Source organism: Lotus japonicus, chromosome 2, assembly GCF_012489685.1.
Source record: "Lotus japonicus ecotype B-129 chromosome 2, LjGifu_v1.2".
NCBI lineage: Eukaryota > Viridiplantae > Streptophyta > Magnoliopsida > Fabales > Fabaceae > Lotus > Lotus japonicus.
In genome coordinates this window covers 51,477,295-51,549,383 of record NC_080042.1, presented here as the reverse complement: position 1 = coordinate 51,549,383, position 72,089 = coordinate 51,477,295, and the positions used below count along the sequence as shown (strand labels likewise).

The following is a 72,089-nucleotide window of genomic DNA, read 5'->3' as shown; positions in this document are numbered from 1 at the left end:
TGAAAGCTTAGGGTTTGGATATTAGTTTTGGAAAATGAGAAGTGTCACCGAATCCAAGTTTCGGGAAAATTAATAAGTTTCTGAGTATGTTGATACTCTTTTGCTCGATGAGCTGTTTATTTGTTTGGCTATCTAAAGGATAAGTCGGGGAACTATAAGTCCCAAGTACATTGGTACTCTTTGCTCGATGAGCAGTTTTTGACCATCGAAATTAGATGAGTTGGATGACTCGAGAAGTTATCACGAGTGATTGCACTCTTTTTATATTTAATTGTCTTTTGTCGCAGAATCGACATTTACCTTAGGGTATTCTTTTTAGAGACAATAAGTTAGCTAGAACACGTGACGACGTCACGAGTGAGGTCAGAGACGTTGTTTGGCTAATCACGTTGCATTCATTCACACATTTTGAGGTTTATACACGGTGGGATGCCGGACCTCGGTGGATTCCAAAATGGTCATAAGACCCGAATTTTCACATAAGAACACTGCGGTGATTCTTAGTAGGAGACGGAAATGGCAGGCCTGCGGGTATACTGCTGATTTGACTACATTTTTTTTGGTATAAGAGACACCCGAGCGGAAATGGTCCCATTGTGGCCGGTGCTAGGATTGACTCGTTGGTGCCCATCCTTCCGGATTGCATCTTGTTCCTCGTCATATCATTTATGCACCATGCATACTGACTTAGTTGCCGAGTGTGATTGTTACTTGTTAATCTTACGTGATATATGTTAATTGTCAGTAATTATCATTTACATTCAATTGGAAGATATACAATTTATAATGCTATCACAAACTTCTAAGCCTAAGTAGCTATCCCTTAAACTTTATCTACTGGGTGTATTACTTATGTAATTCTTTGAGTTGACCCTCATATCTGCTGTTTGTGTTTTGGCGGACTACGCCCATTGTCAGATGTCCATGGCGGATTGGTTTACGATGGTCCACCCTTCGGGGGGGACTAGGTTTGAGATGCTTGATCAGGAGATCCCCGATTCATGGGTGGTCGACCCCGCTGACCACAGAGCGATCTACTCGGGGAGAATAATGGAGGATCGTGTCGACAGTCTGGGACATTTGACGGAGGGAGTACTGAGGCGTTACACTGTCAGCTTTAACCTGCCACCCGGCGTGCACTGTGGGCCCGGTGTAGGAGCACCACCACCACCGTCGTCTTCCGACGACAAGAACCCCTCGGAGGAGGAGCCTGTGGGAGGGACTTCATCAGACTCTAGTTCACCTACTGTTACTGTTGCTGATGACTTTGGATCGGGTCCCGAACCCGCGAGACCATCCCAGGAGCATGTTGCAGTAGCGAGAGAGGGGATGGTTGCAGACATTGACCTAGTCGTCTTGGATTCTGATTCAAATGACGATCATGCCCGTATGTAGTTGGGAGTGCTGGGGTGTGCTCCTCTGGACAGGATTAGGGTAGGAGTAGCGTTACAGCTTTGGTCGTCATGTTCTCATTTTGGGGCAGTGTAGGTCCCTGACCTTTAGCTTTTTGTGTGGTTTTCTTTATGGAAATCACAGAGAGTTGGTCGGACTAGGTGGTCTTGTTTAGGCCGTTTTGGGCTGACCTACTTTCGTTTTGGAGGACTGTATTACGAACACTTGACCTTTTATTTTGGTTTGTACATATTCTCCCACGGGCACTAATTTCGGTTACTTTCCCGTCACTGGAGGATACTCGTGACGTGGCTTCCTACTTACAGCGGGGGCTGTAAATATATTGTACATTAGTTATGTTTATCTTCCGCTGTAGAGTCTTTATTTCGACAAGTCTTTCTTTTATTATTTAAACAAATCGAAAAAAAAATATTCATGTTTTTCCGCTTTATTTTCTTTTTGGTTACTAAAGTGACGCCACCGAAATCGGGGTGTTACAGTTTCAGTATTATGTAACCATCTATCTAGTTTGCTGCTCAAACCCCTATTCCAAGTGAAGTTGCCATTCAGAAGAGGCATGTTGATTAAAGACCAATCATCAACGAACCTTTTGAAAACTGCATCCCCCCACAATTGAGTCTAGTACCTTTGCGTTCCCCATCATTTAAAATTTGTATTAAAATCCCCTCCAAGGGGTAGCCTTTCTATGATATTTTCCAAAAAATCTCGTAGTACCCTAAATAAAGCCTATCGCTGACTATCCTCATAGGGGCCATAAATGTTTCATATTGTGAATGCATCCCCTCTCTGTACAATTTGAAAATAAATCAAAAGGAAACTCTGATTTTTCCATACCTGAGAGATCAGGAACAATAACTTCTTCAACAGCTTTGCCAGACGTCTGGCAAACCCAACCACTGGCGCAATGTCATTCTCCATGTCCATACAAGCAGCCCAGCTTTTCAGAACCTTATTATGATTTTCGTCCATTTTTGTTTCTTCTATAATGACAAGTTCAACCTTTGCACTCCGAATCTTTTACTCAACCTTTTTGTAGATTTTATCATCCCCCTTACATTACACGAAACCCAGTGTCTCTGCATGGAAAAGCATTAGGGTGTAGGGATATGAGAGGACATATGATCATACAACAAAGCCAAAGCTACCTCTTCACAACATTCAAACACCACGTCAACTTTTGCACCCATGGCCAGAGCTCGACGAGCTCTTGTAAGGACATCGTTTGGCTGAAGATAACCCGATTGGACCAATTGAGAAGAAGAAGAAGAAAAAGAGCTTGATGGACCAACAATGTGTATCTTAGGAACAATTACAACACCTTCAGGAGCACCCACCACTGTGAGGCTTGGCGAAATTCGCATCCCAGTCCGGTGAGAAGTGGAAAGTTTCGTCGATCTCCCCCTCTTGCCACGACCATACGCCGGCTGCGAGTAGCTTCTTTCTCTGGTATAATGCACATAATTTGTGGATGACATCAATCTAGGATCGAGAAGATTAGATTCTCCCACCTCCAAGGGGGCAGCCAAGGTCCCATTGGAACATCATCAGCATTCCCCAGGGCCTTCTCCTAATGAGATTGGGGAAAGCTTGTGACCTTAACACAGCTAGGTCCACGAGGGAAAATTTTGGCTTAGCCAAAGGGTTGAGGCCCAAAAGTGAAGGACCACAACCCACTCTCTTGGTCAAAGAAGGAACAGAGTCTTGATGCAGTAGGGGGTTAATAGTTCCATAGTAACTAGAAGCATTTTCAGTTCTAACCAGATCAACCATTGACTTTCTAACCCATTGGTTAAAAAATATATCATTGAAAGTCCTTCTCAACATCTCCGTCGAGAAAAGCTGACAGTCTAGGGATATCTTAAAGGTAGGGAGTGAGCTAGAGTATATGACAACATAGGTTGAATCTTGATTAGACCTCCACCCATTGTACTTGTCCCTAAAAGATTGGAAAATATACCTAAGGTAGGAAACTTGGATATCCACAATTCTGGGACTCAGAGTGTCAGACTGCACATTTATCAGTACTAGGTTGACCACACCCGAAGTTTCACCTGTCATCGAGTCCCCTGAATCGGAAGAGTCCCCAAAATTTGACATTTCTTCCACCATGATTCCGTTCGACTAGGTTCTTGAAGCGAAGGCTGCTAAGTCCGTCGTTTCTTCCACAATGATTCCGATCAGTTGGGTTCCAGAATTTAAGTCTTCAAGCTCCGAATGCGACGAAGAAGTGCACCCCGATTCCCCGGAGGAGTCCCCATTCGGTTGGGAATGTAGGGAGAAAACCTCCATTTGTACGGAGATAAGTACAATGTTTTTATCCACCTTAACTCTAATTACATAATCGTCTATGGAAGGGGTTGAAGATATTACCAGCACTCTGTCATAATCAAGTCTCACCATGTCTCTCGCATTCTCATCCAGCCTTATAAAGATCCCCCACTGGCAACAAGGTTTGAGAAGAACTAGAATCCCATGCACCCAAGGGTACATTCTTAAGTCTGAGCCAAACAAAATGTCTAGTACGGACAGACTGAGTGCCTACTTGCTTAAAGATCTCGAACTTTTTTCCCAAAGTTTGACCTTTTCTTTCCATAAAGTTTTTCTTCCCTGCTATATCTCGAAATTCCTTTGCCCACATAGGAATAACCTTAACCCTAGAGCACCTCTTGAGCTTAGGAAATCTTGTATCGACTGGAGATTATGCACCTCCCTGAGTGTAGCAATAATCGTATTGCTACTTTCTGTTTGTCCTCCATCTTAGTATGGTAGATGGTAGAGGAAATCATAATATTGGGGGGTTTCGGATATGCATCGTGGGGTCACCACTTGCTTTTTCCTTCACACCTTCCTTACAGCCTTATCATGTGTCTTTGCAACTTTCATCAAGGAACCAACAACTAGGACAAGCTCAACTTGAGGAGGATGTCAGTGAGGGTCCTGTGGATATAGAGCCATGGAGACCACTAAGGGAACCTCGTTAATAAGTTTTCCATTCAAGTTCCTCATTGCCACCTCTGCATCTTTTTCGATGAAAAATCTAACAAAGCTGAATTTACTCTTCCTATGCCACTTCCTGGTTTTCTTGACAAATATTCTTCCGAACCTTGAAAAAGCATCCTTGACTTGTTGATAGTTTGTTTAATCGTTGACCTGTTGATAAGTTGTTTGGTCGTGCAAGCCATCAAGAAATTATGATCTTGAAAACCTTGCCCCTGCACCTCCATTTCTTCTGCTACTTCTTGGTCGCGTTCGCACAGCTTCTTTATTTCCACCTTGAATTTCTAAAAGGCTACGTCGTCCCTTTTTCCAAGAATCCGCCGTCTGAAAGATTCCTCCTCCCATTGACTAGCTCGCTAGTTAAGACTTCTTACTAAAGCTTTTCTTTGGGCTTGTTTTGGCTTAGTAGGTTTTTCTTCGTGTTTTGGTTTACAGTGGCTTTTCCTTTAGTTTTTCATTTTCAGGATAGTTTAGGAGGTTGTTTCTCTAGGAAGGGAGGTTTTGTCTTATGTACCTATATGAGAGGCTTTCTCTGATAGCTTGCTTTTTCATTTAATAAAGTTTTGCTTTCGAAAAATAAATGATTGAACAAGTGTGATACACTCAAAATAAAATAATTCATAATACAAAAATGTCATTGCCCTCATTTCCTCCTCTCCAATACCCTCTCACGAAGAGTATGAATACATGACAATCACTGTGAACATTAGTCGACATACGCCGCAGTTGCAAGATTCGTTAGCCATGCACCAGTATAGAAAGACCACCACCATTATCCTTTATGATGCCATCATCGCTTCAATAGTTCACTTGCTGGTGTCGGAAAGTATCTCTTTCTTGCGACACCAACTATTCCATCGACATGCTCTTCAATTCTTCTCCAATCTACCTTATTATACCTGCAACCTAACTATCCATCCCCTAAACTTAGACCTTTACTCAGCCACCCCTCACAACACAAAACCTCTAGTCAAACAATTGTCCCCTAAAACCCATCTTCATCCTACCACCAACACCAGATACCAAACCTCGACCTTTTTTTATGCACAATTTCATAGATACGAAAAACCTCCAAAGGATCACCACAAGGCCAACACCCCACTACTCAGCCACCATACATTCCCACCTTAACTTACCCTGACAGTTCAAAGCAGTGAGACTTGGTGTATGGAAGTGATGTGATTGTGGATGGTGGTTCAGTGGTGTTTAGGTGTTTTGCAGTGATGGTGATGTGGTCAGAGGAGGTGGAAGACATTGCCGTATAGGGAGGTAGTTGAGGCAGCATAGGCGAAGAAAGGAGGTGGCAGTCTTGCGATGGTGTCACGAGACCTTTACCAGCCTGAGCTTCAACTACAAGAAAAAGGCTAATTATCGATGACCAAAAGTCGTCGGTAACCCGTAAAAATCGTAGGTCATGTATGTTTACTAACAGCCAAAAATTCGGGAGTATTGAGCTCCTCAGTAATTTATTACTAAAGGCCTTGAAAAAGCCACCGATAATTACTGATGACTATTTCAATCATTAAGTTACCAACCATGGTTTGTGTTAACTTCCTTCCTTGCGTTCTTTTTTACCTCTTTGCTCCAAGTTGCTTCCAATATTGTTTTTTAACATTTTTACCCCTCAAACCTCTCTTCCTAGATTTGTTCACCAATTCCAATACCAAGTGGGAACCCATAGAAAATTCATCCAATAATAAAATAAAATATAAAATAAACTGTCTAAATGATGTGCAAAATGCTTTGTAAAAGTCTATACAAATCACTGATCTGAAAACTATACAAAAGTTAACGTTAACACTGATATTTACAATTTAGCATCGACCATAAACATTGGTGTGTTGAGCCGGCATAATTATTATCTACTTGACTGACGCTAAACTTTAGTGTCGGCCATGGAGTCGAATCTATACGTTAGCTTCAAACCTCTCAACGCCGCCACGACACCAACGCTAAATCGACTGCAACCTCGATTTTTGGGTCGTTGACGTTAATGAGCACTTTTCTTAGTGTTACGAAGTGGACCAAAATCAAGTCACTTAACCAATTTCTATTCCTAATAATAAATTATGCGTATTACACACAACTAAGACGGATCAGTATCCTTTCATGTAAAAATTCACTCACCTAATGCTAAAATTGTGTCTATCTCTCTCTCTCTCTCTCTTCATAAATATTTAGAGGAGAAACTTGTACCTATTACATGCATACATGTGAAAAGAGAAACAGAGACAAAATATCAACATAAAAATCATAAGAGAATTTACATATCAGAGCATTCAGGCTGAGACATAATAGTCCCTTTGTTCCTAGATACAAGTCACAAATAACTAATTATCTTAGATTAAGAAAATTAGTTACTGGTAATAAATTTGTAAAAGAGATGATTAACTTTTCTAGATTACGCTTATTTACTTTCCTATGATTTTCTTTGATCTCCAAATTAATATTTATAAAGTTCATCATCTCTTTCATACTAAATATGAGAGTGAATTTGAAAAAAAAAAAATTATATAATAATTCCTAGATATTAGAAAGTAACTTATATTGTGAAACAATTTTTTTTTTAAAATATGACTTATAATACGGAATGAAAGGAGTATATTAATACCGCGTAAAAGAATAATTAAAACTTGCAGTAATCACACTGCAAGAAAATGAAACTTTTTCCCCTATAAAAATCAGCTGATTTATATGCCACGTGTTTTCCCTGCCAAGAGTCATAAATGCTGTAAACAATGGTTGATATACTGCACAATCATCTGGTCCCAATTAACCAATCACACATATATCAGAAAAAAAATTAAAGCATGCTGCAGCTGGATCTTAGAAGCAGCTAAAGTAGTATGAATATGTAAATCCCGGACTTTGCTTTTATCCAAGTCCATCTACTATTTCCTTGAACACCATCCTCTTTGCATTAAAATCTTATCACATAATTACCAACCATATAATTAAAGAGTGGAAAAAAAAAATCATTTGAAGACCCCATAACAGCTCAAAAAGATAATTTTGTCATTACTCTTAACCAACTCAAAATTTCCATCTATCTTAAGGTGTGAACAGAGTTTCAAATGTCTGTTGAGTTACCAATTTTTCCACCCTTACTATCTTTCACGTACCACCTTTTTCACATTCTCTATGTTTCTATCTTATCACCAATTATATATATCTCCATTTTCTCTCTTCCTTAGTTCCTTTTCTTTTTTTTTTTCACTTTATTTCCACGCTGCATTAACTATGGAAGGGACTTTGTCCGGTAATAATTAAATAGGAGCACAACGCGCCAAAAACAATTTAGGAGAAAAAGCTCTTAAAATTTTTAATTTATGGTTTCTCCCGCTTGTCATTGAAGAGGTGTCGGATAAGTTGACGCTTAAAATTAACTTATGAAATGTTTTGTATCAGTTTAGCCGAGCTAGAGATGCAATATTAGTGTTAAAGTCAAGGCTGATGTTAACATTTTGATGCTAAATGAGCCTTCTATTGTAGTGAAATGGAACATATGCCTTCTTCTCCAAAGCCATTCCCCTTACCATTCAATTTTTCTTTGAAGCAGCCAGTTTATGTGAGCCATCCACATGAAGAAGGAGACCTTGTCTAGTATGGATTTTAAATTAATGTAAAGGATTCAACTAACCTACTCATACTTATTTTTTTATATATGGAGATGGAGTAATTCAGTGTTAGAATATAATATAAAATCATGCATCATTTGATCATTACCCAACAAATTATACTTTTGAGATTAAATGGTTATTTAACATGGTATCAGAGCTTCTTTGACTTAACAATCTAGAATTCGATCTTTGCGCTCCACTCACTTTCTAATTAAAAAGTGGAATTTAAGCACATGGTAGACGGACATGCATGTGCATTTATCTACGCTTCTAGCCCAAATAGCTCTTGCGTGAGAGAACGTGTTAGAATATAATATAAAACAATTCATTTAATTTTTACCCAACAGTTTAAACTTTTGGGATTAAGCGATTATTTGATACACTTAAAAATTTAAGGGCTAATATGTCTATGAATTATTGGTATTGGTATTGGTCCATGAATATCCCCAAGTTAAGGATAGATTTCAGTTAAAATTTTATTCAGGTACCAGTATAAATAATTCTTTATATTTTAAAAATCAGAAATATATTTAAGCAAAATTTTGTTAAGTACTCCTTAAAAAAGTTAGTGGAAGCAACTTATGTTATTAAGTTATATGTATATTTTAATATATGTCCGAAAACGTGATTTTTCTCAAATATTCATGTTCCCACCAAATTAGATGCGTGTAAAAAGGATAGACACACAAATATGGTCCTAAAAGGTTTAATACGACCAAACCATATATGCTTGGTAATGTTCAGACGTGGTTTAAGTTTTTGTCATGGTCAATACTAGTCACTCTCCTTCTCTACTACGTACTCTTACACAACAACATCTCACTCTATAAATACCCCAATTCTCCCTTTGGATTTTCCAAAACAAATACATAGAAAGTTGAGCTAATTACCTTAAATTGTGAAATCTTACCACAAACTGAGAGAGAAAAAGAGATGGAGATTTGGGTGCTACCTGTGGCAACATTAGCTCTGTTTTTGCTCTTGAAATTAATGTTTTGTTGGTGGATTTCACCTATCCAAACACATCATAAGCTGAAAAGATGTGGGTTTGGAGGGCCACCCCCAAGTTTTCCACTTGGAAACATTCAAGAGATGAAAAATAAGAATAGCTTTAAATCTTCAGTACTCGAGTCCTCCAAACTCACCCATGATATTCACTCCATTGCGTTCCCCTATTTCTCTCGGTGGCAAAATTCTCACGGTTAGCTTTCCAAAACAACAACATTGGTAGAAAACGGCACCAACAAACCATCACAAATTGTTGAGTTCTTTGCAATTTGTGGTGGTTTACCGGTGTTAGGTGTCTGCACGGAAACTCAATATTGTGGTCTACTAATCTTTTTTCTTTCTTAAACACAAACACATTTAACATGTAATATAAGTAATGTAAGGTTGCATGAATTTATAATATATGTGCCAACCCATGTGGTGAAGTTAATTTTTTTTATCTGCAGGGAAGGTCTTTGTGTACTGGCTGGGCACAGAACCATTTTTGTACATTGCAGACCCTGAATTCTTGAAGAAATTGAACACAAAGGTTTTGGCCAAGACATGGGGAAAACCTAGTGTGTTCAGAAATGACAGATTCCCCGTGTTTGGAAATGGTTTGGTTATGGCTGAAGGCAACGAATGGGTTCATCACCGCCATGTTATAGCCCCAGCATTTTCCCCTATTAACTTGAAGGTACCTCTCTCTCTCTCTCTCTCTCTCTCTCTCTCTCTCTCTCTCTCTCTCTCTCTCTCTCTCTCTTTCCCCTCTGTCTCTCTTGCTGAGTGTGTGTTGTGTACACACAGGCACCCACATATCTAGCGAGACGTATATTATATTAAGTTGCAATTTCAACTTGGAATTGTTCCACGACTTCAGTTTCAACAACAAATTTGGACCATTCATCCTACCAAAAATTGCCTACATAGGCATCATAGTGAATTTTGAAAAGCATACACATATGTTCTTAATCGAAAGTTGAATTGATTTATTGAGATTATAAGAATTGAGAAACAGTAATTCTAGATTGGACATACAACAACCCACAATATAGAGAACACACCAATGAAAAGAAAAAGAACTCATGAAGATAAAAGGTAAGTATTAAGACCATGACCCATTGCCAAACAAAAAGGCTAAAGCTTGTCCCCCACATCCTTATTTCCACACCTTACATTTATAATATGGGCTTATTTATATAGGTATGGTTTAATTTGAAGTCTAAAGTATTTTCAATTAAGACTAAGAATGATTCTTCTAAAAACTAAATTTCTGATCTTATTATGACACTCTCTTTTAGGAAATAAGTGCTAACTGAAATGTAAAATATTAAAATACTTTTATTACACTATCTAACAATCAATTAAAATGTATCAACCACTTAATTTTTTCTTCACTTTCAATCTAATTGTTAATAGAAAAACAAATATATTGATCCACGAATTGGTCTGCGAAGTCGCGAGCTAAACTCGTTTAACTTGCAAGTTAAGCAGACCAATCCACCTAAGCCCACATCATAACCGCCTAGACATTATTGGATTTTGACTTACATGAATTGTGAGTTAAATGTGTTGGTACACAGGCCCGAGCCGATATACCTACCTCAAATTGTAACTAATTATTTCAAATGGTTTAAACATGAATTTTGGATTTGATTTAGATAGACCTATACGTACCATTTGGCCAGCACAAATCAGATTCTCTTAGACCACCTACAATGGTGGTGTTGAGAGGGTAGTTTAGTGTTGAATGGGTAGTGTAGTGGTGTTGAGGGGTGTGTTGAGTTTGAGGAGAGAGGAGAGAGATGTTGAGAAAACTCAACATGTTGAAGGTGAGGCCGGACGGGACACGTGGCGCGTTTTCCTTGACCGCGTCAGGATTTTTATCATCTTAATCTTTTGAACTCAATTATTTCATTGAAAAAAAATTTAATGGAAATTTTTTTTAACCAAAATTCATGATTTTTTTTTCCTCTATAAATAGAGACTTGGTTCGTTTGATTTGGACACAGAAAAAAAAAACCAAGTTTTTCACTATTATTATTCTCTTTCTAAAATAGTGACAAATATGAAATAAAAAAGTGGTGGGGTAGGTGAATGAAAAACCATTGGAGTGGTTAAAAGATGAATGAGTGTTGAATTGGAGAGAGAAAATAATGTGGAGTGTTGGGAAGAGAAAAAGTGGTGTTGAGTGTTGAAAACCATTGTAGATGGTCTTATGATAAATGATAATGTTATTGAAGTTTTGCGAGTATCTCTTTCTTCACAAAAATTTAGATGATATGACCATTATATAAAAAAAGAGATACACTACCACTCTGTTTGGTATAGAGAAGAGAGAGAGTAGAGAAGAGAGAAGTTGAGTAGAGAGAAATATGTGAAAAATAGAGTAGATTTAGAGGTTGTTTGGTATGATAAAAAGATCGAGAAGAGAGATAGAGAAGAGAGAGATATACCTTATTTTTTAAAAAATACTTTTATTTTATTTCTGGTGCATTTCTGGCAGTTTTTGACACATTTCTGGGAGTGTCAGGCCGCCAATAAACTAATAAAAATATACAAAAAAATGACAGGTCAAAATGAACGAATACTGGCGGTTTTTGAGAAGTTTATGGCGGTTTCAAACCCCCAGAAAAGTACGAAAATCTGGAAAGAAAAATATAAAACAAGTACGAACCCAATCTCTCTCCAATTTGGAGAGACCCAAAAAAGTGATGGATCCCACCATTTTTTCACCCTCTATCTCCCTCTTCCCTTCCATCAAACAAGGGTGTTTACCCTATATCTCCCCTATCTCTCTCTATCTCTCTCTTGCCTATCTCTCTTCCACCAAACATAGTGCACATGATGTGATGTATCCACACCACATGGAAGTTTCATGATCCGCCCAATATACAGCCTAAGTGATTGCTCAATTTTATACACTCGATGATCTCAAAATTAAACAATTAAACAATCAACAATCTAAAATTACACTTTGTTGAAAGTTATCTACATGGCCCACCAACAAAACTCAGGAGAGCTGATTGCAAAATTCCCCTCTTTAATTAAAAATTCTAAAGATTTTTTTCTTTCCTTTATGTCATGATTAAAGTTATGATGTTTTCTAAACAATTAACTATCCCAAAAGCTTAAACCATTGAGTAAGGGTTAAATGAATGATTTTATATTATATTCTCATATGCTTCCTCATGCAAGAGTCATTTGGGTTTAAAGCATGGATAAATGCACAGATCCACTTACAATGTGTTTAAATTCCATTTTTTAAACAAAAAGTGAGTGCAGCAAGGATCGAGCTCTAGACCACTAAGTTATAGAGGCTCTAATACTATTAGGGTTGGCAACGGGCCCGGTGGGTGCGGGTTTGACCATTCACACACCCGAACCCGAACCTGAACCCAAAACCAAACCCAAACTCAATATGGGTGCAAAAGTTAAACTCAAACCTTTAAGTTTCGGGTTACCCAAAACCTAAAATCCGATGTAAGTACTGAACCCGCAAAAAACTCAAAACCCGACCTGGAAACAACATGTACATAAGAGAACAACATGAACATAAGCTGATTAAAGCTCATCATCTTTCTAATACAAAGGAAAAATATAGTTCATGAACATAAGTTGATAAATTACATAATTCATGGATTTTTTATGTTAAAGAAAGCCATACTTAGTAACTTTAATAATATATATAAGGGTTGGTAATTACATGCATAAGGTTTTGGGTTTAATTCCACACCTGAACCCAAACATGTTTTATAATTCAGGTGAAACCCAAACTGGATTGGGCGAGACCCCAGGGTCCCTCGCCCAGGGACGCTAGTCTAAGACGAGTATCACATCAGGGACTTGGGCCTTTGTCCCGAAGGCCCAACTGGCCCATTAGGATGAGTTAGAGGCGTTAGGCCCAACTTCCCCAGCTATAAATAGGGGAGGGGTACCAATTGTAAGGGACTCTTAGCTCATTTGAGAAATAACAAGCTTGAAATTCAGTTACTTTCTCTCTCTAAGTGGTTACACTCTCTCTCTCTCTCTAAGAATCTCACGTCACGTTCCTTGCACCTTAGGTACTATACCTCATCTCAATGTTCATGATGGAACACAAACCCAAAGAAATCGGGTTTCGCCCGAAAACTTTGGGTTGGGTTCAGGTCGGGCCCCACAGATATGAATTTTTCTGCCATCTCTAAATACTATATCACATAACTAATTATCCCAAAAACTTAAGTTGTTGGATATAGATTAAATAAATAGTTTTATATTATATTCTATCAGAGTTTTTTCCTAATATATACAATTATGTTGTGTAATATGATAGGTAATGGCAAGCAAAATGGTGGAGTCCACAAATAAAATGATAGATAGATGGATTGCCCAAATTAACACCGGCAACCCTGAAATTGATGTGGAGAGGGAGATTATAGCAACAGCAGGAGAGATCATAGCAAGGACAAGCTTTGGCATGAAGGACGAAAATGCAATTAAAGTGTCTGAAAATTTCCGTGCCCTGCAAATGACACTTTTCAAGACAACAAGATATGTAGGGGTTCCCTTTGGCAAGTGTTTCGACATGAGGAAAACTTTAGAGGCCAAGAAACTCGGGAAGGAGATCGATCGGCTCTTGATGTGCGTCGTAACGGCTCGAAAGAAATTATCGGTTGAGGGTCGAGATCGAGAAGACTTATTGGAATTATTGTTGCAAGAAAATCATCGAGCTGAGAAGAAGTTAGGGAAGACATTGAGCACGCGGCAATTGGTTGATGAGTGCAAGACCTTCTTCTTTGCGGGTAATGAGACCACAGCATTGGCTATCTCGTGGACTTTGTTTCTTCTAGCTGTGCATGAAGATTGGCAAATCCAGTTACGAGAGGAGATAAAAGAAGTGGTAGGTGATAAAGAAATTGACATTAACGTGCTTGCTGGACTTAAAAAGGTAATGTAAAACTTATTTTTACTATCATTAACTTATGAGTTTTATAATATGTACCGGCAAGGTAAAAACATTTTACACAATCATGCTAGATATGTTATTTTAAAATTGATACACGAGAAGTGATAACCAAATTTTAAAAGAATTTGAACTTGGTATTTTACTATACGTTTAGTACCTGTTTTGGTCTGTGTTTGAACCACATTAATTAGTTGGTCAATGTTCATATCTAAGTCTTAGGTGGTGGGGTACGTATAAATGTCTTCTGTTCACGACAAACTAATTCAGATATTTAAAAAGATTAAAAGATTGTGTGAAGCTTTGACAAAAAAAAAAAAAAAAATTGTGTGAAGCTCAAACATCTGAATCCTCGTGTATGCTATGGTGATTCACTATACCATGCACAATTCACACTTGCACGTGACTATGTAACATGAACCAAAGTACTATACTCCTATCACTTTGACATGCACTTAGCCCTTGGTCAATGGATTGACTTTGAATCTTCGATCTGCATTTCTTTTTATTCCTTTAATTTTTTTAGTGCCTATAGTAACCAAAGGTCAAATAAAATTTTGATATCCCATTAAATATAATAAACACAAGGAAAATCTAAATAATTAACTAGTTTGAGAACATAGTGGCATTTTGACTGAGCTCAAATCACAATTTAGAGGGAAACGTTTGAATATAGATTAACTAATTTTGCTAAATAAACTACTAACTTCTGTGTTTAGAAAAATTTAGCTCAAAAATTTATAAGTGTTTTTTTTAAATTAGTTTGAACACAAAAGAAACATATTGTAAATAATTTGTACTATATAGTAAATATTATCAGAGAAAACATAATTTATGGGTTGGCAAATTCGTAACGTGGTAGATCATAGAATTGTGTTTTTAACTATGCATGTGTTGTGTCCCAATATTAAGTAAGATATATTATGTGTCCCACTAGGGAGAGCTTTGTTCCCTAGCTTTTGTTTCATCAATAATATTTCCTTCATTTTTCTAAAAAAGAAAGAAGATATGTTACATGTTTATGTGTTGGCCGTACGTGCAGATGAAATTGGTGATGAATGAAGTTATGAGGCTCTATCCATCAGCACCGAATGTGCAAAGGCAAGCTAGAGAAGACATCCATGTTGATAATTTAACAGTTCCTAATGGAACAAATCTGTGGATCGACGTTGTCGCGATGCACCATGACCCGAAACTGTGGGGAGAAGATGTGAATGAGTTTAGACCTGAGAGGTTCATGGATGATGTCAATGGTGGATGCAAGCACAAGATGGGGTACTTGCCTTTTGGGTTTGGAGGGAGGATGTGTATTGGTAGGAACTTGAGCTTGATGGAGTATAAGATAGTGTTAACTCTTCTCCTCTCTAGATTTAGCTTCAAACTTTCCTCTAGTTATGTCCATTCACCTTCTATCATGCTCTCCCTTAGGCCCACTTGTGGTCTCCCTCTAATAGTTCAACCACTTTAAAACCGTTAGCCCGTTGACCATAAAATAAAACCGTTAGTGCATTCTATTTTGTGTTCTTAGTGCATAGTGGAAATTCACTGTTAAGCCAAAATCGGAGTAGTCAAAAGCAACTTCTCATTGAATTTGCATCCACCATAATTATTTTAGTCTCATTATACAAATATTCACTTTAGTGTATTTGATGTTTGGTTTTGAAAATAATAGATGTGGTATTCTAAAGTTGTATTTATTTATAATATCAATAGTGTGTTTGTCTATCATATTTTCGACCTTTCTAACTTCACACACATGGGTTGTCTAAATGTCACGTATATAACCAAAGACCGAAATGTAGCACCTGTTCAATGCAAGATTTTTGAATTGAAGATCTGCATATCCAAAATGAGAAGCTAGCTATCCATGTGTAACTTCAGGCCAAATAAACAGTTTTATTATTTCCTTGTCCTGGTGAGATTGTGTCATGATCTAACTTGGAAATGCGTACAACATTCAGGGCCGGCCCACATAGCAATAGTACTATACTCTGTGTAATTCACCTTTACTTCATTCACGTGATGAATCACTTTTTTTATTTTTAATATCAGAAAGATAAATTGCACAATTCAGGGATTGATCTCTAGACTTCCTTCACATAACTCATATGTCCTATAACTCATGTCACTCGAGCTATCTTTCAGGGACCATGATAAATCACTTCAACTGATCACCAATATATAGTGATATAGACATTCGTGCTTTCTTGGACACCGTCAAAGTAGCTATTTACGTTAGTGGCGTTCCTAGGTTAGATATATTTAATATTTATTTGACATTGTCTAACATGAGTCACCGAAGATTGTGTCCACTATAGAGAAATTTTTAGGTGAACACACACCTAACACATCACATTTGAACACAATCAATTATAAAAGCAAAATTTGAATATCATTGATGTCCAACCCGCCTGCACACTTTGGACTTCCAGTTGCTGCAAAGGATGAGGAGATGGAGTCGGGGGCTGAGGGCGAAGGAGATTTTGATGCATATGTCTCTTTCATCACTCCAGATTCTCCTCCTTAGTACTCACCTACTTCTCCGACACCGACAGAGCAAGTCGAGGCCCTCACTGCGCGTACCACAAATATCATCTAGTAGATGGTGGCAATTAAGGTGGAGGCATCATTGAAGGAATATGGTCTTTAGTTGGGTGGGCTAAGTGCATAGAGTTTGTGGGCGAGTTCATGTTAGGACATGAACTTAACCTAGGGTTCTTCCTGCATGTTGACCTAGGCGCGGTCGGGTGTTAGTTTCTTTCCAGGTTATCTTCAGTTATTTCAAGTTTTGCTGAACTATGTGTAAACCAAGTCTGGTAATATTAATAACAATGGTTTAGGTTTCAATCTCACTTATATTTTTAAAATATTAATTTACCCTGATTTTCCTGAGTATTATCAAGAGTAACTTCAAAGAAATTGGGACGTTACATTTATCGTATTAGAGCCGACCTTTCACTGTACGGTGTGGTTTGAGAACGAACCAAGCGGAAGCTGGTGGGCCTGTGACACCCGGGGCCGACAAGGGCAGGGAGTGATTGCCGGTGCAGTGAGGCACAGACATGGAGTGACTCCTAGCAGACTTATAAGCGGAGGAATACATGAATGAACCGATCTCGCACCCGAACAAGAGATATTTAGAGACAACATAGGTATGAGACTATACAGTTGTGGAGGGCATAAAAGATTTGATTTGTACTACTCATGACAAGAAGATGCATTTTCTTTTCGGGAGCCCAACTCATAAAAAATCCAAGGTTAAATGTGCTTGCTTTGGAGTAATATTGGGATGAGTGACCTCTTGGGAAGTTTTCCCAGAAAGTGCGTGAGTGATGACAAAGCGCGCGAGAAAGACCCATGTTGTTACGTGAGGTCAGTCGTTAGATTGGGATATTACAGATGATATTACTTACATGGATGAAAATTCTCTATCTCAAATCCATGTCCCCAACCTTGTCTCACCAGTCAAAAATTTAGAGCTCAATTAAAATTCAACATCATCAATCTCCTTCATCTTACCCCGTTATCACAAACTCACTATTACACTTGCCTCTATCAATCTCCAACACATCAACATTGTTACGCTTCCTCTTTCCACTCCAACACATCATGCGCCCATTGTCCTTCATTACCGGGGAAAATTTGTGCCTCATACTCCACCATCCTTAAGTACAACAATGAAATATTGAGAGAAGGAAGATGGCAATGATGAAGTTCGTATTTTGTGGTATTCAGAGTCCGCGGTGCAGATCGTGATGATCAAATATGTGGTTGGGTCAATTTTTCGGCAGCCCCTCTGGAAAAGAAAAAGGGGCGTTGTGAAGCCTGACAGAAAGAAGATATAAAAGAAAACGTGAAACGGATGGCTAACCGTGTTAAATAAGTGACTAACCCCGTGAAATGAATGGGAGTGATGATGTGGAATTTTAATTGAGCTGCCAATTATTAACTGGTGAGACAGGGTTTGAGACAGAGGATTTGCATCCTACTTACATATTGAAATTAATAGAAAATTAAATGTAATATAAAATCAGTATTTTTTTCATAACTCTGAAATTATTTTTGGAGTAAGTATATATATATATATATATATATATATATATATAAATAAAGGTATTAAAGTTTGATAGCAAATATGTTATACAATAAAGCATCAAAAAATATGTCAGACAATAATTAAAACCATTAATAATTTTGTTAATCAATCCATAAGATATTTAGATAGTTTTTTTTTACACTAGATAAGGTTGCTCAAATTCAGATGATTATTTGATTTATATTAATATTTAAAAATCATACAATAATTTCTTTTAATTTATAATTATATTATCAATCTTTTAAAAAAATTAACTGTCACATGGGCTTACATACTAGTAAATTACAATGGCCATCTATTTAATATGATATTCAGTCACTTACTTACCTCGATTCCACCACTTGTGTCACCTCTAGCCACCCGTACATCATTTATTTTCACGTTCAAATAACACACACTTTGAACTTGAAGAACAAATGTATTCTATCACTTACGTAATATAGGAGTGTAAATTTCAGTTATCGTACCTAAAGGACAAGATGACTCACTACCTTTGGAGTGTAGTCATAGTTTAGGCTATGGATTTTGAGTTCGTGTTGTGGTGAGACCATGCAAATTGATAGTAGAGTGATTTCAAGATAAAAGAAGTCTTAGAATTGCAATGATATTGGATAATCTCCCCTTGTTATTCTGCATGTTAATCCTAATTATATATTGTGTCAACCATACCCTTACCCTCCTAAAATTCTAGCTCATCACTAAGTTGTTGCCCGTTGTCCTATCAGACTGCGCTAACTTACAAGTAGACGTCATGTAATGTGATCAGGGAAAATATATGCATAAAGTACATACCGGTGCCCTACGGGTATTTCACTACCTAGACTAAGAAAGTTGGAAATATATTGAATTAACTTTAAAGCTAGCCTCCAGTTAGGAGCGAGTTATCTTAATCTTTATAGTATTCATTCTCTCTTATGGTAAAGAAACTCAATTTAAAAACAAAACATATATAATAAACGAGGTTCAAATCATGTTTTAACTTTTTTTCTCTAACTTAGGATTGATAATTAATATTCTAACTATTTTTCATTAATACTTGAAAACACAAACAACAACTAAACACGTGAAAACCAGCAGACAAGGTAGGAAGCAAACAATGCAATATAACAGACAAATAAATCTATAATTAAAATAACAAAAGAATGAGTTCAGAGTAGCTTGGTTGAAGCACGCTAGGCGCTGTCCTTAGAGAGAAAACGCCCCAACTGCACTGGGTAGATTAAGAACTTGATGCGCTTCTCTCCCAAGATACGTCAATCCGTTGAATCTGTCGTGTGCAGCGAAAGATCCCTGAACTGATGAACAAACTGTGCTCTTTGAATATTGATTAATGGAAAAACAGTGAAGATTAGGGGAAGAAGAAGGCCATTGCGTGTTCTAATTTTTTGGGTTGAGAAAATCGTTTCAAGACTCCTTTTGTAAAGGTTTTATGCCAACGTGCAGCCAGAGGAATAGGCAACGTGAGGAAAAAATAAAGAACGTACAATGGGAGTGGAGATAGTTTCTATCAGCTATAAAAACTGAATTGAGAAACAAAATCCCAAAAAGTAGGATAAGAGCTTTGAAATAAAAATCATATCAGAAAGATATATAAAGCTTTTAAAAATAAATAGCACTAACATAAAATAGGATTTTAAATTGAGTTTAATGGATATACACTGACAGTGTAAAATAGTTTTACACAGACATCCAATTGAATTCCGCCAAATCAGAAAATATCTTATTCTATTAATTAAAATTAAAGTCAAATGTAATTATCTCTCCTATGTGGCATGCTTTGATTGGATGACTGTGTAAAACTATTTTACACTGTCAGTGCATATCCATTAAACTCTTTTAAATTAACTAAATATAAAATTTTCCAACAAAACTTCCTCTAGTTGCTTTTCCAATAGTCAAAAGCTACCATTCTTCATTAATTCTTTCGACCAGAATCTCTTCTCCTATATATATACACTGATTTCCATTTTGCTTTTCATATAACCAACACACACATAGAGAGAGATGGAAATTGCAGGGTTTACTGAGGTTTTTGTTGCACTCACGTCAAAAATATTTGCTATCTTTCTTTGCTTACTTACCACACTGACATATTTTTGGTGGGTTTTGCCTAACCATAAACTGAGAAGCCTTAAGAGATGTGGGTTTGGTGGGCCAAAACCGAGTTTTCCTCATGGAAACGCCAAAGATATGAAAAGGAAGGAGAGCACTAATTCTTCTTTCGGGTCCTCAAATCTCTCCCATGACATTCACTCTGCCGTTTCTCCTTACTATTCTACATGGCAGAAATTGTATGGTAATTAAGCTATGAACCTTCTTTTGGCAAAATGCAATAACTTAACTTGTGAATATGACTAATTTGGCATTAATAATAATTACTTTTGATATCGATTTTGGATACCCTTTGATAAAGATGAAAATGGGTTGATATACAAGCGTTTCAAAACTTTGTTCTGAAACCTAGAAAAATCAAGGTAAAATTAAATTTATGGTAGACAAAAGCAATTTTAATTAGATTAGATTATTTTATTCTAACCCAATACGATTTTGACTTCACATTTTCCAATTCCGGTCCAAATATGCACTCATTTTCTTTTTTATCTTATTTCTATATATTTTTTTTCATATGTTATTTTTTTTTTTTCCTATCACATCACTTAGATTATTTCTTTCTTGGCTTAATTCCACTTTGGGCCCATGATGTTTCATAAATGTGCGATCTGCACCCCTCGTGTATAAAACGTGCGGTCAAGGTCCCTAACGTTTCTAAAATGTGCGATTAACATCCTTCCGTTAGGTTCCGTCTGTTGACCAAACGGAATGCTGACGTGGCATTTATTTAATTTCTAACAAAAAAAAATAAAATATTAAAACTTAATAATAATAAAAATGAAAAATCTCTCATCACTCGACCCTCTCTCTCCCTCATTCATGCTTCTTCTTCTTTCTTCTTTTTTCATCTTTCTCCTTCCTCCTTCCATGGCTTCCATGGCTTCCTCAACCTGACCTCACCCCACAACCCCAAATCTCTCAGACTCGTTCTCTCTCTCAATCTCGCTCTGGATCTCGCTCTCTCCTCTGGATCTCGCCCTCTCTCTCTCTCTCTCTCTCTCGATCTCGCTCTCTCCTCTGGTTGGTTGGGTGGCGGTTGTAGGTGGGTGGGGGCGGGTTTGTTGAGGTTGCATGTTGGTTGGGTGTTGATTGGGGTGAGGTATGGGTTAAGGGTGGCGGTTGCAGGTGGGTGGGAGAGGGAGGAGGTTGCAGGTTGATTGGGGATTTTATCTTCTGGGAGGGACAGAAGTACGGTCTGGGCATAATTTGGCTTTCCACTATTTGGCTAATTTGGCACACTAGAAATAGTGTGATTTTTGAAGAAAAGGTGCTAAACTGGTCGGGATCTCTTGATTCAATCCAATATAGATCTTGGCTATGGCTAAGGGGGAAAGTAAAAGGTTTCCATTTTTCTCAATATGAGTGGATGTCCAATCCTCTGCACTGTTTGGGATCACTATAGCCTTGGAGATTAAGGGTGTTTATTCGCTGCCCATATCCTTCTCAGATGGTGCTCGTTGCTGCAATATTTGCACAGGGATATTCCCACCCTTATTTGCTATTGCTGATCCTTATTGTTGTCTATTCTCTTAGCTGGTGGTGCGTGTTTTTCTTGCTGTGGATGCTGTCTTTCTAGGCTTTTTGATTCTTTGATATGTATTAGCTGCTTGATCTATTTGGTGTCTTTTTGTTTCTTGTACTTGGGCTTGAAGTAGTACTTCTTTTCAATGCATTAACAAATCTGGGTTTGAGTTTTTTGTTTTGATTAGGGAAGTTGAAGAAAATGAGTTAGATGTTGAAGATGAAGAGAAGCTTCTGGATAAATTTTTGCTTTGAAATAATTTTTATTTTTATGTTTTGAAATAATGTTGAAATAATTTTATTTGAAAAATAAATTTTTAATTAATTAAATAATGCCGCGTCAGCATTTTCCGTTTGGTCAACTAAGGAACCAAACGGATTTGGACGGAAGGGCGTTAATCGCACGTTTTATAAACGTTAGGGACCTTGACCGCACGTTTTATACACGGGGGGTGCAGATCGCACATTTATGAAACATCAGGGGCTCAAAGTGGAATTAAGCCTTCTTTCTTTCATATAGTGTGGGTTAAATTGGGGCCTGTACGTACGGAATTTTATTGATAAGACAACAAATAATGAATTTTGTTTTTGGTGTGTAGGGAAAGTTTTCGTTTATTGGCTTGGAACTGAGCCATTTTTGTACGTTGCGGACCCTGAATTCTTGAAGAAAATGAACGCAAAGGTTTTGGCCAAGACATGGGGAAAACCTAGTGTGTTTAGAAAAGACAGATTCCCCATGTTTGGAAATGGTCTGGTCATGGCTGAAGGAAACAAATGGGTTCAGCACCGACATGTTATAGCTCCGACCTTTTCTCCTATTAACTTGAAGGTTTTTGTTACTTTCTTTTACATTCACACACAAACGCTCTCTTTCTCTCCCTCTAGAATATTGCAAAATGATTACAACTTCAAGTATAGATTTTGTAGTAATATATTATATATATTATATAGGGCTTCCTAGTAGAAAATTGATTTTGTTTATAATGGTTGTGACTTTTTCTTCTTCTTCTTCATTAGTATTTTTCTATAAGCCAGGCAAATTTATTTAAAATTAATTGAGTAGATCTTATTCAAAACGGGTACACTTGATTTGTCTAGATACAAGGGGGACTCAAATATACACCATTTTTTTTGGTAACAAATATACACCATTAAAGTAAGTGCTAAGTGGGACAATATATAGGTAATTCGTTGGGAAATAGCTGATGATTAACTAGAAATTAGTTAACTATATAATAATTAGGGTTAAATTTATTTTTTATCTCTGAACTATTGCGTATTATTGGTATTGATCCTGAATCAATTTTTTAACAAAATTAGTCTTTAACTTAATGATGTGTGAGGTTTTCATCCCTCCACCCATTTAACTGTTGATGTGTTGTGATTATGTGTCGGTTTTTAATAATATGGATAAATTTTTTATGCTCATGTGAAAATAAAGGGACAAAAAAAAAAAGAAAAAAAAGATTCATTTTTCATCATTATCTTTATCCCAATCATCCTTATCCTTCATCATCATCTTCTTCCATCTTCAACCATTAATTTTAAAAAACCTATTGATTCGGAAAAAAAAAATCTTAAAAAACCCAGAAGTTTTTCCTTTCTTCTTCTTATATTCCTTCTTAAGTAATTGCGTACTTTTCTCGTGATCTTAATGTAGGCTATGGCGGGTATGATGGTTGACTCCACAAGGAAAATGATGAACAGGTGGATCTCCCAAGTAAACTCAGGCAACCCTGAAATCAATGTGGAGAAAGAGATTATAGCAACGGCTGGAGAGATAATAGCAAGAGCAAGTTTTGGAATGGGAGATGAGAATGGCAAGAAAGTGTTTGAAAAGCTAAGAACTTTGCAAATGGCTCTTTTCATGACCAACCGTCACGTGGGGGTTCCATTTGGGAAGTTTTTAAATTTGAAAAAAACTTTAGAGACTAAGAAACTTGGTGAAGAAATTGACAAACTCTTGTTATCCATTATAAAAGCTCGGGTGAATTCAGATAATGAGGGACAGCATCAACAAGATTTGTTAGGTCATTTGTTGCAAGACAATGATGGGGTTTTTAGCATGAGAGAATTGGTTGATGAGTGCAAGACATTTTTCTTTGGTGGATATGAGACCACAGCACTTTCGATCACTTGGACTTTGCTGATTCTGTCTGTGCAACAAGATTGGCAAGACATGTTGAGAGATGAAATCAAAGAAGTGGTGGGAAATATTGATGAACTTGACATCAACAATATGCTTGCTGATTTGAAGAAGGTACGATGATGCTTAATTTAAATTTGAGTAAATAATGTTCATATTGGTCCATTCTTATGTGCTGACAAGTTCGTTCATAAAAGAAAAAAACATTTTCAGTCAGATAAAATGTTTGTTAAATTTCACAACTATCAATATATAATAGTCAAATTTGTCCCTTCTTGGGTGCTGACAAGTTTGACCATAGAAGAAAATACTCTTCAAGTTGTCTCTAATTGTGTAAAGTATCAGTTAAATTAATTTTTGTGATCAGATAAAACATCGATCAAGTTTCCAAAATATCAACTGAGGATGAACTTATCGGCACTCAACATTTTAAACCACCAATTTAACCATTCACTCTTTAATTTTTATTTTTATTTTTGAGTTATTAATTGAATCAAATTGAACAAACTTGTGTCTCATTGTGTGATCCTTTTCTTAAATACCAAATTCTTTCTTTCTTTTTTTCTTTTACTTACTTCAAGTGTTAAATGAGGGGGTAGTGTGTTAGAAAATGCATGAATTTAGATTTTTTCAAAAGAAAACATTAATTGTTTAGACAAACACTTTCTGTCTGAAAGATATCAAAATAGCACAGATAGACACAACACTTAGTTGAGGTATGATACAAGACGTGACGTGGATCAATAACATTTAAGTGAGTTTTCTTCTTTTTTCCATATATGTTTTAAAATGAAACAAAAATTCAAATACAGTGTCAGATGTCGGTTTCTCATTGGTACACGTCAAATCACGTTAGTCGTGTACCATACAATAAGGGTATGGTAGAATTCACCCACACAAATTGTGGCAGTTAAATAAATTACCACAAAGTGATGTGTCTGAAATATATTTTCAGTAGAAAGTGTATGTATTATATAGGATCATCCCCTTTCGCAAACGACCCCATATTAGTATAGGAAAATAGCTGTTTATATAACACTAGTAGAAGACAAAGTATGACTTTCTACCGTGTTTTTTTTTCTGTATTGGCTTATTGCAGTTTTTCTCCCTCATCTATCACCTATGTGTGATTTGACTCCCTCGTGTTCAAAACGAGCGATTTTGGTCCCTAACATTCTAATTTGTGCAAATTTGGTCCGTTCGTTAGTAAGCCGTTAAAAAGGTTGACGGAGTTGGCTGACGTGGCGTTCTATTTGCACCCATTTTTCCTATTTACACCTGCATTCCTTGTTTTTAATAGATAAATTGTAAAAATCCTAATTTGTTTAACTTAAATCTTAATTAAATTATTAATCTCCATCAAGAACAAGAACAACAACAACAATTCCAGAAACAAAATTGAATCTTGAAGCCATTTTCTTTAACCAATCAGCAACTCCATCAAGAATTATTTTCTCCCTGATTCATCTTCCACCTTCACCAAAACAACCCACACAAATTAATGGTCCATCCTCCATGAAAAAATCAAGACCTCCTCCCACCGGAAAAAAAATAAGAACCAGCATTGACAAGGAATCCAAATATCTAGAAAGAGGGGAAGGGGTAAAAATTCAGAAGCCCAGAAAGTTGAATGAATAAGTATGATATTTTCTATAAGTGATTTTGAACCTAGATAGCGAATTTAAACGACATATATACAGATTACAGAGGCACAAGATAGTTTGCAGTTTTTTTGGTTACAAGATAGTTTGCAGTTTGCATAAATAGAGAATTAAAACAACAAAAGAAACTCTTAAAATTTAATCATCTAAACAAAAAAAGAACGACAACAGGCAACTCTTAAAACTTAATCTTCTAAACAATGAACCAAGATAAATGGTCTAATTAAACTAGAATCAAGGAAATTAAACCAAACAATACGCAATAGTGAGGGTCCAAGAACTTCAACCCATAACCCAATCGATGAAGAACAGGTAAGAGGGAGGGAGAAAGTGAAGAAGAAAAATCCTGAAAGTTTAGGGTTCTTTCAAATTTTTTTTTTAGTTTTTAGTTTTTATTATTTATTATTTTATTTATTTATTGAACTGGCATCCAAGTGGCGTAATATTCAGAGTCACGTCATTAACAAATGCCGGCTCAACAACTTCTGTTAGAATTTGGATGACAAATTAACAGACGGACCAAATTTACACAAATTAGAACGTTAGGGACTAAAATCGCTCGTTTTAAACATGAGGGAGTCAAATCACACATAGGTGAAAGATGAGGGAGCAAAACTGCAATTAAGCCAAAAAAAATAAAACCCATGCATGGCATGTGAGATGGATTCACTCTGTGATTCCTTAAACTCGCCAAGTAGACTACACATAAATATGAATATATGATTAAAGCCACCAGCCTCTGTTAATTTTCTCTCGTCTAGCATGTTGAATTCACTTAAATGTAATTTCTCATATAGTCTGACATTTAAGTGATAACCATCTGCCCAATGGCATATTTCACCAGTCAAGTCAGCTCGTTTCTCATCAAGTGGAAAGGTAATCTCCCTAAAGACCTCAAGCATTCGGCCCTTTGAATTTCACCAGCTGAAGAATGGAGAAACTGAAGAACAAATAAAAAGGTGAAATGAAACAACCGTGGTTATAAGAATCGTGCTTAGTCAATGACAATCAGATATTATATGAAAGTAAGCTAACTTTTAAGGCCAAATGGCAATATAATAGCAACCCATAGCTGTTAGAAGAGTAGCTATTTAGTTAGTGGGACTTAGTTAGAGAGTGAGAGAGGAAATATGGAGAGAGTGTTCAGCTTTGGGATCATTTGCAATTGGGAGCTTGGTAGACATGGATCTCTTGACTATCAAGGAGTTTAAACAACAAATTGTAAGCTTCTAAATCTAAACTCTGTAAATCAACACAAAGGCCATTTAGTTAGAATATATATTTTAGATTCAAATTCTAATTAATTCGGTTAAGTCCAGAAATATACTCACAATTATTTGATTTGTTGTTGCATCCAAGAGAATTCCCTAAACTTGTATGAATTTGAAGGTAACGGCAAATTAAACGTAAAACATGGAATTGAAAGCATATTATTGAAAGACGTAGATTCAAGGCAGAGCATATAAAAACACAATCAGCATTGAAACATTTAAAAATTGTCTCCCCGACTGACCAATCAACCGTTAGGTGGGCCTAAGAAGGAAATAACTTTTCCATTGTATTAGTGTAATAAAACTAAATCAATAATATTAAGTAAATTTAGAAATAAACTACACAATGACAAGAAAAACATCTAAGTCTCCAAGCCAAATCATGCTAAATAAGGGAAATGAATAACCTGGTCAAGAACTTTCCACATTGCAAGTCTCCAAGCTAAATCATGCTAGATGCAAGCTGAAAAAGTCATCACAAGGTTTAATGGTAACAGAGTTCAACAACCAAAACCAAAGATATTAGGCACTTGCTGGAGCATATGAACACGGATAAGTACAGAAGAGATTGGAATTTTTTAAAACAGAAACAAGAGGGTTTCTCCTCATAAGTCACATAAATTCTGAATGTTCGAGAGCCAGTTCTCTCTCTCCCTACCAAATACTACAGAATTTCCTCATAATTAATCAATCTAACACATCCTATTTATAAATACTCACATTCTGTCTTCTAAAACATTGCTAACACAAGTTACCTAACCAGAAATAACTGACTCAATTACTCCCTTCTGGGCCCCTACCTTTCTTGCGACGGTAGACCTTTATAATTAGGGGACGCTCCCTGTCAAACACTTTCCACCATTAAGTAACAGGCCATCCATGACTTTTTCAGTCAACACATTCAAAAGAGCATCAATTTCACCTTTCTGGACATCATTTTCAGGAAGTGCTTTAAGTAGCTCAAAATCATTGAGATTACAGCTCCTCAATGTGTTTTGTATTACCCATCTCCGCTCATTGTCCATTCGTTTACAAGATAGAGCGTAAATCTACTAACTTAAAAAGCAAGGTGCAACTTCACTGTTCATAGTGCACCATTTTTTTTTGGTTCCAGTTGTTAGATAGTTGGGCCTATTTCTTATTTGGGCTTCTTTGGTTGAATGATAGGTTTCTTCTTCCATAGAGTTAGCAGAACTCAATCTCTCCCTTTCTCCCGTGTACGTTCCGCGATTTCCGGCTGCCACCGCCGTCGAATCTGCAAATTCGTCCATTCATATCTCTTGGCACTGGATTTCCGCATAAAGTTGCATGCTATAACCCTCGAAATTTCATCTACCACTCGTCCTTTCCTTTGCATTCCAGGATAAAGCCATAAAGGTGCACCTACAACTACAAGCTTCAACATAGCCATCAATCTGGTTTTTGTGCTCTAGGATCTGTACTCTAAATCTATAAGCCAACTATTAATTTTGCTTTCCAGTCTGTTTGAGCTACTTCCTATCTCAGAAATCCAGCTACTCAAGGTGCTTTCCAGGTTGTTTAATTTGATAGCTTCAAAATCTTGCTGGATTCCACCTTAGTTGAAGGTAGATGCTTATATATATACCTTTGTTGGTCACGAAACGAAAGAGTAATGCGTTGTTAAATACTCATGAGACACGATGGGTTCTGCTCCGTCATGGCCTGGGGCGTTTCAGCGGTGCAAACAAGGCGGAGCAAACGGCGGCCATCGCGATTTAAGAGAGCGGCGCAACAGGACTGGTGCTGCTGACTTCGGGGAAACGACGGCGGCGGCACCAAAGCCAGCGGGAGCAGCGTTCGACTTCGACACTCTTCCTCCTCAACTATTCCGGTGACATCCCCCTCCTCAGCCATTGAGCAATCGGCGAGAGTCAACCTCTCTTGTCTTCTCCAGCCCTCGGAGGAAGAGATTCAGACAAAATGGGCAACATAGTAAATCTAGACTATAGTGTTTTCGATGTGGATGGATGATAACACATCTATTGATCAGCTCTCTAGATATTTGAATCTCAAGGTTGATGTAGGGAGTAGGGACCAAGTTTTCCCCTCAAGTTTATTGAAAGTCTGTCCCGATGTGTGTGGATTCAAATAGACAGAGCATAGAGATGTAGTCATGCATATGTAGTTTGCAATTCAAGGTAATTCTTTTTTAACTCATCTTATGAACAATTGGTGTATAATACTGGTGGTTTAGTGTTATTTATGATGTTCCTTACTAATGGTATCAACATCCTTATATGTCTATACTGGGAAAGAGTAAGCACCCCAAAATTATTAGAAACTTGATGATAATAGATGTATAGTATAGTAGATTAATGAAATTGGTAACACTATTCTATAACAAACAAGCAGACTAAGAGTAGAGAAGTTGTTCTGTCACCCATTCAAGCAAGCTAAGCTTTATGAGCTGAGCTTTGATGGAAGAAATTATACACTGGTATAGAAATTTTCTCAGAAGGTGTAATAGCACTCTTGGTTTTCTGAAATACATTATAATGCTATGTCTTATTCAATGATTTTTCTTCTCAGTCTCATTACAGATGCTAGCCAAAGAAAAGAGCTTAATGTATCAACATCCTTTTCTGTAGTTTGACATGATTATTTTTTTCTGAATCTTCGCAGGTTATGGAGAAGGGCCTTATTTTCATTTAAGGTTTTGAACCAACATTGGACACAAAGTTGTTGTGTTGTAATACCTCATAGACCTGTCTCAGTCCACAGTGTATGCTGCTATGGAGCAGTTTGTTTAGGGGTTATCACTACCGATTGGTTCTCTCTCTCCATGTTGGCTCATGAGAGAAGTCTCGAAAGGTAGAAGCAATCTCAAAGACAACTTTGTTTTCTTGGTCTTTTCTCTCCAAAATTATTTGAGTTTATCTTCTTCAATTGTCCTTCGCTTGCTGAAAATTGAAAATAATCTTTTGGGGAAAATCATGGCTTCCATCTACAAGAGTTCATCTAAGTTTAAGCATATTTTTTGTTACCGATTTTATCATATTACTTTCTCCTCTGGTGAGATTGGCACTGATGAGTAAAACTTATCATAGCTTTCTCAGGTGGGTATCATGTCATGTGTTTTGTATCTCAAGGTGTTCATCATGAACCCATCACGAGAATGATTTTATGAAGTTATACAACAAGTTAGATTCATCATTGACTATACAACCCAAAGTTTTCAGGATATTTAGTTGCATGAGAAATTTTAGAAACTATACAAGTTTGAATAAGCTGCACTTATAGTATATAAACTGAAGACCCTGTTGTGCATGCTTGAGATTAAGTGGTCAGCAATTCAGCTGGAAGAATGGCGGATAAATGAAGCAGTTTTGGTTTATTGGAGGGACCAATGCCCATTTAGCTATTGTGCCCCAAGTCCTGCTGAAAGTCATAGCAGGCATTAAGATCTCCTTGCCGATGATGTAAAGTTGTTAATTCAGTATCCTATAATGCTTCAGACACCTAATTTATTTATCTCCAACATTTTCACGAGAAAACCTTTTCTTATGTAATTTAGTTTAACTTCTGAAGTAGTAAGCTTATTTTTCTCACTCATGAAGTCATATATGTCTTTGTTAAATTCATACTGATGACTCATCTTTTGTTGATAGTATTTGTTAGGGGGTTTATCTTTTCTACTTTTTTCTCATAGGACAATCTCTTCGTGTTGTCTATATGATGCACATATAAAGGCTTAAAAGTTAGTGTAAATTTTTTTTTATAAGCCAATGAAGTAGAAGAAATCAAGACAAACTCCCCAAATCAAGGGGTACTCCACCCATAGTACAAGAAATCAATAAAGAAGCCAAACCAACACACAGACAACACCTAGAACACAGTCTAAAATAGCACAAATGCTATTAGTAAGGTAAAAAATTCCTACTGATAGCTGCAGTGAAAAAAACAAGACAAATTGTGATGGTTATGTTAGTAGATTATCAATTGTTTTCATTGTATACGTTGTCATCTAATGTAGTGGACTGCGTTTGGTTGCTTTGTGCTGCTATCCATAATGAATTAATATGGTTTCCCATATTCATAATGTGATTTGTTTAGTACTCCCTCCGTCGGCCTAAATATAAGACCTAATACAAAAAATTGCGCTTATTAAGAAAACATTAAATGTGTTCAATTAGTGTATTGGTTTTTTAAAAATGCATACATTCCTCCATATTTACCCTTTGTCATTTTCTCTCACTAATTAATGGTAAGTGGTAATCAAAACTTGGGAATTGAAAACATATAATTAATGTGGAGGGTAAAAATGGAAGAGTACAAAACCTTTTGTTAGATTATTGTAACTAAGTCTTATATTTAGGAACTTCAAAATTTTGAAACTAGGTCTTATATTTAGGAACGGAGGGAGTATTAAACAATTGGCATGCCTTGCAGCTTAAACATGACAACTTGTGCATTTTTTAAGGCTGATATTTAAATGAATCACACTTTTCTTTTTCCCTTTCATAGAAGAAAGGACACAACCACAAGTCACTAAAAGTTGTGAAGGTTCAGCGGCAAAAACCTTTCCTTTGTACTGTAGGCCAGAGGGGGCATGAACAAAAACACTGTCTCCAGTATCGTTTTTTTTTTGGTCAAGACAAACTCCAGTATCTTAAGGCCTATGTAAGATAAGAGCACACCATGTTAATTCCCAATTAGTTTTCTGAAACTCTGGGCGGCCCAATATTTTTCGTTGAATGAGAAAATTTAATTTTTTTGTTGCTCCGTTGACAACAGTAAAAAGATGGGCGCCATGTTAGGGCAAGTCTATGATCTTTGTTTTACTTTTCCCATAGACGTGAATTTGTCATAATAAAATTAATTTTCTTATTCTCTCCCTTTTAGACATTGTTTTCTTTTTTGCTTTCTATTAATTTTATTTTCTTGATCTAATCTAAACCTCATATTTTTGTGACTTGAATTCAAAATCAGTAGATACAGTGTCAATGTTTTATTGTTTTTACCATTTATAATTTTCTTTCTAATTTTACTGTTACTCACAATTTAAACTAACCTACTCAATTTACATTAAGTAGTACTAGAAAAAGAGCATGTTTGTTGCAGTACAATCTTTGTTTGTTTCTTAAAAAAATTAAATTTTGCAATATCTGTAATGATTTAGAAGATGGAAACAACTATGCACATGACCATTAGAAACCAGTAATCACAGGGATGTGAATTTGACCCATGAACTTGCTTGAGGTGTGAAGAAACGAGTTAATTATAGGATGTAAATTTGACCAATGAACTTCCTTGACGTGTGAATTATCTTTAGCCTAGGAAAGAATCACAATTCACAAATCTATTGTTTGCGTTATGCATGTCAATGTAGCAGATATGATTGCTTGGCTGGCAATCATAGCTGCAAGTGTGGCTATCAAAAGCACTGGCCAAAAGAGATTACCAGTCTCACAAAAAGAACAGATTGAAGGAACTGAACTTATTATTAAATAAAAAATATTTGACATTTACAATTTTAAAGAATTATTAATGATGTTTTCTGTTATCAATAATATATTAATAAGTAACTATGATATGTTAGAAATCAGATACTTTATATTGGAGAGTTGTGTTGCTATATTTAAATTTTAAATTATGAATTTATGATTAAAAAATAGGATGACCATCAAATAAATTTTAATAGGTTCCAGAATGATAGCTCAAGTGGTAAAAGGGACATATGAGCTGGGTGAGAGAGGTATATTGATCAATTATTGAATGGTGTAATTTATCTTTCCAGTGTAAAAAAAAATACATTTCAATCGCAATCATTATTTGATCTAATGGGCATGTTTTGTTGTTTGACTATCCTTATAAAAGAAAATCTCTCTTATATCATATATAAATAGTAAAATGATTGTTCTACACTTACATTAGTGTTAAAGAGCTTGAATCAACTTACACGAGTTGTTCTAGCTTAAGTAAATGTCTCGCATTTAAGTTACTGTTAATACACCTACATTTAATAATTGGTTGTGATAACTTTATCGTCCATAATAACCATATACATCTGTTAATTGAATAATTAATCATAACAAATAATAATTATAGAATTGTTACTCCGTGCATTGCATACTCCGTCCATCGCACGGGTACAATCCTAATAAGAGTAAGTAAAGAGAACACATGAGAATCAAAACCATAATGCACCATCTCTTTGTACATATTATACGCCTTCTGAACTTTACTACATTTACAATGTTCAAGAATAAATAAATCTTATAATTCCACTTAGGCATTATGTCATAAGCATTCCCTGAACACCTCATGCATAAACGTTTGACAAGCTCCACCAGACTCCTAAATTCATTATTACTGTAGTTCTCTATCAGAGTATCGTATGTTAAGTAAGTTGGGACATCCCGACAATCATAATAAATCTGACGCAGTACGTACTTCTTAGTTTCTGTTGTCCAAGCTTTCTTATCAAGTCCATTAAAAAACACACTATATGTAACAGAATGTGACAATGAACTATTGTTTGCAATATCATCATACAATTGAGCAACCTTAAGCAGTTCACCTTCATCTAAATAAGCAATCATCAAACTAGAATAAGTAACCTCATGAAACATGTCTTGCATAAGTGATGAATACGTGTCTCGATCCAGCATGTCCTTTTCACCCATCCCCTTCATCATTTCATATGCTTTCCTAATCACCCCAATTCAGCGAAACCTGGATATAACAAGGCTAATAGTAACACCATCAGGGGACAAACCCATCTAAGTCCCCACAGCCTCCTCAACCATGTCCAAAGAGCAATACCCATAAATAAAAGCGTTGTAAGTAACAAGTAGCGGTGAAAACTCACGAACAAAATCATGCAAAAACCCCTTCTTTATCATTTCATCATGCAAACTAAAAGCCTTACTGAATTCACCTTCAACACAAAATGCATTCATCAAGGTCTTATAGGTAACCTTATCAGACGACAAACCCTCGCGCAGCATTTCTTGGAAGAGATCAAAAGCTTCCGGCAGTCTACGGCTACCCAGCCAGCACATGCCCAGTAAAAGCGAATTATACATGACAACATCAGGCAAGATGCCCTTCTCAACCATCTTCGCCTTCAATTGAAGCGCCTTCTCCACCTCCTTCTCCTTCTCCTTCTCCTTCTCCTTCTCCTTCTCCTTGTCTTCAAGGCAAAACCTATAAATTAAAGTGTTATAACTAACAGCATTAGCGGACACCATCCCCTCAAAATCCCCATAGCCTCATCAACCCTCCCATCACGACAGTAAAAATCAAGAAGCCGGTTGAATGTAACAACTGAGGGCAAAAACCCACGAACAACCATTTCAAGGAAGACATTAGCACCCTCAATCTCCCATTCCGATTCGAATAACAAAGAATCGATCAACCAGCGAGAGCGAGGTGTAAGTCCTCTCATTGAGACTCAACCCTCTCCCACGCATATGAATCAAAAGTTCCACAGCACAACTCAGACTCAATCGAATTCGGCCGCATACCCTTGTCAATAATTGCTTTCAACAACCCAAATGCTTCTCCCACCTTCTTCTCCTTGAGAGTCGCCGCTACCATCGCTGGTTCTGATTCTAACTTCCCAGTGGCGATGGCGGCGGTGAAGACGCAGTGAGTGTTAATGCTCAAGGTTTTGGGGGTGGCGGTGAATGAAACAGGGTGATGAATGAGGAGCTTCATTGCGGCAACGAGGTTCTGTTCTGCCAGAGGAGTGAGTGACATGCAGATTTCTAGCGTGAAGATAGAGACATGAATCTGGGTGGGTGAATTTCCGACACAAATATAGTATCTTCTTTCAACAGACAAGTGAAGACTTGAATTGTCCGTGAATCTAGCTTATTTAATTCTTTCTTTTTTCTTTTTCTTTTTTGTCAACGGAACATAGTTCATAGATATTGTGTTCAAAAGCCCAAACAGGTTACAAGCAAACATAAACAAGAGGCGCATATGTGAGCTCAACCCTCATGTGCCTTCACGGCTTCAGACGCGGGAAACTCAAAGTAGCTCACTTGCAAAACTTAGGTGCCCATTAGGGTGGGCAAGTTTCAAACTGGTCCACCGTTGGACCAAGGGTTATATTGGTAGTTTATAATTGATAAAAATATATTAAAAAAATCTCAATCATCCAAATTCATAGCTTCATTGGTTACTGGTTCAGGACCTAGACTCAGATTCAAATCTAATTTCATATCATCGGAATTTCCTCCCCTATCACAACTTGAATGTCCAAGCTAGAAAGAGTCTTGCTTTATTACAAGTTTCCAAGAACAAATTACACAGAAGAAAAAAACAATAAAAGAGAGGGGCAAATGAAAAAGGAGGATAATCTTCAATTCAGGAATCACCTCAGTAAAGTTGAGAAGATGGGAACTTCTTTGAGCTGGTTAAGGTTTTTTTTTTTTGGTATTCCATTTTGGTAAAGCCGCTACTGTACAAAAGAAAACTTGAACAAACCAAATCCCCCACTAGTTTAGTAACAGCAGCCACGAGCCCTTGCAATTACAGAAGAGCAAGGCATCCAACCAAAGATCCACGCAAGTCCTCTGGGAGAATTTTAGCACGCACCTTCACTGCTCAAACAAACAGGGGATATATTGAAAGGTTGTTGTGTGGGTTCGACCATTTTCGTCGTCGATCTGGTAAGGAAGAGAGAAGAGGGGTTTAGAGTTAGAAAACAAAACGCAGAATTGAATGATTGAGATCTGAATCAGACCTGCGCTCCCATCTCAGATCTCTTCATCCTCCTCCATCGCCATAGCATCAAAGGAAGCAAAACGCAACATGCCGACTTGCTTTGTGAGTGAAGTGAACCTAGATGATGTGTTTGTGAGTTATGGGTTTTTTCTGGGTATTTGCCATTGGGGATTCTTTAGTTTCTGGTTTTGGGATTTTTTGGTGGTGGTGGCGTGGGAGTGAGAAAGAGGTTCTGAGAGGTCAAGGGGTGGCGGCGGTGACACCGCCGGCCCTGTTTAGGTGGAGACGGTGGGTGGGTTAGGGAAGATGAAGATCGTGGTCGGTGGGTTGGGGAAGATGAAGAGGGGTTATAAATTTACATTTTTATCATTTTTACCATCATTTAATCCTCACCATCCAATAAAAGAATATTCTAAGATTCTCAGATCCTGAGGCATATGATAGTGGTCCACCGGTGGACCAGTTTGAAACTTGCCCACCCTAGTGGGCACCCAAAACTTAAAGAGTGATATATATTTTAGGGTTAAGAGTTATATTGGTCCCTGTCTTTGTGTCGCCGTCTGATCTAGGTCCCTCGCCAGAAAATTTATTGTAAATGGTCCTCATCTTTGAAATATTTTTTGAGCAGATCCTCGCCGGAGCTCCGAGCTCCGGCGAGTGCTGATTTGGAACGCTGACTAGGAGAAGTGAGGTGACATGGATTAAAAAAAAAATAAAAAATAAAACAAAAATTACATATCAGATTAATTACCCAATTAATTAAAATTAACCTAAATTAATTAACTAACCCTAATCTAATTAACTAACCCTAATCTAATTAACAAATCCTAATTACCCTAAATCTCCCAAATCGCATACCCTAAAATTCCCAATCAATAACCCAGAAACACAACCCCAGATCTTCTTCCTCCTTCATCCCCCAACTCATCTTCTCCTTCGTCTTCTTCAGACTCAGAAATACAAGCCTCCTTCATTCTTCTTCAATGTCTCCATGTCCCAAAAATGAAGTTAAGATCGAGAGAGAGGAAGAAAGATTAACCCGCGAGAGAGTAGAGGCAGAGTGCTGCGACTGCCAGCGGTGACGGCACGACGATGCGCCGATGGATCCGGGCTTCGCAAGAGGGAGCAGGGCTGGAACCGGCAAGGAAAGGCAGCGGTGGTGCTGGTCTCGGGAAAGGAGGAGGAGCATGGCAGTGCCTCGCCACAAATCAGAAGGAGCGTGGCGGTGGCGCGCTGGAACCAGAGAAGCGTGGTGGTGGCGATTAGGAAGGAGAAAAGGTGGTGGTGCGGTCAGGAAAGGCAATGGTTGGAGGAGGCGGCGCAACCATGGGGTGGGGTTTCTGTTGAGGGTGGGGGTGGGTTTGTTTGCTCCGGTGGGTTTGGGGTTGGGTTTCTGTTGAGGGTGGGGGTGGATGGGTTTGATTCTGGGTTAATGGGTTTTCAAATCAATCTGGATTATGGTCATGCTCTGCTCTTCCTTCTTCCTCTCCTGCAAGTTCTGGTTCTGGGGTTTCTGTTGGGGGTGGGGGTGCGGGTGAAGGTGAGGTTGCAGGTGGGTGGGTGTTGGGGTTGAGGAGTGCGGGTTGCGGCGGGTTGGTGTTTGGGGGAGGGTGAGGTTGCAGCGGGTTGGTGTTTGGGGATGAGGGTGAGGTTGAAGGTGGTGGGTGTTGGGGTTGCAGGTGGAGGTGGAGGGTAGAAGATGATGATGATAATGCTTAGGCAACTACATATTCCATGTTCCTGCCCTGTTTCTGAACTATTCTTGTTGTTGGCCTGATGATGGTAGAAGATGATGATGATCCTTCATTTTTTTGTTGTTGTTTGGCCTGATGCACCTTGCTTCTGGCTTGTTTTTGTATTGGTTTTGCAGCAAATTAATGGAAGATTATGGCTTTTTTTTAGGAGTTGAAGAGTTGTGCTGGAGAGAGAGAGGAAGCATGAAGATTTTTTATTTGATTCATATGAGAGATGAACATGGGTTTGGTTTTGATGAAGATGATTTGGGGTTAATTTGGGGGAGTTGATTTTGTTAATTAATTTTTGGGTTAGATTTGTTAATTAGTTTTTTTTTTTAAATTAATTTAAATTTCTGAGGTGTATTTTATTTTATTTTATTATTATTATTTTTAATTCCACATCACCTCGTTAAACACAGTCAGCATGTCATTTAAGCACTCGCCGGAGCTCCGCCCTCCGGCGAGGATCCGCTCCAAAAAAATTTCAAAGACGAGGACCAAATGCAATAAATTTTCCGGCGAGGGACCTAAATCAGACGGCGACATAAAGACAGGGACCAATGTGACGCTTAACCCTATATTTTAATGCATAATAGATAAAACACTAAGATTATAACATACTCACTCATGAAATTAGAAATCAAACAAAGATCCTACAATCCTAGAGTACTAGTTAACCAGACTGACTTTCTGAACAGTAGTGTGCATTACATTTATAAACAACTGCTCCATTTAGCAACTCATCCGACTCTGCCGGAGTTGCGATCTGTAAAGCCTTAAAGGAAGCCTGCATCTTGGCTTCAACGACACAGGGAAGTCACTCCGGCAACACTGGCACCTCAGAGAAAAAAAGGAAATTTGCAGATCTTCCCACACACTCAGCCTGTGTTGCCAACTGAGCTACCCCTCTTCGGTTATAGTATTAGCAAGATGAGAGTTAAATTTGGCACCCTAAGCACTCAATTCCACACGTTATTTTAATGTAGTAATTTTCTAAAATGTTCATTTTTTTTGTTTTTTAAAAAATTCAATATGATACTATCTATGTTCCTTAGTATATGTCATTTTAAAGTTGTAGCACATATACGACTACAATCACACACTTTTGAAGTTATGGTCTCAAAACAAGCGAAACTACCATTCGACTTCAAACGTTTCACCAACATATATGGTTGGACAGAAGCTGACAATGTTCCAAGCGTAGAAGCACTTTTTGACCAGAACTTAAGATTTGTGCTCGATTGAGAAGCCGAGCAAAAATACAAACTAAAGCAACATGAACTGCATTCATACTATCTTCAAGCAAGATCCCAAGAGATCTCGTTTATTGCATAGGAGTCTCAGTAAGGCTCAGAAGCTTGACGTGCCAAACTGCCAATGATGACACACCAAGTTTGCGGTCTCTGGCTCCGGTCGAATTTGAAGTCATAAGGCCCAACGACGCCGCAAATGACCTACGAGGGTTTGCTCTTACTCCCATTCAACGCCAGCACCACCGCTCTCTCAAGCGAGCCACAACTACATGTAACACCCCAATTTTCATAAGGGAATTACCATAGTGACTAATACTGAATTAAACACACTAAAACATTTTAAGGTCTGTAAACCACAATTTTTTTTTTTTAAAGTGAAACATGCATATATAAATATGTCGGAATAGACTAATATTGGAGTATTGTTTATTAAGAAGATGGAAGTTATTAAAATCGTCTATTGAGGATTGAGCTGTGATGGATATATTTTAGGCAGTCACTATTTGCGCCTCCTATTTTGCTAAGTGCGTCATCCCCAAAACTGAAAAAAGACCAAAATACCCTTTAGTAATTTAAATTAAAAAAAAAACTACCTTATCTTTTCCTACAAACCCTCCCCCACTTTCAACCGTATAACCCCTCTTCCTCTCCAACCCAATTTCAAAATTTTCAACCCTCACAAAATCAAGTCTCTCAAACCCACATTAACTCACAACCAAGTCAAGAAGAGGAAGAGAAAGGAGGACAACCAGTAAGAAGAAGAAGTTGAAGTAGAAGAGGAAGAAGGAGACCAAGTCAAGAAGAAGAAACCCACAAAATACAACAACAGCCCATAACCCACAAGAAGAACAACAACGTAAGTTATTTCTTACAAGTTTTCGAGGCTTAGGTTGTATTTTGTGTCTTCATTCAGTCCCTCGATTTGATTCTGCCATGGGAGGCTGTTTCGTGACTTGCCCGCACTCTAAACTGCGGACAGGTTTTATGACTACCGCATGTTTAAGTGCGGTTAGCCTGCGGATGGTCAAAGCAATCAACAAAATAAGCTCAATGAATATAAAAATCTTTGTTTTGTCCGCACTTTAATATGCGGCAGCACATATTTGCCTTCTGCAGTTTAAACTGCGGAACTATTATTCCAACACATCACGCTCCGCACTTTTAAGTGCGGGAAAATCAATTTTATTTAGGTAGCAGTACCAGACCTTAACACGATTGAAATGACTAAGTTTTTCACTTCCGCTAACTTCTGCACTTATGTTAGCGGGAGCGTGTAATTTGTTTCACTACCGCATGTTTAAGTGCGGGACTAACCAGTTACGTCGGGAAGTCGCGAAATCGTGATGAAAGCTAAAAAAAGCTGAAAAAAAGCTCGGAAAAAGGTAAAAACTTACATGGGTAAGCTTCTATTCTTGACTTGAGATCACCCAAAAGAAGTTGGGAGTGGAGGATTAAGAGGAGGTGAGGAGGAAGAAGGAGATGGTGTGTGGAAAGTAAAAATAAAATATTACATTTTTATGTTTTTTTTACTAAGGGCAATGTTGGAATTTTTAAAAAAGGAGATGGCGGACTTAGTAAAACGGGGAGGTGCAAATAGTCACTGCCTATATTTTATACTTTTGACATATTAATTTTTTTTATTTTTTTAACAGCAATCAAGAACAACTATCATCTTTGTAAATTGATTTTTTTGGAATAAATGTTTGGAATCTCTTTCTTATAAAATGATTGCTTCATGGGTGGCCCAATATCATTTACATCTATTTCCAACTGTTTATTCATACACTGTTAAGTAGAGAAATACTACGAACAAGTGTGTCTCTAGAGCACTATTCTTTCAAAATGAATTTCCTACCATATTAACTATGCAAGGGGATATGCACAATCTCTTAATCAAGAAATATTTCAATGCAATGAAAAGTTACGCCTATTAAATGTCTATAAAAAGACTCCTTCACACCCATTCTAAAATGTGCTTGCAACACATCCTTTAGACCCGCAATTTCTCTTGATTTCATTCAGCCTGCAACCATGTCAACCTCCAGAAGGAAAAGTCTCGGAAGGCAAAAAATTGAAATGAAAAAAATGACAAATGAAAGCAACCTCCAAGTCACTTTCTCAAAGCGTCGTAGTGGACTCTTTAAGAAAGCCAGCGAGCTATGCATCCTATGCGACGTGGAGATTGCTCTTGTTGTCTTCTCGCCAGGTGAAAAGGTATTCTCTTTTGGCCACCCAAGTGTTGAGGCCGTCATCAAGCGCTACTTCTCTCAAGCACCACCCCAAACCTCTGATACCATGCAGTACATTGAGGCTCAACGCAACTCCAAGGTGCATGAGCTCAACGTGGAGCTCTCTCAAATCAACAACCTATTGGACACCGTGAGGAATCACGGTGAGGAGCTGAATCGCCTACACAAGGCGGCACAAGCTCAGTTTTGGTGGGCTTGTCAGATTGAAGAGATGGATAGGCCTAAGCTTGAGCAATTTAGGATGGCCTTGAATGAGCTTAAGAAACAGATCAGTCGCTATTGTGACAGGACTCGCATTCATGGTGCTCCCGCTGCTAGTACTGCCACTACTAACCCACCAACTCATATGTTTTTTGCTTCTGGTTCGTCCAATGTCATGATCCCTCCCCACCACCCACAATCACCTCCTCCTCAGGTGTTTGCACCACAGTTTTTTGAGGGCTCCATGAAGCAGGGCCATCATTTGTTTGGTGGAATATTTAACAACATGGGAGCATACGATGGACCCCCTGGCTTCTACTAAGATCATCATCCCATGACGATATGATGAAGATGATGCCCTTTCTGTTTTCTAGTCTAGTATTGTTTTTAATTTCCATAGCACACAACCTTAACTAGTTTCATGTATGAGATATAGTTTGGGTTGCTTATGATTTGAATTTCAATTACCGTTGGATGTGTTGTTTTTGAATGTGTTCCCTTTATGTTATTTTCCTACTGTGTAGTTGGCAACCATTGTGGTGTAGCTTTATATATCTATTATTCAAATAAAGATAAAGGGCATCTTATTGGGAAAAAATTTCTCTTTATGTCATTTGACTCCAAAATTAAACTTAATTCCTTCGTTTTGAAACAATTTGGTATAGAATGGTTAGGGTAGGGGACTTTAAAATTATCAAGTAGAATTAGCTAAGGATGATAAAGATCTGGGCTAAAGTCATCCAAAAATTTAAAAATAATTTATGTTGAATTTTTCACACGATGTTATACCAGGCTAGATTATGCATATATATACCATTTCATGTACGTTATTTAGATTAATGCTGAAGATATTATTGAAAAATTAGCCAAAATTATAAAATATAATAATTTGCAATTGCGTTGTTTTCAATCGGACATGACTCTTCAAGAGCACCGCTTCATATTCTTAAATGACCATTAAATCATACTTTTATTTATCTACATTTCTTTTTTTTTTTATCTCATTTTCAATATTTTTTATACAATTTGTGATCATTTTTAATCAATTATAGATTGAGTTTTTTTATAAAAGTAATTATAGATTGAGTTAATTTCTAAATTTCTATGTCAAAAAAAATTTAAAATTTTATTGTTACAATTCAAAATATTTATTATGTTATTTTTTTTTTTGTTACAAGGAGGGGGAGGCCAAGCAAAAAGCTAACCAGCAACACTAGAACTAGTGCCAATATCTCTAGCAAGAAGAGAATGTCATTCACCAAATCGACTATCAAAGCCATGAATTCCATAGTGGTGGTTCAGCCCAACCTTGGCTAAATAATCCGCCAAAGAGTTAGAAGTCTGTGGCGTGTGTGGGAAAAACAAGCTACCATAAGCTGCCTGAAGCTGAAGGATCTTCGAGACCACCTGCTCATAACGGTGAGTTCTAGTGTCCTGGGAACACAGCAGAGACACTAACTCCAGCGAATCTGACTCGACAATCACCTGGGTTAAATCTAAGGCCATGACAAGCTCCACCGTCGTCTCCACTGCCAGCTACTCAGTGAGAAAGACATTCGTCGTTGCTATCGTCCCCAGGTTACGACTGAAACCTGTGATCCAATTGCCCTCCGCATTGCGAATCACGTCACCCCAACTAGAAACAAAACTAGAGCTGACAGCCCCATCAATGTTCATTTATGTTTTTTTTTTATACATCGGAAGAATTTATTACGTTATTAAAATAAATCCTTTCGAGTAATGAATTTAATAGTTGGTCAAATGAATTACTATAAAAATGTAATTTTAAGCAATACTGACTATAAAAGAATTTTTGGTAAAAAAAAAATTAATACTACCTTAACTTGTCTTTTCCCAATAAAGCATGGTGGTCTCCAAAGTATAGCTCAGGTGGTAAGAATTGAGAGACATATGAGTTGGGAAGGGGAAAATCGAGGGATCAATTCACTAACACAAAAATAGCCTACTCACTTATAAATATTGATTTATTAATCATACATGTAGATTTATTTTCTCTTATTATCAGCTATTACTTACTGAAAATTATTTTTGTACTTTTATAATTATTTATAATTTAAATATAAAATAATTTTAAAAAAACATATGTTATAAATAATATTTTTTAAGAGGAAATGCATGAAACCACCTTAAACTTTATTGCTTTTGCAAATTAATTAACACCATTAACTGTAATATCATCCTAACTAATCCCTAAATTCTAACTATCATTGCAATAGGTCCTTTTGTTAACTAGTGTTTACTCATCAAGGGTTAATAATCCTGACTATTAATTCTTTTTTAATTTTTAAATCATTTATTATCATTTTCTAATTCAAAAATCAAATAAAATTTTCAAATGTTTAAATAAAAATAAAAAAGAAACAGGAAACTAAAAGAAGAAAACGTTGTTTAAAATTTTGATCTTATAATATATTTTTAAAAAATATCAACTTTTTTCTAACAATTAGGAAGATTATAACGTTTTATTTTTTAATTTTTATTTGAACATTTGAAAAGGTTATGTCACCTTTTTTTAAGTTGATAAATTATTTGAAACATAAAAAGGATTAATGGTAAGGACTATTAGCCAATGTTGGATTAACTAAGGTTAGCACAATGTTCTATAATAATGAAATTTAGAATTTAAGAATCGAATAAGATGAAATTATAGTTAATGGTGTTTCTTTGCAAAAGATATAAAGCTCAGGTAGTTTCATACATTTTTTCGCAAAAATAATACGCTCACTCATTTTTTAAAATTATTAATTTAGAGCTTATCTCGCTCTTGTCGTGCCATTATTCAACTTTTCTCGAATTATATTCTAACCATCAAACGGGCCCTAAACCTCAATATGCTCCTTAGATGTGAAAGAAACATGTTTTTTCTCAAAGGGGCTGAAGAACACTCAAGTCTTAAAGGAATTTCCATACTGGTTATTTTTCCCTGTTTTAGCATCAGTTCTGATCTGTGGAACCAAATAGCAATCCAGATCCAGTAGTTTCTGTTTCTGATTTTAAGTACATCTCCACTTGTTTTTCTTCTATAATCTAAGGTTATCATCATTGGTCTCAACACATGAGAGACGACCAAAGTAAACTCATTTAACAGCTCACAATCACCCTAAAGAAGAGAGACTCAATTATAAAGAATAGGAACAACTATCAGAAGAGACAAGTGAAAACTTTATTCTGTAATTACCACATTAATCTAAAGGGGAATTTGTGACCCCTTGATGTGGCAGGCTGGCAGCCACACTGAAGTATTAGCAATACACCTGAATGGCAAAATTCCCATGTGCTCAAATAGACAAGATGGATCATAATCATACTTCATGATCTAATGTTACAAATGTCCTCACAGTAACAGAATGTTGAGGAAAAAGGAAATGGCACCGAGTCATAGCAGTGCTACCCACATACTTCCTAACAGTGGGCCCTAGAAAAGGGGCAAGCTTGGAGGGAAACGCACAAGCATCCATTGTCTCTCATAAGTTGCTAAATGTGTCCATCCAATCTCATCAAGCAAAGAGAGCTTTAGTTCATAGAATTTCTTCTTGGCAGGCTCTGCATCATCTTGAATTATGTCACACAGTACCTGAATCATAGTAATTTATCTAATCAATGCCCCTTCCCTCATCACATATCATCATTAAAAGCATAAAGTAAGCTTCCACATAAACACAACTTTATCTATCAATCACGAAACTGGACTGGATCATACCGGCGCATTCAACTGAAAAACCGACCACTCAGGTGTAAACCAGGTGCTTATTTGAAATATTGTCATGATGTAATTCATAATGTTACAACTTTTGAATGTTACATCGACTAAACTTTGAATACAATCATATTACCTGTTATGAACAAAAATTATATTTTCATTATGTTTCTTATTTATATTATAAAAAAATTGAAAACACAATTAATTCCTCCTTTTCGACCATTAAACTATGAATAAATGTTGTTCAATGTTTTGGTCAGTTTTTACCACAAAGATAATATTTAACTATCCAAAAATAATCTCTTATTAAGGAGCAACGAGAACTTTCGGTCTTTGAACTTGAATAGACACCAGCATGTCATATGATACTGTTAGTAATTAATAAATTGGTCAATTATCATCCATGCAGCAACCAATGCAATGACTTGCAAAAGAAAATACCTTTAACGCTGTCCCAAGCCTTTGAGAACGCCTCTCGCGTGTTACTAAGAGGATTCCATATTTAGGTGACTTTACATCAACCCATTTCCTCAGTTCTTGAAAATTCTCTTCGAACGAATCTGGATGGCTGCCATCATCTGTAGATTGCTCATTGTCCACATCTTTTCTTGCACCTCCTGTCCCCGCCTCCAAAGCCAAGAACTTATCTACGTCCTTTGACAATATACACCAAGTCAAGTCTGCCAACTTTTATTCGATAGAAAAAATAACTATATGTTACAATTATCATAATGGAAAAATAACTACGGACTCCTTTGACATTTTCTCACGAAGTATAATGCATGAGTAAGTTCAAAATAACCATAGGAGCCTGAATGTGAAAAGCTGTTGACTTCAATAGCAATAGCTATAGTATATAGTACTTGTGGGCAACAATATTGGTAATATCATGCCGACGACAACTGCTGATTTACAAGAAATTATATATACATAATAGGCGTGGTTTGCACATGAGAAGAATAATTCAATTTTGATCTTAGTTTGCAAGGATATCCTATTCTTCAAGATATTTTGAATATTTTTACAAGACCAAGCACTACTGCTTTAAACAGCTACTTTGGATCGAAGTTCTCTATCAACCTAACATGACAAATGAAACTGACTTCTGAAATATCATCTGCCAGGTTCTTCACATTGCTTAGCATGTTTTCATATTATGATAGCTGAAGAGAAAAAAAGAATAGAAGCTCTAACCTTTAAAGACTCGATCTCTGCCAGCGCAAGCCCCTTCTGGTAAAGTGCCTCTGCTAACTGGTCTCGAGCTGACTCAAACTTTTTCTTGATATTCTACAGTGAGATAGAAATTAAGCATTGGAAACATTAGTATTCTAGAAAATGGTCCAATAGTTCATTTTTACTAATGTAAATAAATGTTGGATTTGTTTTTTCATGTATGATAAAAAAATCAGTATGCTTTTTTTGGTAAATTGGAAAGAAAGAACAGAACATTAAAACAGAAATCAAACTAACAATTCCTTAAGAAAGGAAACACACAAAATCAGTATGCTAAGTACAAATAAATAGAGCAATTCATAAGGATATCCGTTGAAATTTATTCTCAATTCTCAAGTACCACTGTGCATTGTGAAAGTAGTGCACCATTCATTTATAAACAAAGAATTAACTTTTATGATAAACTTTGTGAAGAAAATGTGAGATACCATCAGGGCAAAAGTTTACACTATTATCAACTCCATAATTTCTAGACTAAGTTAATTGAAGGCTAAATTAATCTACAGGACTGGGTCCTAACTAGTTGAGAATTTTCAATTAAGTCGCTCTAGTGATTGAGAACTTAGGTCCCCATATATATTAAAACTGCGTAGTTAAAATCCCTACAGTTTCACAAAAATTTAAATGGGTCCTCAAATTTAGCCTGCAGTTTATGGTGCTTTATCGACTGGCACCTAATTTGAAATATAGAAAGAAAGATGGAAATTTCCAAATAGAGAAGAGGTGTACAATAAAGTTTGATTATGATGCATGCTGCTTAATACACAAATAGATAACAGATTATATAATTGTGATAGTCTGAGATGTGTATTCATGCTTCTAGTTTCATTAAACAATAACAACAAAAAAAATACCCACCTAAAGGTGTCTTTTTTGTTTTTTGTCTTCAATTTTGTTTGGGCTTCTACTTGTAAGAGGGTACTGATTTTTGCTAGCTGTTAATGTACTGCATAGGTGGAATCTAGAGATCCATGACTTCTAAAGATGTATTTTGGGTGGGTATTTTCTTTTTCACCTATTTCCTAAGAAGGTTGTTCTCATGTCTCTTCATAGAATTCAATAAGATGTTTATCTTTCAAAAAAAAAAACAATAACAACAAATCTTTGCTCTTACCAGTCTTGCATGCTTATGCATTGCATAAATATTGTGAAACTTTTGATAAATTTAAAATTACAAAGAAGATAAGCATAATTATTCAACGAAGCGAGCGCATAAAGAGATTTAGGAAAAAGAGGAAATTTTAGAGTAACATAGAAATATGAAAGAAATTAATTTGAGAGTATCAATGGTTATATAAAAAGGAAAATTAAAATGTAATTATTATGAGAGAGCTAACAGAAATAAAATATTTTTAACTTAAACATGAGAACTTTAAATAACTAGTTATTGAAATTTTGAAGAAAATAAAAGCAAAAAAAAAAAACAGAAAAGTGTCAACCAATGGTCAAACAACATATATTAAGAAGGAAGAGAGTATTTTAAGAAAAATAGTCATTTTCAAGGGTAGAACTGCATTTCACTATATGAGTTGATTAAAGCGATAACTTTTGAAATTATGGAAATGGAAGAAATCATGTGAATTTAGATACACCACCACTCATGTCTATTAATTTGATAGTGTCTCAAAATTCAATCTCTGAAGTCTAAATTTATAGTTACAGAAATTTTGACACTAATAAATGGAACTATTGGAATCGACAAAATTTAAGCAAGAAACTTGAGAGGAATGAAATAAAATGGTGAAAGTGCAGGAGAAGCCAAATGACTCATTGAGGAGAGTTGATTAAGAGAGTCCTCACTCTCAAGAGGTGAGGACTGAGGACTCAAATTTGACATATAGAGGTTGATTGACCTCAACGGTAACCATTAGATTCAGCACATGTTAATTGTTAGTGTCAGCACATCATAAATTAGTAGCTGGAAGCTAAATTAGTGTCAGCACAGACTGATTAGCTGTTACTTGTCTCCAATTGCTAGGGCTATAGTTACCTCACTGATAGACTTTAGACCTCTGATCACCAAGGCCTATCATAGGAGAAATAGAAAGGCTGTAGGGAATTAAATCCCAAATTAGTTAGTTTAACTGACTATTTCAGTGCGCCACTTTATTGGGCCTTAGTCTGTTAGCAGTTAGGCAGTCAGTTACTTGCTTATAAATAGACTGTTAGTGTAGAAAGGGGCAATCATTCAGTTGTATTAAATTTTTGGGAGAGGACTGGCCTCTCGAAAGCTAGGTGTAACAATTCTGTTTCATTTTCTACTTCCTCTGTAATTTACACTGAACTGGCTCTCTTCTCCACACTGGAGTAGGTGAAAAGCAGGGATTACTAAAAAAAATTTAGTTTCTTTCTCCATATTCTGATCCAGTTCTATGACTCACTTAGGCCTTGTAATGTCTCTCCTAATTTACTGTACCATGCTGTACTAATAACATACTATATGCATATAGTAACATACTAAATTTCTGCATCTTTTGCCTAGTAACCATTTCAAAACTGGGTTATGAGAATAGCTAGAAGTATTGGAACGAGATTGAGCACCTCTGCTTCCTCATCTTCTGGATCATTTTTTAGTGCAAAGAATTTGGCTAACTCTTCGCAGTCAATACTGTCAATCACATCATTGGCTGCATCGATCACCTGCAAAATGTAATCATGATATCCTTAGTTATACACCCACCAGCACAAATAATGAATCTGGGTTTGAGTTACACAACGGAGGATAATATATACACTAAGATATGTGAATACATAATTTACAATTACCCTAATTACTGACTATTAACTCTATTTACATTATTTCTAACACTCCCCTTCAAAATGGAGCATGTAAGTTTGTATACACCAAGCTTGTTGCATATTATAACTAATTCTAGGACCTCTTGAAGAGCTCATTGGGCTTGCAGTTGTTAAGGTGTCACATTGACTCGAGATATGGTCAAAATAGTCCTTATAATGGGTAGAGAAACTCTCAACCCTGAGCTAGCTTTTGGGGTAGAGTTAGACCTATCCTGAATTCTAATACGGTATTAGTATAACCTAGATCTGTTTATTGGAGACGACCTATTATAGGGCTACCCGCAAATTCCATGCTCCAGATGTACAATCCTCAGCGTGAGGGTGTGTTAAAGATTCCACATTGACTAGAGATAAGGCTAAAATAGTCTTCATAATGGGTATCCTCAACACTGAGCTAGCTTTTGGGGTAGAGTTAGGCCTAACCCTAATTCTAAGAGAAACGAGAACATGCTCAAACCCACCAACTTTGTTCTAAAGTTCAACTTTTTATTACAATAATAGCAGAAACAAGGATCAACCTCTTCAACATTGGCCAGAGACTAATACCAAGTCATAGACCAACTATCCTAACAGCTTAAGTTGTTGGGTGAAGACATGAGAATGGTTTTTATATTATATTTCTAACAAGAATAATCCTCCCCAAGGCCCCTTCAAAGAGGATCTTCCTTTCGCTCTCAAGAATCCTCACTTATCTGATTTCCCCCTGTGTATCTAATCAGTCCCTTCTAGTCCCCTTTCTAACTAACTTACTCCCTTCTAACAAACTACTAACCTAACTAATGGACAAGTTTATAAGCAAAAGCTTGTCCTTACTTTGTCCCGTTGATACATCCCAACAGGCAGGGATGAAGCTATCCTCAAAGTTCTTCTATATTTGTTTTTGTTTGCTTGTTTTGTGAGTCAGGGAATGAGGAACCTGTGATTCTAATATCTGTAAGATGGGGTTTATCCCTAATTTCAGCAATATAATGCCTAGAACGAGGCAGAACCATAGTTAGATCAAAAGTTCACAGCATGAAGATTATACTACCAAATTATTTCTAAATTAGTTTGTAGTTTTTTAATATTCCATAAGCAAGGTTGCATCTATAATAGGAAACTATTGAATACATGATTTCAACATATTCATGATGAGAGAGAGAAGGAGGTATAATCCAATAAAATAATGAAACCCCAAAACTCCAGAGACCAGCTTTAAAACATTCAAATTTTAGAAGTATAAAATCAAATATGGTGGAAGCTCGAACGAAAGGAAAATCAGAGAAAGATGAGGATGAAGCAAGTAACAATCCATATTAATTATTTGCTACCAACAAAATCTACCTCTTCATCGTGTTGAATTTTGTCTTTGATATTACTCCTAGAAACTAAACCTTCCAAAATCTTTGCAAGCAATGGAGTGTGCTTTGGATATTCTGACTGCAAGGAAAGATAACATATTATGTCCTATTTAATTTATAATACAGATAATAGCCATCTCATTACAATTATCGGAAAATATATAGCAAAATAAAAAAATAGGTATTACATGAAATTTAAAAGACTAAACAAATAAGTGAAGGGGAAGACAATCACAAATCTCCAAATTCAGATTAAGTTTTCTTTACTAACTTTAAGCAAGGCAGATAGCTCTTTCCACTCCACACGCTCTTCATCAGTTTCTTGTTTTAGGCTTCCCAGAACTTTTATTTTTGCATCCCTTACCTGATGAACGAATCGAGGAAAAATTAAAATACACAATGTATTTACGATCATTTGTTTGACAATGCATATCTTTATAAAAAAAAGTATATGAATTTCATTAGTGAAATAGACACTACGATAAAAAAGAAAAAAAGGGAGCTCTCTTTCTGAAGTAGGATTTGCATACCTCTTCTTTTATACGGTCAGACACAGCCTTCTTGGAAGATAAGGAAGAACCTTTTCCCTTGTCCTCATCGACCTTGCAACAGAATGAGAATCTTATTAGATATTAAGATTCAACTACAGCACAGCTTGGTGATTGTTCAAACCAGTCACTTACGTGTGTGGGATTTGCAAATTATAAAGCATACAAAGGGACATAGGTAACTTATAAGGAAGAGTAACCTTATTTGGGGGAACTATATAAGTAATCGAACACGCTGCAGGGTGCTTTTCTGGATTTTTACTCTCCCCTTGATCAGCAAGTGATAGTTTCCCATATGAAATTGCCCCTACCAAAACAGATCCTAGTGGAGAATTCTGCAGAAATATTATAAACGCCGTTATGTACTATCAGTGGCAATATATAAAAGGTCAACAAGTAACAACGGAGAACAATGTACCTTGGGAAGCTTTTCTTTTGGTGGTGGACCAAGATATAGTCCTTCTTTAATTCTACCAATAAGAAAAAGTCAACACCACATCACAAGACATTTAAAACATAAAAGAATTGGGACTAGAAGCCTGCTCACATACCCTGGAAATAACATTGAGGACTTGAAGGAACCATTTCCCATCAGTGGGCCATCAGGTTGAGAGAAAAAGCTTAACCGAATAACATCCTGGAAACAAAAAAACATAAATAATATAGTAAAGGTAAATTCTGTGGTACCCATAATTGTTTTTGGGTGTGATACCCACATCATGTTATTTAATGGATTATTACTATGTTGTTCAACATAAATCTTACATTTTCAAATTTTATTTTACTTTTCAATTAATTTCATTCCATAAAATTTATTTTTTAATGAAAAATAGACGAGTAGTGAAGACGAACGATGGTGGTGGCGATGCGCGTCAAATGTCCATATTTGACGGAAGAACAAAGGTTAAACAACACAACAAAACAAATTTCACATCTCTAACAATGGAATATTACATTACTATAATATAATAAAATTAAATTTTTAACGGATATATTAATTTTTACTACTAATTTAACTCATTTTGGGTACCACGCCTTGAATTGACTCAAGGTGACTCAAGGTACACAGCAAGCACCTATAATAAATCTATAAATAAAGAGAAATAATTTATATAATCTAATCTTTACTAATTTATACACAACTTTACTCTCTACAAGTTTTGCTAGACATATGAAGACAACAGACACTAATTATAATAGAAGAGTGAAAAACACTAACTAATATTTTCAATATACTCTCTCCTTGACATGACTAATGGTGAGTCGGTGAACCCCAACTTCATCAAGAGTTGTTAACTCCTATAATGCTAATTCAAACACCTTCAGTGATAGTATAAAAGCACTTACAGACTTCAGCAGCAATTAACCACTTGTGAAAAACATAATTGATACAATAAAGTACCTTCTCTTCCAAATTCCGCTCAATGAATAACACCAAATGCCTCATCTTTTCCAAAATCTGCACATTGTCATGCCTGAAACAAATAAATTTTTATGAATGTAGAGGAATAAGTAGAATGGAACTTGATGTATAAACCTTTCATAAAACTAGAAATATTCAACTTGCGATGAAACAAATAAATTATCATGAATGTAAAGGAATAGAATGGAACTTTATGTGTAATCCTTTCATAAAACTAGAAATATTCAACTTGCAAATTGCAATACAAATGCTAGCTTTCTTATTGCAATTATTTACAGTTAAATCAAGCTTCCTAGTCCTCTAAACAATACTAGCTCACTATTGTTCAACCACTACCATTGAATTCAAAATATATTTCCAAACATACAAAATTCATAGCAAGTTAATAAGTATCATCAGGTCTTCAGCAAGCTCCACTATGTGCAATCATCCAGAACATATGCTCAGAAAGAGTTAAGTACCTCAAGTATAGCTGTAAATTATATTCTCCTTTGGGAAGATTAGAAGAGCTTGGATAGACATCTCCACATGAATATACGCGCTATAATCAGAACAGTGAAAATGCCAGAGAAAGATAAATATACAAAGCAAACAAAGAGCTACCATAATACAAAAAATGTTGGAATCCAACGAAGAAACAGTGTCATCATGCTATAAAGAATAATGCTGGGCACACTATCATAGATTCACATATACCATCACCAAAAGGTTATATATCTCACAACCAGCGGTCCTTGTCAACTAGGGCATCACAATAGCCTAATGGAAATTTGTCATAATAAGCAATATAAAATCATGTCTAAATATGAGCACAAGTTACATGCAATTTAATATTCATTTGATTGACGAAAAAGCATCTAAATGAAAATTATTCCATTCATTTTCAAAAGAAAAAGGAAATTAAATATTTGTTTACCTTATTTGAGTCAGAAATCATAAAGAACTGAGACTCAAATTTAGTGTCATATATCCGGTTATTTAGTAATGGTATTTGAGGTTTCACTTTTGCTCCATCTTCCAATTTAATCTTGTACCTGCAAAAGCAGAATACTTAGAAAGGGGCTTCTAATGATCTTCAGACAAATGATAAAGAAAACGAAATTTATAACTCACGTCAAAGTCAGTGCTAGTATCTGCTTTCCAGAGGGCAGCTTGTCACGATCTGTTGAAAGTGCACTAATCTTAGAATCTATTGGTCGATATGGGACCTTAATCTGCAAGTTCAATGTACATTAATAGAACAGGGTAACCTCATTGGTACCCAACATCACCAGCATAAAAGATTATCAGAAAAAGAAAGTGAAAGTATGCTTTAAAAAGATAACCTTGTTTAGAATAGCCACAGGCACAAGTTCCTCAGACCCCAGTAGTGTTTCAGCATCAAGTCTGACTGGCGCCTCACTACCATCAAGTATGACTTCTTGGTTGACTTTTATCCCATGAAACGCAACCTGAAATTTTAAATCAACAGCAAGGTTTGTATCTACAATGAGGAATGAAATAATACACCAGATCCTTACTTTTTAAAAGAGATCATACATGAAAAAATATCGAAAATAAATCCATTCTAGAAGAAAATTCGATCAATGCTTTCTTCAGAGGCTGCAACCGTATCAAAGGAAAACCATAGAATACCATGAGGAAGGACAAAAACATTTGTTTATGACCTTTACTGTTCAATCATTTCAACGCTTGTAATTTAAGTTCCCTGAAGAGTTAATTGACAAATTATCAACCCTTTTACATGCAAGCCAAGATGATATATAGGAATTACAATACATCATTCAGACCAACTACTAAAAGTTATAGGAAGGTTTTTCAATTTATTATATCCAATTCCAAATACAGTAAGTGAAAACAAATTCATCTTAAAAATACGAATTCTGTTACCTCAAAATCCACACTGGCAGTATCATGACTTCCTATGCCGCTTGACCAAAACTGAGCAATGACTAATTCCAATGTCTGACCACTTACTACCCTAAAGGCAAAGCTTTTGGAAGCAGGGGAAGGAAACGTTGCAACACTCTCCCATTTCAAAGGTCTTTGCAATGGGCACATCTGGACATAAAAAAACATGTCAAAAAGGACCACCCTGATCTGGCATTTCAAGCTTCACGTTATAACCAATGGCAAATAATTAGGACACGAGTACTAGATACAATACAAATATGAGGAAGACAGTTGGTTCTTTAAAAATATAAGACCCGATATATCTAAGTATATAGATGTGCATTAAAAATGATCACAGAACATAAGAAACCAAGAACATACTTTTTAACATAGCTTACAAAAATAGAATATGGCTTCAGTCGGATTTAGAAAATATGCAGCTAACTTTTAATGCCACAAATATGTAACTTGCAGATGAAAAAAAAAGTCACGTTTCGAAATGGACATAGGAAAAAAAAACAAGCAAAAAATGTTATGTTGATACTGACACTTAGGCTAAGAATAAGGATCAAAAGAGTCACGATTCCCGTGCAAAGGAATTGAAAAGTTACGTGTTCAAATAGAAGGTTTTAAGCCGTACTGAAACCTAATCAGATGCATCCTAAAGTGCCACAACTGTATTAGAATTAGACAATTTAAAAGAGAGAGAAGGGGGGAGAAACAGTTAAGTATCCAATAGTATTGGGATTGGATAAAGATAATGCAAGTATCACTGCTTCGTATAATGCACCTGAACAGCGTCCAAATAAAATCTTCGAGCTGTGTCAAATCCTGATGTTTTCATTGTTGCTTCAGCCCAAGACGCACCATGTGGCACTTCTATGTATCTCCTTTCTATATGGCCTATTGAAGCAAGAAACATAAAGCAAATATCTTAAAGTATTAGACTATGAATAAAATATGCACTTTCCTATTTGGGTTAGGATTAGTATATGGAGTGGGCGTGTTGGACACTTGTGATATATTTATACTCACCCTAATGAAATACATGTATATCAGTAGCCTGACTAAATAACTCTCTCTCTCTCTCTCTCTCACACACACACACACACAAGAGTAAACAATGATTTTTGGACTAAATACCAGAAACTAGACCAGAATTGTAAATGCAATACGATAAATATTTGAAAATTCTGCAATTTCCAACATTAGGGGAAAGAAAAGACCCCTGAGAAATGTGAAGTGTCTACTCCTTGAACTTTGGTAAGGTTTTGATGATAGCAACAACACCAACAAAAAAATAAAAGGAATGAAGATCTCAAGCATAAAGTTGAAGACTTATAATAGTTTTAGACTTTTATTGCTTTATAGCTTAGATCCTCATTAGGAAAGTTCATACTTAGATCTGGGTATTGGAATACTGCAGAGAGAAAACAACTAATGGAAATCGATTACCACGAATCTCATTCCACGTTGGGACCTGGATGTAGCCCAGTTGGAGAGTGAACCAGGATAAAAATCACGGTGTCATCTTCAACACTTTTCATTTACTTTTATCCATATTCTTGTTGTTAGGACTTCAGAATTTGGGGCTTCTATGATTTCTGGTAAACAGTGTTTGCTTCAAAGTTGGAAAAAAGTGAAAGCACTAGGTAAAAACAAACAGAACCTCAGACTTGGCCAGAAAACATAGGGCTAGGCAGGAGTAAAAAATATATCTCAAAGTAACCTGGCTGCAACGTGGCGTATAGCTCTGCTATCATACACGATTGACAACCTATATTTTACTGAACACTCCAAATTTAATTATCTACCTTAAAATCTTTAAGCTCAAATTTAGCTTTCCAACTATCAGCTAGTTTATAAGCTATTTTTCCAAACATAGCCTATTGGGAGATCCCAGACTGTAACCTTAGTACAAAAGCAGCAGAAAGAAGCATGGAGATTAACTTAATGGAAGCACACCTGGTTGAAATAACATATTTGAAAATGAAACTTGTGGAGGCTGGTTAGTTACAGCCTTGGCCTTTGTTATGGTAATTGGAATTCTGAAAAGAGGACCACGCCATGGAGCTTTGCAGTCAATACCATAGACCTCATAATAATGAAGACCATCACATAGATTGGAAGGATCTACAACTACACTGAAAGCGGAAGAAAACAAATCATAAGTCATTAAGAAAACAAAACTACAAAATTAACATCATTCAACAGAAACACGGTGGAAATAAATATGCTCATGGTGTTTCACAACTGCCTAGTGAATTCACCCTCATGGATGATGTTATAATGATGATATTACATTTTAAGTTGTTCAAAACTACTTTCTTAACTGTCTACGCCAGGGTTTGGATTGGATTTGTAATGGTTTAATTTAGAATGTGTGTTTCACTTGGAGAATTAATTACCTGCATATCATGTTTTACTTGCCAAACAAGTACATGTCCAAATTAGTGGTCATTAGATCAGGTGTTACTTGTTAATTACCCATAAGTGTGAGCTTGCATGACTTAGATGAGCCTATTGTCGTCTTGTTTATACTGGTCATCCATCCCCAATTTGGATTGTGACATAAATAGAATTTCAAATAAAAGAATAGGACTAATGGAAACATCCCCATATGCATAATGGACATTAATACTTAAGTAACAATTATCAAGTATGCTGTGACTTCAACTTATCACCAAAAAGTTATTTAAGGGTAAAACTAATTTAGCAACACATTTGATGTTATCTTTTCATCATATATGCTAAGAATGAAAACATATTAGGGAAGAAAAGCATACTAACTTGAAGGTGCGACCATTATGAGTAAGCAATAGATAGTCAGGGACCTTCACAATGGTCTCTCCAGTAGATTGTAACTCAATGCACTCCTCAAATGGAATCAATTCCTCAAAGTTGCTGGCATCTTCATGAAATTTGGGACTAACTTGCACTGTCCACTGCGATGAAACCACAAGTAAAAAAATTGAAATAACAAAGGACTGGCTAAAATTTATTGGTATCTGATAAAAAGATTATAATATGAAAAAGTTTTACCAAATTTATGAATGATCTTACCTCAGTCGATTGTCGACAAGCACTAGGCTCTCTAAGGTAGATGCCCCTTGATGAAGGATCTGCCATTAGCAATAACACAAATGGATGTAAGTTTGCTATCAAATGCATGCTCTTAGTTAACGTTGTATCTTATTACAATCTAGCTTATCCTCTAACACAAGTAACATGTAAACATTCATGATGTAAATGTTATTGTTTTTCAAACTTCGTACAACGGTTAGAGTTGTTGCCATGTGACAACAAGGTCACGTGTTCAAGTCATAGAATATCCATCTTGCAAACACAAAGTAAAGTTGCCTATGAAAGACACAATTGGGTAGTCATCTGATGCATTGTAGAGCTTCTATACACGATCAATCAGACTCATTTATTTTCAAGACAAAGTTCTTTCCCACTAGCAACATACGGATGCACATTCCTATTGAAGAAATAGCTTGACTATTTATAATAGAAAGTTTTGCAACCTATTTCCTCAAGTAACTCAATTACATGTAGTGTGTAAACAAACTACCTATTACGTGAAGGCTATGAACATTTTCAAATCCAATATGCCCCTCGTGAAAGAGCTTTTCAGGCTTGAATTGAAGCATGGACAATACGCAAAAGACAACCTCACCTAATGCTGAAATTTAATTTTACGTTACTAAAATAATGGGAGTTCAACTCTAGATCACATGGTCATGGAGGCTCCAATATCATGAAATGAACCAATTATCCCAAAATCTTAAGCTATTACAACAAGGCATATGGACTGTGTATATCTCTCATGTAGTACTAACATGCTAAACAAACACTTTTTTTAGTTACAAATATAAAAGAAAGACAAAAGATAATATCTTTCCCTTTGGATATATATGATGGGAAGGTGAAATGTCAATGGCATAATGTAAACTTACTTGTTTTTCCCGATTGATTGATGTTTATTTGATACCAAACACATGGAATATTTTGACACTTCTGTATATATTCGAAAGCCCTGTCATGGATTATATAATTTAAGTCAATACAAATCTAATAAAATTAAATCTTGCATGAAAGATTGGGAAATTTATCTAACTTGTCAACTTGCATAAGCCCTTGTCCAGTGGATAGCTTATCCTCAGGTAAATCACCTATGGGAACTGACGTATTCTCAAGAGCCTTCCTCACACTATATGGACTCACAGCAATTCCTTCAGCCTGCATAGAGATAATACACTCAGAAAACTATGGATATGAGTGCAAAGGAATACCAACTAATTAAGATAAGCTTCAAATAAACCGCATCTATGAACCTTCATTGCACTTATGAGCAATGCTATTCCTCCACAGGCTGAAGGTGATGCCATAGATGTCCCATTCATCAGCATACGTCGTTGAAGAGTCCATGTAGGAACAGGAGCAACAGCACCACCAGGAGCACTTATACAAACACCAAGGTCTCCATCAGCTGTTGGTCCTCGGCTCGACCTGCAAAGTTAATCTAATCAATTATGCAATGAAAATTTATGTAAAATTTCAAGGATATGGAGGCCATCCAATTAGAAAGTTCTCAGAAAAGCAAATATACCATGTGTATTCAAGCCCCTCAGATGGAGGTTCAACAACACAATGAGCACCAGCAGCCATAGCAGGAGAAACATATGCACCAACTCCTATAATACTCGAAGCTGTACCGCCGGGTGCACCGACAGTGCTCAATCCTGGCCCACTATTACCAGCACTGCTCACAAATATCAGACGGTGCTTGTTCACCGCCTAGATGTAAATTAATCAACACATCTGTAACTTAGAGAATAGGAAATGGCAAAGAAAAATATATAAATGCCCAGTTAAAATTAAAGTCTGAGAAAATACTTCATTCACTAGGTCAATGAAGCGTCCATAGTCTGGCAGTAATGTTGCTTCACCATAACTCATGTTGATAAGATCGCATTTATGCTGAAAAAAGAAATGTAGAATGTCATCACTAAAATTCTTACTTATACCAGACATTATAAAATCCTAAAACAAAGTAACAAACTCAATCTGCCATACATACAAATATCGAAGACAAATCTTATTTCATTGTTAGAATAGCAAGGGTAATCAGCTAAAGAGGAAAAGAAAAATATTTGAAGTACCTCCACAGCAGCTATCAGTGCCCGAGTCAAACCAGTTCCAGTTTCCATTGAACCTAAGCGAGAATCGCCAATTTTGCAAGATATTAATTGTGCGCCAGGTGCAACTCCATTCAGTGAGGGCTCCTAATAACAATATCATGTATCAAAATGTACACACTAAACTGTTTCTCATATGAATTGCATTATACAGATAAAACTACCTTCGGGTGGAAAGCACTAGCTATACCGGCAACATGGGTGGCATGGGGAGAACAGTCTGTTACAACACTTAAGACATTTCCATCATTATACACATTAACAACAAATGTACAAGCATCTAATTTGCTGAAGACGCCATGCTTCCTCTCAATCCTGAAAGAATAGGTTGTCACAGTTGGAAATGAAGTCATTTAAGATTTTATTACATACTAAAATCAAAACAAAATGATAATTGCTTCAATATTAACACCAAATAAATTCCTTCAACGGAAAAGTCAACTACGATAGAAACATCTTAAAATCAACTACGACAGAAACATCTCAAAATCAACCACCACGAGCTCTAAGAATTCTCCAATCAATTGAGCGAAGACATATCCAACATACTTGGACCAAGATGTTCGGAATATCCGGATTAATCCATTCTATAGTCATTTACTTTTTTATTGCGCGAGAAAATTGTTGAGATCCCACATCGATTAGAGATAAGGCCAACATAGAGCTTATAAAGGCTTCGGCAATCCTTACTAATGAGCTAGCTTTTGGGTGGGTAAGGCATAGCCCAAATTTAAGATGGTATTAGAGACTTTTCTAGATCCGATATTGCACAAGGAACTGAGGATTCCTTGTGCAACTTACCTAGCCCCCCCAGTGCAATCAACCTTGCCCCACAGATTTTCAGTGCTATAAAAGCAAAAAGTCCTATAATCTCCACGCTCCAGATGTCTCCTCCTGGGCGTGAGGGGAAGTGTTGAGATCCTACATCGACTAGAGATAAAGCCAGCATAGAGCTTATAAAGGCCTTTGCAATCCTTATCTTACGAGCTAAGTTTTGGGTTGAGTTAGGCCTATCCCAAATTTAACATAAATATTTAATTGTCAATTGCTCCTATCGGAAATAGGATTGACTACGGATCATTTCCTTGGCCAGCTGGGCCACCTGGACTTGAGAACTCACCCTATGATAAAGGTGGGGAATCATTGAGCTCTACAGGCTTAATTGTTAGGTTGCTAGGTTGCTCCTTTTCTGGGAAATAATAACATTTTATTTTTTTGTTCAGTAATAATAAACCAGTATAGAACCTAAGCCCAGAGTATAGGAGAAGTATTTATACTCCTATACAGAGTAGATTAACCAAATACATAGAAAAGTGTGGTTTTCATAATTTCATCTAAATTGTAAAATTTGACGATTGTACAACCAAAAAAATGATAAAACTATTAAAATTGATGAATATAACATCAAAGTTAGAGCAAAAGCATTTCAAAAGAAAGATTTCAGAAAAATACATGAACAACTCACTGAAGTGTCCATTCCATTCAACTCATTTCACATTTACCTTTATTTATTTTGAACAAACAGTATATCTTTGTATATATAACTTTTACTGCAGCAATTTTTCTATTATTGAAGTAGGAATAATAACACAAGGAAACAAGTTATAATTATGAATCAATAGGACATGGTTTCCAAATCAAAGTCTGTATGCAGCGACAAGCGAAGAAAAGGTTGTTCATGTTGGGATTTGAATATCTGTTGCCAAAACTAAGAATCTACTAATTTCAAGAGACATCTCTGCACAGAAGATATCAACTAAGATTGACATTTAGAATAAATACTAATATTAGCATCAGAAACTAAATGTACCTATAATTAGTTAAAGGCACAAAATTGGCAAGCTTCCCACAATCAGGATCATCCTCAAGACTTTGTGTGTCAAGAGCAACTCTCCAGACCTCTCCGTCATGCCAGACAACAGCATCTATAGCTGGCCCTTTATCATCATAGCTCTAAAACACACACTCCCTTTTAGAACTAAGGAATTTCAATTGATAAAATTTTGGGTGAGAAAGCAAACACAAATATAAATATGTCACTTTCTGTTAGTCTTTGACATAAGAGTGAGAGGTAGAAAAAACATACTTCCCCCTTTCCTATTTACTCCCTCCGTTCCTAAATATAAGACCTAGTTTCAAAATTTTGAAGTTCCTAAATATAAGGCCTAGTTACAATAATCTAACAAAAGGTTTTGTACTCTTCCATTTTTACCCTCCACATTAATTATATGTTTTCAATTCCCAAGTTTTGATTACCACTTGCCATTAATTAGTGAGAGAAAATGACAAAGGGTAAATATGGAGGAATGTATGCATTTTTAAAAAACCAATACACTAATTGAACACATTTAATGTTTTCTTAATAAGCGCAATTTTTTGTATTAGGTCTTATATTTAGGAACGGAGGGAGTATAAGACCTGCTTAAGATAATCACGCTTATTAAGAAAACAAGTAATGAGATTAATTAATGTATTGGTTTTAAAAAAGTTTATACAACCTTCTATCTTCACCCTTAATTAATGTATTGGGTAGTGTGAAAAAGAATTAATTATAACTGGTAATCTAAACATTGGAATTACAAAAGTTGAATAAATACAAGGGGTATATAGAGAAAAAGACAATAAATATTCCTAAAATCTAGTAGGGGATCTTATATAAAGGGACACCAAGTATGTCTAAAGGCCAAAGGGTCTTATAAATAGGAACGGAGGGACTAGTTTCTTGGGGGAGGGGGCGGGAAATGTGACATGCTCAACACCAACCTCAGAAAGCCTTCTCAGAAGATCAAGCCTATTCTGGAGATCTTCACGAACCCTTTTAAGTTTCGCATCATCCACCTTGATGTGTTGCTAGAAAATGCATCATGTTTTGAGTTATATGGAATAAGACATGATATAAAAGCAAAGAAAATCATATCTAGAGAAGCAAGATATAAATTAGGAGTATCATCTGCAACTTGATCCGGTAATTAAATTTAAGAAAAAAAATTCAACAAGCATTCAAATACAGATTTGATCTTGTTAAGTGAGCATCCAAAAGGAAATAATAGTGTACCTCACAAAGTAAAATTTATATTTATTTTCATAAGCTCCAGTTAATCTTTTAGTTTCTTTTCCTTCACTTCTGCTCGTAAGAGCATAAAAGGTGCTACTACTTATGGTTGTGGGTATTTCCAGCAACAATATCAAGAAAACTAAACAAATAAGCAGGTTGGAATCAGAGATCAAAGGAGAATTTTATTTTTGTTTCTCAAAAACCGTACTAATTATGCAACCACAATGGGTCATGGGATAAAATACTTAGATAAGAAAATGCAATAATGAAAAGAAAACACATGAACAGCTTGCCCTTGAAACATTAGATTCCTGCTAAACAAAATGTCAAGAGTTATGAGGACATTATATGTAATTTCAGGTTCTATTCTACCAATCCAGCATAAGTAATAAGAAACAATCAAATTTTCTAATGTACCTTATCAAAATCATTAAGCTGTTTAACAGCCCTTGCAATATCCTCCTGGTTTTTCTCATCCCACTTTTTCTTTCTTTCTTTCTGCAAATGAACATTTCAGAAGGTGAAAACACAAATTAGATGTATGAACCAGATGTAAGAGGCCTAGAGAGAAACTAAAATACTTCATAAAACTGTAATTCTACCTTCAAACGAGAAGTCAATGTTTCTGTAAAGAGCTCATAAACCAATTTATAGCCCACATGCCATTCACCAGAAGGATTTTTCCACGAAGTATTGATAACCAGAGATGCCCCTGTTAAATATTGTTCACGAATGGGTGAAGCAAGGACAAGAGATTAGTAATTCAATGTTTCATTTACCTTGACTAACAAAAAGGAAGAAACAAGCACAAAGGTTAAGAGAAGTGTGAAAAAAAACCCCAATAGTCGCTTAATTTTCAGACTGCCATACTCAGCATACCAGGATTATTATTCAGCAAACATTTCACAAGCAAGAGTAGTGTGAAAACCCCCTAAGAGTCGCTTCATTGATCCATTCATATTTAAGTTTGATGATTAGCACTAAGGAAAAGCCTCACTAGACCATACACACGACATAGCCTCCAAATGCTTGTACAAAGTCCTTCACATTATACTTATTAAAAAGTAAATCCTTTAAATTATACATATTATATAGTTTAAAATTTTGTAATTTACTTTTGAAATGAGTTCACCTTCACAGAATGACAAATTTTTCACTTTGGCTTCCCTAACACCATATACAAAACATGTGTCAATGAAACCATAGAACCCAGCACAAATAAATAACAAATTTCTCAAAATCAAAAGGTAGGTAGGGGGTAACACTATTCTTAAAGAACAATCATAGTTTTTTTTTCTCCTTGTTCCCTTCTTCTTGTCGGTATTTCACCCACAATCATTGATAATTTTTCTTTCACAATTTTCTAAGCTTAATATAACTTAGATCAAATGCATAACTTTATTCTTTTTAGGCAAATTCAAGAATAATAATAATTGTCTAGCTTCAGCAGCAAACAAGGAGCTACATCATCACAAGCTGAGTGTGTAGTTTCTTTTTCCGAATACCTCTTGAGCAAATGCTACAATATATTGAAGAATGTCTGACCATAATTATTTGTAATCATACAAACAGACTACGCAATATTCCATAGGACTAACCAGATGCCCCACTAATACAACCATCAGCATCAGCCTTCACCACCTTTGAGGTATCAACATCTCCGCTCCCGGTGCTGAAGAAAGAAAAGGTAAGATATCTTATCTTTATTCGAAAACCAGTCAAAACACCAAAAGAAGCATCAGCTAAAAGACCAAAATGAAATAGTTTTCTTTACCAATCAATGACATCAAGAATTTTCGGTTTCCCGTCCGAGGTAATCTGTAATCCATCCGCAGCCGGGTCTACACCAGAATCTGTAAACATGCATATCGAATCATTGAACAACTTCGCAACACAAATCACTTGCAATTACAGTATAACACATCAGAATTCAAACAATAGATTTATAACCCCAACAAACATTTTAGTAGCAGAGAATTGCAACTGAACTCATTTTACACCATTATTCATATGCAAAATATACAATTCTTCAATGGAATCAAGTTAAACAATCAAAAAAAGCATGATAAGTAGATTAATTCAAGCACAGCACAAAGCATGATAAGTCAAAATCAATTCAAAGAGAAACAAAATGATCAGAGAAATGGGAGTCAAAGGGGTAGGGGAAGTTACCGAAGATAGCGATGAGAGCACCGCGGCCATCGTAGGTAGGGTGAGCGTCGATGAATCGATCTGCGGCGATTTCTTTCTTCGGCATGAGTGAAGCCAAGAAGGTTGACTCGTTCAGCTTGAAATTACGGAGAGAAGAACCATCGCTTTTCTTGCCGCTGTTATCGCCGCCGTTATCGCCGCCAGTACTGAAGGAAGAGCAAGGCATTGATTCTGAGAAATCCAATAGCGTGTTCTTCTTTCTTCCTCAGTTCCGGTGATGATGATGATTGATGACGGTGGTGGTTGTGTTGATCTTTGAAGCTCGTTCTTGTTGTGCGTGAGCTTCTAGGGAGTGATGTGGGAAATGAGTTTGGTGCCCCACCCCCTTAGGCTTTGCACCCCACTTTATTAAATACGGAATTTAAAGTTCCGTATCAATACGGAAAATAAAATTCCGTATCTGTTTTAGTATATAATGAGTGGTTGAAAATGTGACACGCATGCTTAAATACAGTACGGAATTTTAAGTTCCGTATTCAATAGGGAGAATACGGAATTTTAAATTCCGTATTTGATAAAGTGGGGTGCCAAGCCCCATAGGTGGGGTGCCAAACCCAACTCCCGAGTGATGTGTAGATAGTGAGGTGAGGGGAATCTGAATGAGGTAAGTCGTGTGCTGATTTTGGAGTGTTTTAATAATAACGTCAAGATGGAAAATACACGTGGAAGTTGTGTTTGGCACACGTGGTGTGATAGCATGTGACTTCCACAATTGGTAAAATTAAATAAGAGTAATCTAGTCAAATTATACTATTAATAATTATTTTCATACTCTTTGTGCCACAGTCTTAAACTATAAACTTTCGGGAACGGAGGGAGTAAAAGGTTGGTTTTCTTTCAAAAAATACAAGTGTGTGATGTGAACGAGGGTTGGAAAATGATCCTAAAATTGGATAAGTGAAAACTTGTAATCAGTGTTTAAAAACTGGTTACTATGTTTAAATTGCATTCCTTTTATTTATACTCCTATATTCATTGGCTTATAAAAGAAAACTGTTTAAAACGGGTTCGGTTCAGACGGTTGGGTTAGAAACCGAACTAGTGACCGATTCGGTCAAGGCTATGGATCGGATTTGTCAACAACTTGTTGCAATGCCATATGCTCGTCTAATTACATGACGCCACATCATTCGCTCAATAGTCAAACAATCATTTCAACTAGTGAAACCTGAAGGTTGCACGTTGTTTTACCATTGTCGTGGCAGCACTTTGGTGGTACTGTCAATTGTGTACATGAAGTGAATCACCCAACGTCCTAGTTCATGTCTCTTAAATTTGCATCACATTAGGTTTGTTCGGTTTAAAGTCAAGTTCAAATTTAAAAATTAGACTCGGTCAATATTTAGGGTTAAGTGAAACTAAGCTTAACTCATTCTATAAACACTAGCTCCTTATTCACCGACTTCAAAACATGGTTTTATATATGCTCAAAGTCGTGCAGCCCTTAAGTCAAAATAGGTGGCTGCCTAAGGCCCCTAAAAAAAATTAGGCCAATTTTTTTTGTGTTAAAAAAGATGAAAGATGCTATATATAATTAATTAATTAGACAGATTGTGAACATTCACTACTTAAAAGTACCTAAGAATTTTTTGTTGAACATGCACATGCTTTCTCCCTCCCTCTCCCTCATGTATGTATTGTTGGTGTATTAATGTAGATTGCTATAATTTTGGATATGGAGTATATGATTTTTCCTTTTAAAAAATAATTGACTTGCTATGTAAATTTAATTATTTATTTAATTTTTTATAGGAGTATAGGAGTATCTCATCCAACGTACTTTTGTCTTGACTATATATGAGTTTATTTTTTACTAGACATTTTTACGATAGTGTTTTTAGAACACACAAATCACCCTTAACTATTGTCTGATTGTTTAGTCATGGTAGTATATTTTTACGATATATATACCTAATCAAATTTTTATATGATTTTATTTTAGATGAAGATATGAATGATACTGATTCCATCATTGAAGTTCTACAAGCACAAAAGAGTGGAATGACAGAGAAAATCCATGACTAATGTTGAACGAAGACCTGTGTATGAAATTCTACTGGAGAAGAGTTTCAATGGAAAATTAAACAAAATGGTGACAAGAGATGTGGCATCACAACTGTCGATTCCTATGTACAATGTTCAACGCATTTGGAAACAAGCAAAAGATTATGGTGATGTATCCCATAATATGTCAAAAGTTGGTCGTAAGAGAATTCAGATTGATTTTGCTCAAATTCGTGATATTCCTTTGAGTCAACGGACAACTCTTGCATCTTTATCTCATGCTTTGAAAGTTAGTAAGGCTACACTATTTAGAAGTCTTATGTCAGGAGCTCTGCGAAAACACTCAAATCCCTTAAAACCTTTTGTGAAAGAAGAAAATAAAATTGTAAGATTGCAGTTTTGCATCTCAATGCTTGATAGCAATAGCATCCCACATGACCCAACTTTTGTGGGGGTGTATGACATAATTCATATTGATGACAAGTGGTTTTATATGACAAAAAAAATCAGAAAATTACTATTTACTGCATGATGAAGAGGATCCAATTTGCACTTGCAAAAGCAAAAATTTTATTACCAAGGTCATGTTTTTAGCTGCTTTAGCTCGCCCAAGGTTTGATGCACAAGGAAATGAAATGTTTAGTGGGAAAATTGGTCACTTTCCTTTTGTTACAAAAGAAGCTGCTAAAAGGACAAGTGCTAATAGAGTAGCAGGTACATTAGAGACAAAACCGATCACTTCAGTTAATAGAGAAGTGGTAAGGTTATATTTGATAGATAAAGTATTGTTTGCTATCAGAGAAAAATGGCCAAGAGATGATATAAGGTGTCCAATATTTATTCAGCAAGACAATGCACGAACATACATTAATCAAAATGATGAAGAGTTTCGTTAAGTTGCTAGAAAAGATGGATTTGATATTCGTCTAATGTGTCAACCGCCAAATTCTTCAGATATGAATATCCTAGATCTTGGATTTTTCAATGCCATTCAATCTTTACAATACAAAGAGTCGCCTAAAAATGTTGATGAGCTTCTTAGTGCGGTTGAGAAATCATTTGAAGCATTTTCGTCTGTAAAGTCAAATCGTATATTTTTAACATTACAATTGTGCATGAAAGAGACCATGAAAGCAAAAGGATGTCACAGGTACAAGATTCCACATATTGGCAAAAATATGTTAGAAGGAAAAGGTGAGCGTGCAAATCAAGTGTGAGTCTACATTGGTCCAAGAGGTCCTCCATTATTTAAACTAGTTTTATTGCAAGTGTCTAATATTGCATTTGTAGTCTTTATCGTTATTTTTCCAACTTTGTAAAGTGAGTGAAATTTTGTTCACTATTTATCTAGCTTTAGTTCCTAAGTGCATATTCCTATATGTTCATTATTCTAAGTGATTTTTTCCTTTTTTTCGTTGATAACTACGTACTCCTAATCGTATTATTGAACAAAGATTTTCTAATGTTGAAAAGTCAAGGACTAATTGAACGATACAGTATCAACTTTTTCCTAATCGCAATTTTTTTTCCTGCACAATACTAAAATTTAACAATAAATTAACGGTAATATAATAAACTAAAATTAAACAAAAAAGTTCTTTTGATATCTCTTCAGTGATACAGCATCCCTAAATTACCAATAACAATGATTCACTTATACAACACTGCTACTTTCACTGTTTCACATTATTAATAGAATTTTGGAAGATAAATTTTTACCATATCCCTGACTACTTTCTTCTCTTCGGAAGCTTCTTCGGTTGGTGTAGCCATGGTTACGGCTCCTTGTGTTGAAAGTCTTCCTAGCGGTGTGGCTAGGTGGCGGGTTCCGTTGACGCGGTGAAGCGAACGGCGGTGCAAGAGTGGATAAGTTTCCGCGGAGGGGGCCATGATAATGTGGAGGTGACTCGCACTTGAGGGGGGAGATTGTTGAGAATTCAAGTGCGGAGTTGGAGCCCCACATTGGTTAAGTTTGGGTAATGAGAAGAGTTTATAAGAGATGTGACTCATAAACCTAATGCCTTAAGGTTTTGGGTTAAGATGTGACGTCGAGATCTCTTGGTGTCTTGCTCCTCGGCCCATGGACTCCCCTGTCTCCCCCAACAGTGGTATCAAGAGCTTCGGTTCGATGAGATATCACAATTCTTAGTATGCTCTGTGGTTGCAGAATTATCTGATCTTCCACACCAGAAAAGAAGTGTGATATTGTGGAGGTGCTGAAGAAGAAGTTTGCAGCTGCTATGTCTTATTCGAGCGCTATGAAGTTTGACATAGAGAAGTTTGATGGAAGAATCAACTTTGGCTTGTGGAAAGTACAAGTCAAGGATGTGCTGATACAATCAGGATTACACAAGGCGCTGGAAGGAAACACTTCCAACATGGAGGCCGACAAGTGGGAGGAACTAGATTTGAGGGCTGCAAGTGCAATTCGTCTGTGTTTGCAAAAGAATGTTCTTGCAAATGTGCAGAATTTGTCATCAGCCAAGGAGCTTTGGGAGAAGCTTGAAGGGTTATATCAGGCAAAGGGCATCTCAAATCGGTTGTTGCTGAAGGAGCAATTCCACAATCTGCGCATAGATGAAGGTACGAAAATATCTGATCATCTGAGTACTTTGAATAATATTATCTCCGAGCTGGAATCTATCAAAGTAGAGATTGATGATGAAGATAAAGCGTTAAGGCTCATTTTGTCCCTTCCATCTTCCTATGTTCATCTTAAACCTGTTTTGATGTATGGGAAGGAAAGTTTGAGTTTTGAAGAAGTTGCAACTAAAATTATTTCGGAAGAAAGGAGAATGAAAAATGATGAAAGCACTTCAACAAGCTCAATATTGCTAACTGGAGGTGGGGCTAATGGGAAGAAGATCCTTGCAAAGAATCTGGCGTGTTGGAAATGTGGAAAGTCTGGGCATGTGAAGAGAAATTATCCAGGTGGAGCAGTATCTGAAAAATACTCTGAGGTAAGTGCTAGCACTGTCTCCCTTGTTTTGGGAGATGATGGTGATGATCTCATCTAGAAGATAAAGTTTGTCCTTATGGTATTTCCGCTATACCATGGAAAAGGACAAGTTATTGCCAGCGGATTCAGAAACAACACACGGGCATTGGTTGGCATTGATGCAAGGTGTGTGGTGAAAGGTGTCGATGGCTGAAGAACTCCCTGGAAGCCAACATGGGAGTTGCACCATAAAATTTCAGCAAGGTTTCAACATGTGAAAATTCTTGGAATGGTTTAGTTCCAAGTGAAGAAAATTCTTGGGATGGTTTGTTTCCAAGTAAAGTGTACTCTTTTATGGTGGAGTATGATTGTCGGTATAGACAATGCAAGCGGAAGATGTGTAACTCTTACAATCAAGGTGGAGATTGTTGGGGTTGATTGTCAAGTCCCACATTGCCCAAGTTTCTAAAATAAAGAAGGAGGTTAAAAATTAGCTATTGGAGAAGTCCCACATCGCTTAGTGTGGTGAAGCAAGGGGAAGACCAAGGCTATATATTGGACCTAGGTTCTTTGTTTTTAGATGCACCAGTCAGTAGCACTTTAAGCTTATATCTGACTTAGTTTAATAATTGCTTTGTGAGAGTGTGGTTGTACTGGGGCATTGGGGTGAGAGTGAGAGAAGTCTATGTGTTGTAACAATTTTCACATAGTGATATTTCTCTGGTTGTCGGTTTAGACAACGGTCGTGGTTTTTTCTCCGGTTTTGGAGTTTCCACGTAATTTTCTTGTGTTGTGATTGTGTTTTATTTTTTCTTCAGCTCTGTTGCTTCCCATCATCTTCTTCATCTGCAAATTTATTTAAATCAAAATCTCTGATAACAACTTCTTCATTCTCTTCAAAAGCTTCTTCTTCATCTGCTAATTTATTCAAATCAAAATCTCTGATAGCAACTTCTTCCTTCTCTTCTAAATTTGATGTGGCTAAATTTTCAGAATCTGATTCTATAGAGTCTTCAACTATTTCTTCAATTGAGTCTTGGGTTTGAGAGTTTGGGTTTGAGAAATGCAAAACCCGACCCGACCTGTTGTCATACCTACATAAGAGTTTGAGAGGGTAAAGGTGAAGAGTCCAGGGTTCGAACCCTGATATGACTAATTTACTAATATTGTTAACAACTAACATTTATCTATAAAAAATAAAAACTATGAATACTTCCTTGCTTTAGTTGTCTTTCTTTTGAGAAAAAACAAAAAAAATGTTATGTTTTACAAAAACGAAACATATTTTATGGCCACAAAAATGTGGTTTTAGTAAACACGCACTATTCTAATTTATTCAATCATGTATTAGATTCTTTTCCATTTAGGAAATGTATTAGATTTAGCATTTAGTCCGAGTTAGATTTATGTGTGGTGTGTATAAGAATAGATTTGTTATGATAAATCTATTCAATTAATGTGATATTAAAGCCTCAAAACGATTAGTCTCATGGTTGTCAGCTATAATAATAACTTATTGAAACAAAATATTACTTATGAAAATGATTTAACCATACCCTAGTGAACCACGAAGAATATTATTTATAAAAGAAATAAAGAAAAAAATTATAAATTTTGTGACTTATCTATATATATATATGTAAAGACACTTGTGTTTTTGCATGCAATTAATGTATTAAACCATAAAAGCTCACATACCTTTATATTAAATACATTAAAAAATAAAAAATTTAATAAACTAAAAACTGAAAAAATTTGTATTATAAAAACTTATTCAACTACTTATATTAAATAACAACATTCCTAGACTAAAAATTGACTTGAGCTTTGCATTTGACAAATTTAAAAAATAAAAAAAAAAACAAAATAATATTTATTAATAAATAATTTAGATAAAATACTTTTAAAATAAAAAAAATTCTATCAATATATATCTATCTATATTGTACTTGGGGCTCTTATTTCCCAAAGTAATTATTTATATATATATATATAATATTTGGTTTTTCCAAAAAAAAATATCTATCTATATTTATCTATATCTATCTATCTATATCTATATCTACATATCTATCAATATCTATCTATATATATATATATATATATATATATATGTAAAGCTCACTTGAGCTATAAGTATTAAATTCATTAAACAATAAAGTTAAAAAAAATTAAATTTCTATTCAACTTTCAAATATAATGTAACTTTTGAAACATCTCAATCATTTTGTTTTTTGACTTTACAAATGCCAATATGATGTAACCTTTGAATTAAATTATAATTTTTTATTAAATACATTAAATATAAAGATTGAAAACTGAAAGAAATTAACTAAAGACTATTTAGCTACCTATACTAAATAATACAAATATTTCTTTATTTCAGGAAAAAAATCATCAAGTATAAAAAAATACATTAAATCATATGGCAGTACTATATATTAAATAGTAAAAATAGAAAATACATTAAATAATAAAAAACTCATGTTTGTGTTAATTGTATTATCAATTAATTATAAATTTCAGTTACTTATAAGAAAATAGTTTATCCAATATTAATTAAAAAAAAATTAGAATATTAATTATCAATCATAAATTGAAGGGGAGAAAATTAATATAAAACTAAGTAATATTTTGATATAAAAAAATATTGAGAGTTAAAATTAATTATAATAAATAATATTTATTAAAAATAATTAAGAAAAAGTAGTCTTTAAATAAAAAATGGCACTCTATCGGTATTTACCGTTAACTATAATGTGTGAGTATTCGTTGAAAAAATTCTTAAAATATAATTTTTGATTTATTATATATTAGT

The 72,089-nt window shown here is 36.0% G+C and overlaps 4 protein-coding genes and 1 long non-coding RNA gene across 6 annotated transcripts; 4 read left to right on the top strand and 1 right to left on the bottom strand.

Moving 5' to 3' along the window:
- Positions 1-8,906: 8,906 nt before the first annotated feature.
- On the top strand, positions 8,907-15,673 carry LOC130738255 (cytokinin hydroxylase-like). Its single transcript, XM_057590199.1, has 4 exons — positions 8,907-9,231; positions 9,485-9,714; positions 13,333-13,947; positions 15,005-15,673. Exons 1-4 carry the CDS (start codon positions 8,964-8,966, stop codon positions 15,428-15,430), a joined length of 1,539 nt encoding a protein of 512 aa, XP_057446182.1. The 5' UTR covers positions 8,907-8,963; the 3' UTR covers positions 15,431-15,673.
- A 4,389-nt stretch (positions 15,674-20,062) lies between these two features.
- On the top strand, positions 20,063-23,960 carry LOC130736585 (cytokinin hydroxylase-like). Its single transcript, XM_057588399.1, has 3 exons — positions 20,063-20,354; positions 22,291-22,520; positions 23,352-23,960. Exons 1-3 carry the CDS (start codon positions 20,063-20,065, stop codon positions 23,958-23,960), a joined length of 1,131 nt encoding a protein of 376 aa, XP_057444382.1.
- A 3,857-nt stretch (positions 23,961-27,817) lies between these two features.
- On the top strand, positions 27,818-30,340 carry LOC130738254 (uncharacterized). Its single transcript, XR_009019297.1, has 2 exons — positions 27,818-28,928; positions 29,413-30,340. It is a non-coding gene; the product is annotated as an uncharacterized LOC130738254 (long non-coding RNA).
- A 10,104-nt stretch (positions 30,341-40,444) lies between these two features.
- On the top strand, positions 40,445-41,391 carry LOC130738253 (agamous-like MADS-box protein AGL62). The gene has a single exon (XM_057590198.1). It carries the CDS (start codon positions 40,487-40,489, stop codon positions 41,225-41,227), a length of 741 nt encoding a protein of 246 aa, XP_057446181.1. The 5' UTR covers positions 40,445-40,486; the 3' UTR covers positions 41,228-41,391.
- Positions 41,392-44,070: 2,679 nt separating this feature from the next.
- On the bottom strand, positions 44,071-64,658 carry LOC130738252 (tripeptidyl-peptidase 2-like). Of its 2 annotated transcripts, none has more exons than XM_057590196.1 (34): positions 64,291-64,658; positions 63,893-63,971; positions 63,717-63,790; positions 62,721-62,830; positions 62,536-62,616; positions 61,827-61,913; positions 60,874-61,016; positions 59,228-59,378; positions 59,028-59,150; positions 58,762-58,845; positions 58,475-58,662; positions 58,200-58,374; positions 57,983-58,104; positions 57,822-57,901; positions 56,926-56,984; positions 56,653-56,807; positions 55,828-56,006; positions 54,653-54,765; positions 53,860-54,030; positions 53,295-53,420; positions 53,083-53,183; positions 52,886-53,003; positions 52,431-52,510; positions 51,949-52,021; positions 51,098-51,183; positions 50,965-51,016; positions 50,747-50,881; positions 50,529-50,600; positions 50,270-50,362; positions 49,982-50,077; positions 48,401-48,499; positions 45,821-45,913; positions 45,068-45,313; positions 44,071-44,500 (listed from the first exon to the last, which is right to left on the bottom strand). In XM_057590196.1, the coding sequence occupies exons 1-34, from the start codon at positions 64,493-64,495 to the stop codon at positions 44,342-44,344; spliced, it is 4,008 nt and encodes a 1,335-aa protein (XP_057446179.1). In that variant the 5' UTR covers positions 64,496-64,658; the 3' UTR covers positions 44,071-44,341. The 2 variants fall into 2 exon arrangements, with proteins under 2 accessions (XP_057446179.1, XP_057446180.1); XM_057590197.1 differs by having other exon boundaries at positions 45,068-45,280; positions 64,291-64,657.
- Between the last annotated feature and the right edge of the window lie 7,431 nt (positions 64,659-72,089).

Bases quoted from the DNA above. Each gene is read 5' to 3' on its own strand.
- LOC130736585 (XM_057588399.1), top strand. From the start codon at position 20,063: ATGGAAATTGCAGGGTTTACTGAGGTTTTTGTTGCACTCACGTCAAAA. The intron at 20,355-22,290 runs GTAATTAAGCTA...TTTGGTGTGTAG, and splicing joins TACATGGCAGAAATTGTATG to GGAAAGTTTTCGTTTATTGG. The intron at 22,521-23,351 runs GTTTTTGTTACT...ATCTTAATGTAG, and splicing joins TTTCTCCTATTAACTTGAAG to GCTATGGCGGGTATGATGGT.
- LOC130738252 (XM_057590196.1), bottom strand. From the start codon at position 64,495: ATGCCTTGCTCTTCCTTCAGTACTGGCGGCGATAACGGCGGCGATAAC. The intron at 63,972-64,290 runs GTAACTTCCCCT...GCATGTTTACAG, and splicing joins TGCTCTCATCGCTATCTTCG to ATTCTGGTGTAGACCCGGCT. The intron at 52,511-52,885 runs GTAAACAAATAT...TTCTGATTATAG, and splicing joins TGATTTCTGACTCAAATAAG to CGCGTATATTCATGTGGAGA.
- LOC130738255 (XM_057590199.1), top strand. From the start codon at position 8,964: ATGGAGATTTGGGTGCTACCTGTGGCAACATTAGCTCTGTTTTTGCTC. The intron at 9,232-9,484 runs GTTAGCTTTCCA...TTTTATCTGCAG, and splicing joins TCGGTGGCAAAATTCTCACG to GGAAGGTCTTTGTGTACTGG. The intron at 13,948-15,004 runs GTAATGTAAAAC...CCGTACGTGCAG, and splicing joins TGCTTGCTGGACTTAAAAAG to ATGAAATTGGTGATGAATGA.
- LOC130738253 (XM_057590198.1), top strand. From the start codon at position 40,487: ATGTCAACCTCCAGAAGGAAAAGTCTCGGAAGGCAAAAAATTGAAATG.